The following is a 72089-nucleotide window of genomic DNA, read 5'->3' as shown; positions in this document are numbered from 1 at the left end:
AATTTGTTCAATATAAAATTGTGATCAACAGAGGATTATAACAGAGTCAGATCAGCTGAATATTATGAGGATGAATGATACAGTTATGCTTAGTGATCCAACAAATTTACTCAACACAAGGTTCAAAGGAGAATGATTCTTTCTCAGATTTTAATGAATAGACTGTTTGTTCACAGATCACTTAAACCATCATATGCAACTGTCTTGTTTGTGATTAGAAAGCTTTAACAAATCAGGAAGAACAGTTCTTACTTAAACCCAGAATTAACAAATTCAATTTCAAAAGAACAGATTTAGTTCTTGACAGAATTAAGCAAAACCAGAAATGAGTGCAGGGATGAGAAGAAAAAGGCACACAAGTTTTTATACTGGTTCACTCATACAGAGCTACGTCCAGTCTCACCTTACCCCAAGGTGGAATCCACTAAAACAGTACCAATTACTTACAAACACACCAGTTCTTGAACACTACAAGAACAACACAATCAATGCTGAAAAACTCTATTTCAGCACACCTTGCACTCCAAGAAACCCTATCAAGGAGTGACTAACACTTACACCTTTACAAACCAGAATAAAGGAAAGATTACACCTGAAAAGAAGATGCAAGAACTCAAAACCAGTAGTTCAATTTGCTGCAGAACTGCACCAGCACCTTCACCAAGATCAAAGGTTTCCTAGAACAAGCACACTTGAAAATCTCTTTGGAAAACCTTTCAAAAATCTTTTGATCCTCCTTCTCACATGGAAAATGTTTGATCTCTGTCAAAAACGTAATTGCTCAGCACATTTTCATGTGAGAGAGACTTTTCTTTATATAGAAAACAGTTTCTAACTTCTTTTCAAAAAACAGTTGAAAAGCAGTTATGAAAACAACAGATTCATTTTTGAACTTAACAGATTTATTTTGTGAAAACCGTCAACTCAGCTAACTGAAATAACTGTCTGAGTTGTACCTTTGGTGCCCTAACTAACTTGTGAAAAACCTTTCAGCTGACCAAAGAATAAACCTGTTCTTTCCCAGTGAAACAGATTAAAATATAGCAAACAGGCCAGCTCAGCTTTAACTGAAATAACTAACTAAGCTTTACCTGTGGTGCCCTAACAGAATTTTAGAAAAGCCTTTTAACAGAGAAGAAATAAACCGATTCTTTCTCCATAAAACAGATTTATTTTTGTACTGATTTAAATCTTTTAAGAGCACTTTTAAAAGCTTTTCAAAAACCATTTAACCACATCATGTGCTTGATGTAGACTTGGTTAGGCATCTAGGAAGGGTCATACAGCAAAAGGCAACCTTACACAATTACAAGCCTACATACAAGATCATCTAAACCTATTACAAACTTCAAAGCAAACTAGCTATTTTTCTACATCAAACACACACAACACTAGGTAGAGAAGAGACTTCATCTATCTTCAACACTTTTATCTCCATTTTCCTTTAGAATCCTGGAATTAACACAAATTTAGGAATAAATCATTCACATCATCTTATAATCCAAAAATATGTAAAAAGGTTCAAATTCTTAAATTAGGGGTTGGATTATAACTATTTTATCAATAAAAGTCCACAAGTGTCTATCTTTTTGTATGAAATATTATTGAATTATGACACTTATCAATGGATTGTATTTCCTATCTAGGGGTCATTCGATCGAAATCGTATTGTCACTCCTTAGCCTCCACACTTTGTATTTGACCTTCACAAGAACTTGATAACGCCTTTTTTCAACCTTTTTCTTACTCATCACCTCCTCAACCTCAATGTAGCATAAATCCTTGACCCAAATTTCAGTCATAGTTTCAACTCAGTTACAAACCAAGGACTCACCAAAAGGATTTGCATGAAGTCCTTTAACAAAGGCTTCCAAAAATATCTATTCATTGGGTGGTTGAATGCGAAATAGGGTGTCACAAAAATATTAAGGTAGTCTTTAAGGGGATCATTTTAATTCTGTCAGATATCAAATAGGTCAATTGTTTCTGGAGGTTTTATTGTGTTTGATGCAAATTGTTCGATGAAAATTTGTGAGGACTTTAGAAACGAAGGATGGTTTCATCTAGAATACTATTGAACCACTGTAAGGCGATTCCCGAAAGGGTCCTTGCAAACAATTTACATCGATGGTATTTGAGTCTCCTGAAATCAGTATTTGGGTTCAAAATGCTCAAAGATGATTCTTTCGATCAATGGATTTCATAAAAGATGTGATTTTTGCCTCAAATTCTAACCAATCCTTAGTTCGTCATCTGACTTCATCATTCTCTCGCAGTAACTCCTGTATGATTTGAAGAATTTTTTGAAGGGTTGAAGCATTGCCATGTGCTTTTGGTTGGGCTGTCTGGCTTGGGTTCCTCATGTTGAGGAATAAGTTTTACCTTGCCAAACGATGGACGCCAATGTTTTGGTTGAGAGAGTGACTAAAGATAGAAGTTCTTCTCTACCTAGTGTGTTCAAGTGTCTTTTCAAACTAGGGAGGCATCTTATATTTATAGAAGAGTTAAGATTGGTTAGAGAATTTTTTGGAAAGATCCCTAGGTAATGGAAATCAACTTCTAAGCTAAGCAGGAAACTTGGGCTAAAAGATGAGAAACTCTACGACCCAAATTTCTTAACAAATCTGTCAAAACGCTACTTAGTACTCACTCAAATCAACTTATAGGAGATCATATCATAATAAGACCTAATTATTCTCAGTATTCTACCAATCACATAGGACCCTCTAATCTGACCATGATTACTTCAGTTCCTAGAAATAATCCTATCATGAAATTGAAAGAACGACCCAAATATATTTAGATTTTCTTACAAATGAAACAACTTAAATAAATATTTAAAACAACTAAATATTAATAATTGATAAGTGTCTAATTTCAGTAATATTTCATATTAAAATATAGGCACTTATGAGGATTTATTGCTAATTTACATATAAAATAATCCTTAATTTATGAATGTATACCTTTTTATATTTTTTATGATCTTTATTTGAATAAGAGTATTTTATTCCCAAATTTGGTGTTAATTGCATATTTCTAAGGAAGATTGGAGATTTGGATTAAAGATGAATGATTTGAGCAAAAAAGATAAAGATGGAATGTCTCAGACTGGAAAAAGATGCAAAGAAAGATTGGGCCTTTTTTATGTTTTATCATTTAGTCCATTAGCGCGACACAAGAAACAACCTAACCCTAGAAAACTAGGATAAATAGAGGGCTAGAGGCTCAACCTTAGTGTGCCAGATTGAGAGGAAAACACCATAGAGTGAATTGTAACCCAATTGGGAGAATGGAAGGTGCTAGAAGTATGCGTGGCTAATTCTACCCTTTGGGATTGGGAATAATCTGCTCAAACTCTTGTGTATTGAGGTGATATCTTATATATTAATATTCAGTTCTTGATTGATGATTGGTATTGTTGTTTTACTTTTAATTTTCCGTGACAAATTGAGAATCTTAAATCTGACCGGGAGGTATTTTTAGGATTCGGACCTAAACAACAATACTTAACTTATTTGAGTGCTAGGAATAGACTTGAAATGTTAATTGCTATTAAACGTCTGAGCTTCGTTCTAAGTTGTTCTTATAATTATGCGAGGGATCGATGGTTAGGGAACATTCTTAAGGATTTTATATGCGAGGAATCAATATAAATGATTTTTATACGGGCATCAATTTCAATCAAAGAAAGAACTTAATATTGACATGCTAATCAAAATACTTGAGAGTGAGAGAGATGAAACTAATCTTTATTTTTCCAATTGAAACAACTAATTCTTTGTCTGTTTTCTTATTGATCAGTGTCAACACAATTAATTCAAAACTCTTTTAATTGTTCTGTTTTTATATTTAGCGATTATTGTACTCGATAATTCACTGTTTCTTGTGGGATCGATATCCGTCCTTAGGGACAATTATTACTTCTGACAAACGTGGTGCACTTGTCGTAAAAAGTCATCAATAATCAAATAAACAATTATAAGGAGATGTAAAATATATTTAGATTTTCTTACAAATGAAACAACTAAATATTGATGATCAAATACACATTATAAGCATTATAAGGAGATGTAAAAAATATGGAGATTTAAATAGTTGACAAAAAAACATGGGCAAATAGAAATATATATATATATATATATATATAAGTCTTTCATAAGTTTTTTTCCAGTTGGCAGTAAATCAATCAATGTCTATTGTTTCCAACCTAAAATGATAATAAAATACTCTATTCATAAATTTATTTGTACCTGTATAGGCAAAGAGTGCCTAGATAGTACCTGAAACTGGGCGTATAATTGCTGAGATAATCTTCTTGTTCCTTCCTTCAAGTCTTCTTCACAAATGTTGATGCTTGGTCGGGAGTACCTGAAAAAGGCACTCCGACGATCAAGTAAGAACTCTGTGTAAAAAGTATATGTTGGTGATTGACAAAAGCGTATTTTACTCTTCCGCATAGGGTATATTTATAGTGTAGGTTATGGGCCCTTACGGTGATATGCCGAATCAACCATCAATTGTTAATAACTGATTCGTAATGATTCCTAATTTACAGGAATGTATAGATATATTTAGAGAATATCCTTAATCTCTTTTTAGTTGTTGATTTGTCGGAGATGTTTTCCATATATTTCGAAATATGAATGTGACTTATTAAGTGTAGAACTGTTATTATTGTCATTCATTGCATATATTGTAATGTTCTTTAACTCAGACAGTCGGTGACTTAGGTAGAGACGGACTCGGTCGATACCAACCGACACATTATCGAATGGTTATTTTTATACCATCTATATTTTTTTATTATTAACTTAATTATCCTTTATCTAATACAAATCCACAAAACGTGAATGTAATTCATCACGTTATTTACAACTCATGCTGTGATAATGCCACTGATATTCAGATCTTTTAAGGAATAGCTTCTTTAATTATAATATTTCTTAATTAAACTTTTCTTTTTTATTGAAAAAATAAAATACTTATTAAAAACCTATAGTTTCAATTGCTTTTTAAATCCAAAGTGTTTAATTTAAAGTAGGGTAACTAAAGTTCTTTAAGGAAATGCATTACTCCGCGGCGTCCAAAGGCAAGGTAGGGCTCATAGAATTATCCTAATTAAAAAAGCTACAATATTAAATAAATAGATGGTATTTAAAAAAGTGTGTTGTTAGTTTTTTTTTCATGTGGGTTTTTCTTTTTGGATTTTTCTGTTTGTCTCTTTTTAATTTGGGAATTTTAATTTTGGAAGAGGTCCAAACAATACGAAGTTCACTTTTCTTTGCTGAAACGGTCGCCAATGACAACTTCAATGGCTGTTGAGAAGACTTGCCCCTTTAATTAATAACATAACCTACCAAAGTCTTTAACAACATTATTATTTGAACATCGAGTCACAAAGTTTCTGCTTACCTTTTTGGTCTTTTTTATTGCAGAGACGGCTTCACCTTTGCTGGCGACAAATTTCTTCTACATCGCAACAATCATGGTTTTTGCTGGCAAGAAAATAATATATAAATATTAAAAAATATTTAATATTATCACTTTGGATATGATATGAAAATTTGTTACTATTCTTTTTCTTGTAAACCTTAACATTAAATAGACAAAACATAAATTGTACTAAATATTTATTAAAAAATAAATTTATCTATATAATCTGTTTTATTCAATAATTTTACGAGGTTAATGAGAATTTAAATACATATTTCAATAAATTTAAAGTTATAAAAAGATTTAATATGGATTTGAGGTTGATAAAAATTTAATGTGTACTTGAGGGTTTGATAAAGATTTAACGTTAGATTATTCAATTTTCCTTACCATTATGTTTTCATTAGTTAACGTTAGATTTTGATCAAGCCAATTAGCACAATAGGGAAGAGTGTTATAGCAGTTTCCTACAAGCAAAGTGCTAGGAAGAAGGATTGTTATAAAAGGTATAAAATCTTAATAATTCTGAATTGAACCAAAATCTAGATTCTAACTAGCTTATTAAAGTATAATCAATAAGTCATATCTTTTGTACACCTTAGAAATCCATCAATGTTAAAGATTTTATGTACCACATCAGTGACAAGGGAAACACCAGTGAACATTTTGCAGAACCAAAATGAAATAAACTCAAATCCAGCTTCAGAAATCATCTTCTGATTGGCTAGAAGATGAAGTTTCTGACACATTTGACAGAAAATACAAATCAAAGTTAGGGAATCTGAGTGGCGTCCTCTTTGATGGCGACAAAGGTGGTGTTGTTGACACAGCCTCTCCTCCGACATTCTTCTTTTCTACCTTCCTTTTTAGTTCTATGCAAGCCTGACCAACCATGTCAACAAAATTCTTTATAATAACAAACAGTTGAAAGGGGTTTACCATGTTGTCTTTGGATGCTCCTGATAGATAGTAATCATTTGTTTTTTTCACAAGCTCCATGATCCTTGTCTGCTCCTCTTTCACCACCTCAAGTTCTCCCTCACATTCCTCTAGAAACCCTTTCATTTCGTTGATAAATCCACCACTCCCCGTGTTGCCACAACATGTTACAATCTGTCTAATTTCACTAACATGAGCATTAAGAGTGGAACACATTGTGATCAAATTGTGATACTCAATACTAGCTGCTTTCTTTGCTTCAGATAACTCATCACTTAGCCCACCTAACACTTGCAAACCAAGCATAGTGTATTCTTTATCAGCCTCTTGTTGCATCAGGCTATATGAATAAGCTCTATTCACATTGCTTGCTTCAACATTGCTTATGTGAAGTGTGTGCTTTCGATAGAGAGCTTGTCTTTTTCCCTCTGACTGAACCACTTGTTCTACTATAAAATGAAGCAAACTAGTCTTCCCATCTGTGCTTTTCACATCAGAAAGTTTTCTAAGAGCACTCAGGTTGAAGCCTTGTGCATTGCCTCTTGAAGTTCCAGCATTCATACGATTCCCAGCCTTGAGAATGGCCTCAAGGAGTTTCAAAAACAGACCACTGGTTCTCAGTTCCTTGCAACCTCTTTCAAGTGTTTGTAGCTGTTCCTTGTGCTGAAGAACTTCACAATCATAACTCGACCTGAAAAGCATTGCTTTCAAACGGTTGAATGCTGTCGGAACTGCTTTAAGAATGTAGTACAGGAAAGACTCGGCATCAGCAAGCTGATCCGGGTTGCCACTGAATTGGATGATTTTTGCTTCCTCTTCTTTGGTGGGAGCTATTTTAGTGAGTCTTTCAAGTGTCTCAACACTTAGACCTTGACCATCAAGGACAGCATCCAAGATTCCCTTGCGAGAAATGGCAAGTGATCTTAACACAATGGCAGTATTTTGAGATTTCCTTGGGTCAAGAATGAACATTTGAGTTGGCGCATTGGAATTGGACTTGGCCAAAGTGGAAAGAGTTCTGTTTCTATCTTGTGTTTTATAGCTACTTGAATATCCAAAGAGTGATTCCATTAGTTCATCATCAAACCTGTAAAAGGGGGAAAGAAGTTCTTGTGAAGTTGAAAGTATAGTGACATAAACAGTCAAGGTTTTAAAAACGGTTAATTAGCAACAGTAATTTCAACTTAAAGAATTTTTGACTAATTATGACTGTAATGGCGACTACATCAGTTACACTGTAATGTAAAAAATTATAACAAAATTAACAATTAGGAGAATCTACCGGAAAGAGCCATCATTGATCTGATCCCACACTGTTGAATGATCAACATTTGCTACAACCTTATCCCAGTGTAGAGGCTTCAGTCTTGTTTGACCAACACCCTTCTCTCTTGAACTCTCCCCTGCCATACCCTCTTTAGTGCTTCTTATGTTTGTTTTCCCTTTGGGTGCAGGAGGGGGTTTCAGGGATGAAATGAAGCCACTGGCCTTTGGAAGTGGAGGTGGACCTGGTGGTGGTGGTGGAGGACGAGTTGGAGGAGGAGGAGGTGGTGGTGGTTGAGTTTTCTTGTTCTCAGGAATCATTGGTGAAGATTGTTGTGGTGGTTGAAGTGAAGGTGCTAGCTGAGGAGATTGTGGCAAATTTTGTCTTGGTGTTAGTGATGTTGAAACTGATGGTGATTGTGACTCTGGCTTAACTTGATTCTCATGGCCAACTAAGCTTGGAGATTCACTTGCATGTGGAAGTTCAGGCTTGAATACTTTGGACCTGTGGACCATTATATCTATTCTCTTTTCTTCTTCATCGTGTTCATAACTTGGATTGAGTATACTATTTTGGAATCCAGTTATCAATGGTCTTCTTTCTGTGTCCATCACATAAAGAACATCAACCCCATTTTCTTCAACAATTAATCCCTTCACATTGCCACCAACTTTGTTTATATACTCAAGGTTCACTCCTGATTCTCGAAGCAAACTTGCTCCAATTTTGTTTCTCTGGCGGTATCTAGAAATCACAAATTTGTGAAAGAAGTAAAAAAGAACAGCAGCAATAAGTAACATAGCCCCAGCTGTGGCAACCACAGCCTTTGCAATTGCATGACTAGAGGCTGACATTGATATATTTTCAAATGGGACTTTGAAGAGTGAAGTTTTCTATGATCTTTAGCTGATCATGGGCAGGAAAATGCAAAGGAGAACAGGAATTGAAGAATAGTAGTAAGATGAGAAGAGAAGTAAAATTGCACACAAGAATTAACACTGGTGTAGTATGTTTTCAATGTTCTTGGTTACGGTTGTTGATATTTTCAATGAGGTAGTTGTCATTGGTCCATGTCAGAAGGAGCTTAAATTGGATACAAAGGGCAATTCCACATTCATGACCAATAAAATTACACATAAGACGGCCAAATTTTGGATTGTTAGCATGGATGAAAAGGAACGGACAGAATTTCCAACTAAAACTAACAAAAATCATTTATACTGAATTGGATAAACAAGGGAGAAAAAAAAAGGAAGAAAAATATGTAGATGAGAAAAGAAGAATAGACAAGAAATATTATTTTGTACTTTCTACTCTAAATCAATTTTTCTTTTTCAATTCCAACTTCTTATAAAATAGTTTTAAATTAAACGCAGGTTGAATTTAAGTTGCAATTTTCAAAGGAAACTCAAGTTCAAGTGAAATATGAGAAGACTTGTCGACTAACTTATATAATGTTGTATTCTTGAATGTTATTATTGCAAGTTTTTTTGGTCATTTATAATTTTGTTTAAATCTTTTATATTTTTTTTATTCTAATATTTTTTATTTCATCAAAATCTTTTTCTATATTTTTACATGTATGACCAGTGTTAGGTAATTTTTAGTTTTGTTTCAAGTGACTTCACGGATCGCAACAGAAATTATGTTATCCAAAATTTAATTTTAAACCCAAGGGTAAAATGGTAATGTTATAAGATAATCATTTAAATTTTATTATTTATCACATTCCATAAATCACTTACAATTTTTTTCTTAATTTCCTTTATTTTTTACTATATTTTCCTTAATCCAAACAATCTTCTTTTTCACTCAATTCTTTTCTATTTTTATCCATTTTCACATCCTCAAATCCCCTATTGAAACCCCTCTGGAAACAAAGAAACAATCTTATGGTGTTGCCTCAATCACTCTAAGTATTTTTTTTAAATAAATTATTTATTATAACAAATAATGATTATGTTAAAAGACCTTTGTTTAGCAAGAAAGTATGGAGATTTTCTATTTCTTCTAATGTTCACTTATTTCTCCTTCTTTATTGTGACTTGTATGAGACCTTGTTTTCAGCCTCTATTCATTATATTTATTATTAATTACGTCTCTTTAATCTCATGATTTTTATGAAAATAGTTTAAATATATTAACAGTATTATCAAGATTCACTTATTAAACAGATTTAATTGGCATATCTCTCTTGTGGTTCAACGACCTACTAGTAATATTAATGAGATCGGGGGCTTAAGAAGATCAAGTCTAGGTAATAACACAACATAGTCCCCCAACATTGAACTTTGAGCCTAGAGACTAAAAGAAAGGGTAAACGAATCTCACATTCCTTTAGCTCAGCTATCTACCTAGAATATTTTGAGATATACCCTAAGAAGATCAGGCTTGGACGATAACACTACGGAGTCACCCGACCTTAGGTTATGATGACCAATACCAAGCATATAAGCTTTGGTAATGACATCAAGCAAAGATTATCAAGCATATAAGTTTTGGCAAAGAAGTCAAGCAAAGATTGCAAACGATAAATAAGTTTTGACAATGACCTTGTTGAAGATTGTTAAGCATATAGTTTTGGTGACAAAATCAAGCAAATGTTGCTAAGCATAAAAAATAGTGTTATCAATGCAAGAAAAATAAGTTCAAAACAACAAATATTGTAAAGTACATCAAGTTGAGTGTCACAAAGATTCTATTAACTAAAAGACTACCAAATCCTCTGACATAGAAAAACTCAACACATTACTCGTAACAATCTTATTCAAAACATTTATAAATAAAAAGTTTGTCATATTTAATGATCTTACGTAGAATATTAATGTATTGTGCATGTGTCCTTGCCAAAATTTATTTATGTGTTGGATCATAGAAATGTCTTACAAGATAAAATAAATACGGTTATTTCTTCATAAAAAAAATTACTTTCTTCAATATTTTATCTTACAAGAAGATTTTATTTATATATACTCTCCTTATAGAGTTATTTTTTAAACCTTATAAACAATTATTTTATTGTAACTAGAAATAACTTTATATAAAAAAATGCTTGTATTGATTATTGTAGGGTGAAATAAAGGGTAATATTCAATAATAACTTTATGTATTAGAGATAATGATAATATTTAATAATAATAATAATAATAATTAGAATTGATAATATTTATAATATTTCCACTTTTGTGATCTAATATTAAAATTAAAGTGTTTTAGTCTTGTGACCTGATATTAAAATTAAAGTGTTTCTTTATCTTTATCTATTGCACTTATCATATTGTCTTTACAAAAATTGTAAACTATTTCTAAGTTCTATTAAACTATCTTTATAACTAGATTATATTTTTTTAATAAGAAATAAATAAAAAATAATAATAATGAGGTATTGTGTATTGGAACATTTTCTTTTCTCTTTACATGTAATTTTTATTAAGAAGCATATGTATAAATGTGACAAACGTCAAATTTTATACACAACTATATTGGATATATATTTGCAAACATTAATTCACACTCATAATTATTTCAAATACCCAACTTTACTTATTTATTATCATTTTAATCATCAATCTTTTATTTTGTTAAAATTTAGTACAAATAAATTTCTTAACTTTTATAATTTTTATTTCGTTATTCAAATAATTTTAATTTAACAAAATTAATTATTGCGGACATATAAAATCGTCGGATTGTTTGTAGAGCTAAAAATATCCAGAGTTAGAGGGAAAAAACACCTTACATATTAAAAAAGTAATAGTAAATTATATATCACAATTAAATATATAAAATAAATAAATGTTATTATCTAAAAGTTGGAGTAAGTTTGATCTTTCCAATTTCAAACTAATCTTGTCCGGCCTTAGGAAGAAAAGAAAAACTATTTTTTTTTGCAGTCCTTTTGCCCCCAGCATCATATCCCAATGCTATTAGAATAACAATATGAAAAGAAAATACACGTCATATAATGTTTTATCGTAAGAATACAAAATCAAAATATGATGAATTAAATCGGTTAGCAGAAGTTTTAATGATATTTGAACAACACAGATTAAAATATTTTTTTTAAACTAGATAAAAAAAATTACAAAGTCAATTATTAATTTTTTTTTATAAAAAAACATATTTAGTAAAGAAAAATAGAATAGGGCAGGGTGGTGGAGTTGAGAGAGTGTAGACAAGTTTGAGATCCTTGAGACAGAGAATCCAGGGTATGGACCTAGTGGTTTCTCTCAATCACAACATTTGCATTATTGTTGTTTATCTTGCAAGACCTATAATAATACAACACACACCAGTGGTTTAAACTTTGAGGCAATGAGTAATGGTGAAAGGATGGTTGATTGAGGCTTTGATTATGGTGGATGTAACGGTTGAAGTAGTTAATAAGACACATAATTGAGGTTGATCTTAGGTATAGTAATAAATGTTTGAGTGTAATGTTGTGTCTATGAAAATGGTTTAATCTTGCTCCAGCTGTTGCACAGAGGAAAGGTTGTGGGAATCTTATCTTAGGTTGAAGCGGTAGAATGCTGCTTATTTATTGTTCTACCACTTCTGCTTCTTCTTTCTTTGGTAGATGCAACCTACTGTTATCATCATCCAAGAATCACGCTGGATCTTAAATTCTCAATCAAAAACCTCACGCCTTCGGATTATTAAACACCCTCTTTTTTATTGTCTTCTCACAACTGTCTATTCCTTAATTCTCGGAATGCAGATTAGTTTTTTTTTTAATTTAAAGAATTATTAGTGTTACAGTGAAGTGGAAGGATGTCTCCCAATTATTTAATTACAATCTCTTATATTTACTCAATATTCAGTCAATTTTTAAAATCTGATCGACACGCTGACGTGGTTTGATCTCCCTAACCGAGTTGATCTCGACATTCACGGACGGTCTGGTCGACCGACACAAATAATCATTAACACTTAAACCAAAGTTGGTGAAACTAAATTACCATTAAGAATTAAGTAATACAACCATAAGTGTGATTCATTCAACTAATCAGATCCAATGAGGTAAACTCATTAAAATAATATAAATAGCACACATTCCAAGGAACAAGGTACGTATTTATTACTGCACACCTATCCGAGTGTCGAATACCCTCTTTACTGACTTGACTTGAGCGTCGGAGTGTTTTTTGCAAGTACATCTCTCATTTGGTATTCATCCGAGACTGAGAGCCGAAGAAGTAGCACAAAGGCGAAAATGATCCTAGTGAAGCCCTAGCAACCTGCCCCTCAAGAAAGGAAGAAGACGAAGAATTCAATAGTTTTCTAGGTCTCATCTCCTTGTAAAAGTTTCTAATACAAAAACAAAGAAAAAAAAGTATCATGATTTATGTGAAAATAAAAGGTCACGTTAGCCTTTCAAAGACTTTTCTTTTGGGAACAACATTTAATAAGATTTTTTTTTTTCTGAACTAATAAAGTACCATGATTTATGTGAAAAGCAAGAATTAGCAATATTTTATGGCTTTAAGCCTAGGGGAAGTGGAAACTTTGTTGTGAATGCAAAACTTCTGGTGATTGATAATAGCTACACTCAAATTCATTGGTATTACCCCATGATTGGGAACAACAGGAACTTCCTCGATTATTATAATATAACAAACAACCTTTATTGCTCCTCCAATTCTACAGCCAATTCTGAAGAAAAGAAAAATAGTTTGACCATGTTCACTGGACATTACTGGCATCCTTGGAAAGTTTCAAACACAAACAGTATTTGTGATGAACAACTGTACATGATTCAGTTGAGATTTTTCATGTGTTACCAATTTATTTGAAATAATGATGCTTAATTGAAGAGCTAAATCCGATTTCTTAATGTATGGAAAGTGAAAACAATGTATTTTGGATTCCTCTTATCCTATTCAGACATTTTTGGTGCACACACAACACATCTGTTAGTGATTATCAATTATTAACAAGCAATTTGGAGCTTCCATCACGACACACATTGTATGCTGTTAGTTACACATCCATGACGTGCAATGTCCCGAGCATGTTGAACCTTAGTTTTCGTGTGACTCGAGACTTGTCGGATGATGCAGTAGTGTTCTTAAGGAGAATTCAGAAAGCCCATGTGATTGAAACTAGAATTGAGAGACAAATGATGTACTTCAAACCAGTAGATGGTGTTTCTTGTTCTTCACACAAAGTTGGGAACAGAATTGTATTGAACATTACAATGCTAGGCAAGGCAGAGGCATAGACTTGTTGTGTGTTTCATCATGCATAGTAAATGATTGGACGCGTTTAAGTCTCAAACAGAAGTAATTCTGCATCTACTTTAGGGTGTTCAGATGCATCTTCTTCATATAACTTTTCATCTTTTAAGCATTACTTAACAATCTTCCAAATGTGCACTTAAACAGTTACCATGTGTGATAAATCCAGAACCAAAGAAACACTTGAATCGATCTCTATTAGTCTCACCTTTAACCTCAAGTTTAAGGCAACATATACTCCTTTAACATTAGAATGATAGTTAGAAGACACAGAATTTGATTTCCTAAGGTATCTGATAGTTTTAAGTTAGTTATTTGATGTTAATAAACTAAAAAAATTTAAACTAAATTTGATAGTTCATGTTTGTTATTCGTTTTGGATAAATTAGTGCCTGTTTTTAAATACTATTTAAACTTTTGTTTGATTTTGAGGATCAAAATGAAATTGGGTGTTTAGTAAAAATTGAAAAAAGAAAATAAAAATAGTATTAAAATATGGTAGGATTTATTGTACTATTTTTTATATATTTATATTCATGTTTTTATTTCTTTTATCTCTTCTCTATTTCTCTTTGATTAAATGTCTTTAATTTTTTACTTTATTTTATCTATTTCCACTCTATTAATTTAACTTTATCCAACTCATTTCTTTTTTTTTTTCTCTCTATCAAAATATAATACATTAATAAGTTAAATTGCTTTTTAATAACAAGCCTAGATAAAAAGCTTTAAAAGCTTTATTTCAACTATGTTTGAAAAAATATAATAAAAAATAAAAATTTGTAATTATATATAAAAAATTATTAAACAATATAATCGATGGTTGTTAGGTGCGTGTAAGAAAAAAGTGGATTGTGAATTTATCTTCATTACAAATTGTGGTTTGTCGCTGTATAGGGAAAAATTTCAAGATTATGCACAATTTTAATTATTTCACAAATGTTATTTATAACATAATCAATAATATTTAAAATATACTTATTATATATAAACTTTTACGTAAATCTCTTTTTTACTGTGAAGAAAGTTTAACTCATAAAATACTCGTTATTTTTTATACTTTTAAATATTTTATTTTCTTAATTTTCAAATTTCATACTTTTTGTGACATTTTTTCTGTCCTTAACTTTTTGCTGTTTGATCCAGACAAAATCGACACATGTCCTTTTTTTCCTTTTTTTATCATTTTTTTTTTCTCATTTTAATCTCTCAACATATTTTTATTCATTTTTAAGTAATGAATTGTTTTAAGTCATCAGGTCAATAACTAAGGTATATTATTTTTAAATAATTTTATTTAAAGAAAAAAAAGGTTAATAAACTAGCAACATTATTGTTTTTATTTAGTCTGAATTTGTATTCCTTATTTCGTAGGGTCTTTCTTACTGAATGGTAAAATTCAAAGGTGACCAAGATTTATAAGAATAAGATCTTTTTTATCTCAAATCCTTCCTCTCCGATAAATTATTTATCCATCAAATAGAAAATGTTGAAAAAAGAAAAACAAACCTTAGAAGGAAACAATGTTATACGTATGATATTAATTAATTTTTTCTTTCTTTGAATAAAATAATTTAAAATAAGAAAGTTGTCTCTGTTCTGAGAACCAATATAGAATTATTATGAGAAACCACGATTAAATAATAATTATTGAAGACAAAAACAAAATAAATAATAAACGTGTTAATCATGCATGTGTAGTGGATATAAATAAACAGTAAGAATCAAAACAAAAAGATACGTTTTTCTATGTGAAACAACTGATTATGGTAAACAATTAAGATAATGGTACATTCAGAACCCATAATTTTATACAATCATAATATTATTATTTTAATATTTTTTCATATTATTTAATTACAATTTTATTTCTAAATTCACCACATCAAATCATTTTACAAATTATTAATGCTTTTAGAAACCTTTTCTAGTTTTTTTAGTTTAATATAAAAGATGAATTTAACCTTGAAAGTATATTCACCATTATATCAAAATTAAGAAAAGCCTTTATAGAATCTTGACATTTTTTAGGTTTTATTAACTTAACAAGTAAACGATTTTTTACCGCTTCACAGTTTTAAAAAATAGAATATCAATGAAATATAACTTCAAGAATAAATAAATACTTTATTCCTTAATGTCTTGATAACAGTGAAAAATATTACAGAAGTTCATACTCGTTTGGAGAAATCCCCAAGAAGTGAAGGATCCACAAACATCACAATTAAGAATGATTGAATATAGTGAATATGAAGAGAAACAGAGGGTTTCGTTAATTTTTAATGAACTTTTTTTCTGTACAGCAAAATTTTGTAAGGGCCAAATGAAAAAGCAGAGTGATTCTGTCATCCTCATTCCTAATCCTAGTACTCAGTATCAGCAATGTGTAGTCTAAATGCAATAACATCAAAGGCTTTTGGGTATGAACAATGGTTTGGCAAAATTGGAGGAGACATAAACACCACTGCTCAATCTATATGCTCAATCTGGATTTCTTTGAGTGAAAGGTAGAAGGCGATGCAGGCAATGATACTTCACATGGATGAGAAACTGATGAGAATGAAGTTGAAATAGATGGAGGGGTGCAATCATCTGATCTACTTCTTTTATGGCTTTTTTTTACTCTTTTCTTCCCTTCACCTTTCATGATGAAATCTGTCACGCGTTTTACATCTGACAACTTCACAGGTTTCAACAGAAACTCTTCTGCTCCTTCCTCCAAGCAACTGCCAATCACAAAAGTAAACAATCAATAAATCAGTCTATAACTCAAATAATCATCAATTTTGGCAAATAAAGATTACAGTATAGAACTTTTGTTCAAATGTTTAAGTAAAACTAAGTGTTTGCCTATAATTCCATGTATGAATGCAAGCAATGAGGAGATTATAGTTGTGGCTATTATGAAGACAATAATTGCTGTTGTGCCAACAGGGTCATTGTGCAACCAATTGACAATTAGGCAAGAGGGAATCTGGATTTCATCTTGCTTCAATCATTGAAGCCACAAATGCAAGTTAGAAACATGTTCTCAAAACGCTCCTCCATGTGACTAATGTTCAGATTATTGATGGATCAGAAAATGAATTTCACTGGAACCATCCTAGAGAATGGGAAAGTGTGGGATCTAATCCAGTAATAACTTTTTCCCACGAGCGAGATTCGCTATATCCAATACACTACGCTGCTAGTCTAAGTCAAAAAACAGATTCTCACAAGTCTTATCCACCATGAAATCCCTTTTGTCCAATATCCAGTGTAATCTTCTTTATTCCTTTTTCACATGGCCAACAAATCTTTCGATCTATGCATGTGCCCAAATCATAGGGGATCTAATCATATAAAACAAATTTTCATGTCTTTTTCACACATGTAATTCAAGTTTAGATGGGAATTATGCCCTAAAAAACAAGAGTTCCAGATGCAGCAATGTGATACTCCCAAATAATCGGATACTTTAGCTAATCTAAGCATTAGCATATGTAAATCAACAAACAACATCCAAAATATTAAAACCTTTACCCCCATAAATCAATAAACTATTGAAGAGTTAATGAAGAACGCACCTATCAATTCGTGTCAAGATATTCTCAGACGACATAACCACCACCGGAACCTCTCTAAACACAGATGATTCCTGCGGATATTAACAGAGATAATTAACAACAAAGGAGAAAATAGGAAAAACCCACAACCAACAAGAAATTAAAATTAAACTAAAAAAACAACAAAGATCATTCTCATTTCATTTCCCACCTTTATCTTCTTGAGCAATTCATATCCTGTCATCCCCGGCATGGAGTAGTCTGTCATTATCAAATTAACCTTGACACTCTGTCAAAACATTCATCAAACAACAACATAAGCATCACTTCCAAGAAAACACTAACAAAAAGAAGTGTCTTTAACAATTAAAAAGCCATATATGCTTACATCAAAACCAATGGAGCTCTTCTCTCCATCCAACCCCAGATACTGCAGGGCCCTGCTTCCACTTTCCACCACCGTCACTGCCAGAACCCAGTTCAAATAACCATCAGAACACAAACCAAGTGCAAGAAAAATCAACAAAAAAGCGTCCCAACACCGAAAAAGTCTAGTTTACACACACCCATTTCGAAATCCTACTTATTATCAACAGATCAGACCAAAAAGCACACAGAAGCACGAAAATTCTTCATCTTTAGCCCTGTACCTTTGCAAGACGAGATTTTGAGCAACCGTTCGATAACCTTGCGGTCGACGTGGCTGTCGTCAACGGCAAGCACGTGTAGCTCCCCCGCAGCCACTTCCGGAATGAAAACATCACCGACGGCAGACATCCTTGGATTGACACTTAAACAACAAGTAAAACGCTAAAGGGGTGATTGAAGAAAAAAATTGGGAGGAAGAAAGGTATGGTGGAAGATAGAGCGAAGTTAAGAAGGAAGAGAGAGAGGGTTGTGGTTTATAATGAATGGTGATGATAGAAGAAAAGGATTATGAAAAAAATAATAATGCGAAAATGAAAAGGAGGGAGATTCGGAGGATCCAAATCTGAGAGATCTTGTTTGTTGTTTTTGGAAATGAAGCAGAGAGGATTATCCCACCTGCAGTTGTCGCTTATGTTGTCACAGTCATACTTTTATTATTAATAGTAACGTTGTTGATGGTCAGACACGACCAAACGTATCTTGTTGGGGTCCACCTTCAGTCTCTGCTTCCCAAACCCATCTTCCTTGACTTTCACACAGTTCACATTTTCAACCAAATCAAATCTTCCCTTGCATTGCATCACGCCTACCTAGTTGGATCCGATCAACCCTTTTACTTCTCAATAATATTCATTTTCAATTATTACATATCATTGCCACAGATCCTTTTATTCATTTAGATTATATGCTTTTTATTAACAAAATCCTCACACTTTATTTACCTTAAATTAATGGATTTCGATTCTCCTTTTAAATCCACTGCACCGCAGCACTTTCAAATCTATAATCATTAAACTTAATCAATTTTTATCCTAAAACTAATATCTTATATAATCAAATCAAACGTACGCCTCACATTAGGGATCACCAATTTTCTTTTAATTAAAGTACACTTCACTTTTTCAAATTTCAACTTCAAATAATTTTATTCATTTTTTTAAACGATTTCAATCTTCAAGATCGATTCAGTTCCTAGCAGTATGGTTTAGGTCAACAAAATTTCAATTTCAGCTTTATGCACTTTTTCAAAACACATGTGTGAAAGATCAATAAAATTGATTTAATTGTAGAAATAAATTAAATGCAGGATCTTATTCCAAATACTAATTTAAATATCTAATTAAAAACTATCAAATAATTCAAGAATATTCTTATTAATTTATTTATTTTCTAACGTTTGCCTTCCGACACATCAAGTTATCAGATTTTGCGAATTTGCATTGTATTGTAATTTTAGTGACTTGATTATGTTTTAATTTTTGAATTATAATTTGAGTGACACTATTTTATTTTTTATTTCTTAAATTGCGAGTAAGTTTATTTTTTGTCTACTAATGGATACACAAACCATGTAATGCTATAAAATAACAATATGTATACATACACGCTTTTAATTTACACGCTTTTAACGTACACGTTTTTAATATCCAACGAAGACTTTACAAGGCTAAATATCTCAAACACGCGTAACATTAATATTATAATATATATATATATATATAATTAAAGTTACAAAATCATCTATATGATGTAACAAGTAAAATCAAAGCATAATTAAAAAAAAACTCAAAGAAAGTTATTATGAATTAATAATCAATATACAAATATACATTTAGATATCAATAATTTTTTAATCTCTATAATAATATCTAATTTAGTCAATATATCAATTAATTATTTATTTTGTCTTTAAAATTTATTTCTATCTAATGATTTTCTTACAAAGATACGTAAAGTACGGTGTAAAATTTAAAGAAAAATAACCAATGTCAATTCAAATCAATATAATTTATGTCAAAGCCTTCTTATTTAAAAAAAAATAATCTTCAATGAGTACAAAATAATATACAAACCATTTTCACGAGAATTATATATCAAGTGTGTCTTATTAGAAACTATCATCTAACTCATTTTAAAACAATTTTTAATCTACAGTTGGATATTTGTTCCATAAGCCGAAGTCGGGGTAAGTTTATTACCTAAATAGTTGTACAGCCAAACATATGTAACCATGATACAACAATTTTTCTCAAATTTTTACCACCTCATGTCTTGATCTATGTGATTCATACCATCTTTCAATAATAGATTCATGTACTTAATACTACGAATCACAAATTGACTCAACAGACAATGTTAGGTATTTTAACCTCAAATCGACCTAAATCAACATAACATGCTCATTTTAATGCATTTTCATATAATTTTCAAATGCAAGTTGAAGTATCTCAAATATTACATAACCAAATAATTAAATACTCATTTGTTGGTTAATTGAATACAAATATGCATAAGATTGACTTCACGTCATTTGAGACCATTTAAATAAGGGAGAGATTTCTTAACCTCGTTTGTTCTAGTTATAACATTAATTGTTACTTGTGTTGAACCAAGTGGGTTTAAGCTTTGAAGAATCCAAACCCCTTGAAAGATGATGAAAGGCTTCATGTGCTTGTTGTTGTTGTGTTGTCTTTTAGATAGGATATGGAGTAGATTTAATATGTAATTCACTCTTGATTGAATCCAAAGCATAGGCATTTTCAATCTTTTTAAAAGAAAAGTGTTTTTCAAACTAAGTGAAAAACAACTTGTTGTTTTGTCGCAACAACCGATTGTTTTATACTTAGGTGTTTTTAGAAAAGGTTGAAAACTGTTTTTATGATTGACTTGCTGTCAAAACCAAAACAACTAATTGATTCGTGGAAACAACCGATTGTTTGTTTTGGTACCATAACAGAAAACTGTTTTGTGCTTTGACCGAGCATTAAATGATTTTCTAACTGTTTACGCTCCAATTTTTAATGATTTGACCAATCTTTAAATGCAATATATAATTTGTTGAGATTATGCAACAAACAACTTTGTTTTAAATACAATAAAACAGATTTGGGTTTTACACAAGTTTTTAAGTTTTTGAAAAGTTGAGATTGCTTAGAGATTGAGTTTGATCAAAGAGAGTGAGATAGGATTTTTCATCTTGTATTGATTTCAGATTCGTTCTATAACAAGTGTAATCCTTTGTATCTTTTGAAAAGAACCTTGTGTGGTTGCTGAGAAGTGTTGTGTGTTCTTGAGGGGATCAAGATCAACATTCTTAGTGTTGTGGTGTTGACCAAGAGAAGTGTGTGTCTTGAGGGGATCAAGGTCACTTCTTTGGTTGTGTTGTAAGTGATCTAGGGTTGATTGCTTAGTGGATTTCTTTAGTGGTTTCTGAGAAGACTGGATGTAGCTCTGGGTTTAGAGTGAACCAGTATAAACCTCTGTGTGCATTCTCTCTATCCTTAATCTTTTTAAATTTGGTTTTGATATTTGCAAACTGGTATAAACAACCGATTGTTTTTCTAGTGTTGTGCTTATTTGCTTTGTGTTTTTGCAAACTAATTTTCTTATCAATTGTTTCTCAAAGTAATTTCATTCTTGACTTAAAAGTTTGCGAAAACCCGCTTTAAACCATTCATCTCCCCTCTAGTTTAAAGTCATACATTCTTACAACTTGCATAATAAGTTATATGGCTTAAGCACCATAAAGAAAGTTGTTTGAGCGACAACACACATTGCTTGAATAACCTCAATATAACACTCTATTACTTAAATTTTCTAACCTCACCTAGCTGACTAGTACTCTATTACTTAAGTAACCAATATTCACTAGAGTAATAAGATTTCTAAAGGAGATAGAATCATTGTAGTCTCTCACTCCAACTCTCAACCCCAATTTGAGTGAGTAGGGCTATTATTTGAGTTTTTACTTACTCCCTCAAATGATAGGGGGTTGAATAGAGCTTATAAAACATTTTAAAAAAAATTTCTTAATAACTCTATTAGATTATGTAGGGGTCATTTAGTAAACAACTAAGTTTACGAAATTTTCAAAAATATCTTTACCATAACCAAGAGCAATTAGCTCTCGTAATAAAAAATTGCAAGAATATATTAGTTTATATTAATTCACCCTAACTTAGTTATATCTATTTATATTCATTAACCTTATTTATTTATTTATTTATATTCATTAATACTATTTATTTATTTATTTATTTATTTATATATATTTGTGTCATTTAATTTCTTTAGTTTCGACATTGGTATTCAATGTATGATTATATCGTTTAATTTTATCTCATTATCCTATTTATTAGTTTGTATTTTTGTAATTTTATTTTTCTATAATACCCGAATCCATATCTAATCATTTAAAGTTCTTGTTTTGATTCTTATTTTATTTTATATTATTTAAAATATAATCTTTTAATATTAAAAAATATATAAAGTATAAAAATAAACTAAAAGTAAGTATTACTATTTTTATTTAATGATAATGGATAAAAGAATGTTACCTATATGTTTTATTATTTTTTATATATTTTTTTGTATATATTTGAATGGTGTGTATAAGTTACTGGTTAAGACAAATATGATATATCTTAATATTCATCATATTATGTGATTTATAAAAGTGTCAAAGAGTATGTCAGTTGAGTAATAGTAGCATATTTTTAATATTAGATATATTGATTAATTAGTTGAGATACGATAAATATTAACCTAAATAAGTATGTCTTTAGAGAAATTTAATTTTAGGTTAAATATGTTTTTTGTCTTTGTATTATAACACAAAATTAGTTTTCGTCTCTAATCTAAACTTTAGATCATTCAAGTACTTGTAGTATGAAAAATTATTGGAATTGATCATCCTGTGCATGAAATGATTGTTAATTTTTTCCCAAAGATTGATAGTTTTTTCGAAATTCGTTGTTGTTTTGATATTTGATGCTCATTGTAACTACTTCTAACTGGTTGATGAAGTGAAACCTCAAATTGAACCAATTACACATAGAAAATGACTTATTTTAATTATTTTCATACTACAAGTATTTATGTCGTCTAAAGTTTACACTAAAAACAAAAACAAATTTCGTGTTATAAGTAAAAAAACATATTTAAGCTTTTAATTTTTTATAAAAACATAGAAACTTAGTCCCCAAGTTATTCTCTAGTTAGCAAAGTTAAAGACTTTGAACCGATACTAATTATGGTGGATTAGTTAGACTCAACCCATTCAACAAACTAGAGCTAACATTAATACAAGAAAATCACTAAATAGAAACTAATCTTAGAAACCAAAATAAATAATTACTATTTAACTAAATTAGAGACTATTTTATAAACTAACAAAATTATTGGTATCGAAAGTAGTTTCTATTATTAATAAAAAATTAAAAAATAGTTTATAAATTTATATCTATTCTTTAGCTACCAAGATTTTAGTTACTTATTACTTTATATTTTAAATTAGTCCCTATTAGTCTTTTAGAAACTAATTTATAATCTAAAATATTAATAGATAAAACCTAGGTAGCTAATTTAGATACCAATTTAGAAACTATTTTATAAATTTTTATTAATAATAGAAACCACTTTAAATATAAATATTTTTGTAGTCTCTAAATTAGTATTTAATTTAATCAATATAGTGACGAATTATTTTTTGTCTCTAAATTTGGTTGTTATTTAATAATTTCCTTGTAGTGTTAAACTATGAGGTTCAGATACTCCTCTTAAATGGTGTGTTAGTGTCAGACACATGTATCGGACATCGACACTCGTAGGACATGTATCGGTGAAGTGTCCAATTAAAAAAATATTTGTTGATTTTCTGACAATTATAGCACGATTTAAAAAAGATAAATACATTAATTTTCTAAAAACTCAAACTTATTTTATAAATTTTTAGTATGATTATAAAAATAAGGAACAAATCCTTTTGAACCAGTCATGAAAAATATATTTTTGCTAAAAAAATTGAAACATATATGTGCACATAAATTTTTATTGTCAATTTATATAATTCATGTCTCCGTGTTATACATTTTAGAAATTATGCATATCTCCGTATATGTGTCCGTGTCATATCTTTTTCCGTGCTACATAAATTACATAAATGTAGGATGAGAATCAATCAAATTCAACTATTTTTCCATTTTTAATAACTAAGAGAGTAAAATGAGTGATTCCGTCTTACTTGCATTTCTCATCCTCCAAAATTGAGTTAGACCGAGTTTCTCATCATAATTATGTATCAAAAACACCTTTTAATCATACCAATATTCTTTAAATCTTAATTGATTAATTAATGTGTCTAATAAAAAAAATGGCTACTTTTACCTTCAATGATTAAAATTTATTTTATAAAATTCATAATTTAAATTATAATATCGATCCATGTTTATTAAGATGTATGCAGTTCGATTTTATATATAAAAAAATTATCAAAGAATCATTTGAATCAACCTTAAAAATTTATTCAGTTTGGTTTGGTTCAAATTTAATATAAAATTTGCATCAAATCAAAATATTTTGCAATTCGATTTAAATAAGTTTATGCGATTTTTTCATTACATTGCTTAACCTCTTTTTACAAAAGAATTATAAAATATTTTGTAATGAAAATTACAGTAGAGGATTCATGTCGTGAATTGTTTTTATATAATTTATTCATAACTTTAATATTTTTCCTATTTATAAATAAATTACATAATCTTATAATTAAAATTTGTAACATAAACTTATTATGTTGTTTTAATAAGTATAAATATATTATAAGTAAAATATAATCAAATTATAAAAACAAAGAGACAATTTTAATTGAAAATATAAATATATATTTTTCATTTATCAATGCATTTTACGTATCTTTTCTACTTTATTTTGATTTGGAAAATTACAAATTCATTCATGTTTTAGTAATTTCAGTTTATAATTTCAAAAATTTCTGGAATTTACATATTTTGTATTCTGATCAATTAAATATAATTTTAGTAATTTATTGAAAGAATAAAAATTATAACTTGACCATTTTATTTTGCATTCTTTTATAGGTATTATTATGATGATCTGTTTCTGTTGCCGTCACTACTTTGTACACAAGTACCAAGGCGAAGTTGTAAAATGAAATTTGGAATTGCAGTTTTGTGATCTCACATTGGAATTGGAAGAGTATTAAAGATATGCAGATTGAATCCTGATCAAATCAGTCACCTGAAACTGCTTATTCTGCAGAAAAACCTGCACCACAACACAACCACAGTAGTACACTGCTGTCTTCAAAGATTCATATCAATTCATTTTCTTCTGTTCTTGTAAGATATTATAAAAAAAATGACATAAATATAAGTGGGTTCCTTTTTACAGTAGCATATCTTTGAATGTTAGAAATGATTCTGATACAGAGACTAGAGAGTGAGGTGGTGGGTCCATATCTATATCTATATCTATATATCTTCTCTTATATTCCTTCCATAACCATCACTCCTTCACTGCTGTGCTGTCACTATGAATCCATTTACTTTACTCACCTCCATCAATCTCTTATACCTTTCTTTACCCATTATTATAACTATGACTTCTTTGCCTTTTTAAGTCCCCTTCAACATCACTTTCATCTTTCAAATTTTTAAAAATCTTCATTGTCTTCCTACTCCTCCTTTTAAAAAGTTCCATTTAGTTCTAACTTTTTTTTAAAAATTATCAATAATATAAGATCAATTTTAAAAAGAAAATCGATATTTTGGTCACAATTTCTTAAAAATTATTTAATATACAATAACACTTGTGATTGAATGTACAGTGACCGCTTAAGTAATTTTGTTCTAATTAAAATAATCGCACTGAAAAAATTATATTGAATGATCATATTAAACTCTTTAAAAATCTTATAACTGAATTCACTTTTGACCTTTAGTATAAAAATTAGAAAGATAAATAAGTTTATAATTAATTTTTTCTATATTTTTTTCTTAACAAAACAAATAAAATGTAACCAAACACACAAAGGGATAGCTTAGGGAAATCTGTTTTAACACTATAAGAAAATTATGAAATAGAAATAATTTTTAGAAAAAAAAAAGTAATTAGTTCCTATAGTGACTAAATTAGAGACAAATTTAGAGATTAAAAAAATTGATTTCTAAATTAATTTTTATTATTTTTAAATAGTTTCTAAATTGGTGTCTAATTAACAACCAAGGCTTTTGCTACCAAATTTATAATTTAAATAATTGGTAGCAAAAACTTTGGTTGCTAATTATACATCAATTTAAAAATCATTTAACAATAATAGAAACTAATTTATAAAGTGTGAAGAAAGTAATCTAATAAAAAAAATCACACTGAATTGTTTTAAAAGAGCTTTAGATTATTCAATTTTAAAAAAGTTTTGGAATTCAATTTAGTTTTTACCCTTAATATAGGAAAAAAATTAAATCTATAACTATTTTTTTTCTTAACTAAATAAATAAAACGGAATCAAATACACAAAAAGAAATTAAAAAATTAACTCTACACTAAATTATTTACTTTAATAATATACATAAATTTAATTAACCTTGAGATATTTTGTAAATTTGTAGAGTTTCCATATAGTTCATATTAAAAAAAGTTTTGGTGATATTTTTTTGTTTTGTTTGGGTTTCGTTATGAAATTACATATCCTTTTAAGTGATATATATTTCTTAATTAAGATAAAAAAGTTTTTTTAAAAGTGTTAAATAAAAAGTTAATTAATGTGGAAATAATGTTGCGGTTTTTTCTTTTTCTCTACTTTATGGTAAAACTCAAAGATATGTAAGTAGTTTATCTTGCCTTCTTTCAAATTAGCTTAAATAAGGCAGCATGAAAAGAAAGAAAAATTATAAATCCTAATATCATAAAAAAAATCATTAAATAAATTATTTAAAAAAAAAATTATTATAGTAACTAAATTATACATATTAATGACAAATTTTAAATAACAATAAGAGTTGGATATCATAATGAGAAATCTCTCAATAAAGTATTCATTTGACATTTTATTGCTATTTTCATATCTTGTTTGATTTAGTGTTGTTGAGTTTTATCTTCATTTTAATATCAATTGATCCAAATACAAAGTTGGAAAATAAAGAGGATGGTTTGACCATTAATAAAGAAATGTATCAAAGACAGGAAAACTTATTTATTTATCTCACATTAGTCCTCGTATTATTTTTGTTGTGAGTTTAGTAAGTCCCTTAATGCATCAACCAAATGAAGCACATTTACAATATGCTCTTAGGATTGTTCAATATTTAAAACGAACATCACAAAGAGAAATTTTGTTCAAAAGAAACAGGAATGTCAGTCTTGAAGCATATACTATGTTGATTATGCAGGTTTAGTTATTGATAGAAGATAAACTACTCGTTATTGCACTTTTCATGGTGGAAACTTGGTAACTTGGAAAAGTAAAAAAAAAAAAATGTGGTAGCCAGGTTTAGTGTTAAAGCAGAATTTTGAGCAATGGCTCAAGGGATATGTGAGCTATCATGGCTAAAAATTATACGGGAAGACTTGAAGATAAAATGGGATGGACCTGTGAAGCTATATTGTGAAAAGAAATCTACAATTAACATGACTCATAATCTAGTATAACAGAAAGAGTCAAACATGTTGAAATGGACAAACATTTTATTAAAGAGAAGTTTGTTTTTCTTTATTTTTCTTTATTGATATCTTGTTGCTTATTTTTAGGTCTCTGTGGCACTAGGGATTTTTTTTTTTTTAAATTCTTAGTAGACCTTCTTTTGGTCTTTAGAATTCTTTTTGCATTGCACGCACACTTGTGTTGTCCAACTTTGTTTTGAAGGCTCTTTGAGATTACTCTAGTGAGCACTATCTGAGGTAAGTTCTAGGTAGGAAAACCCTTATACTTAAGCAGTCTTAATGACTCACTCACGTTCTTGGAGTGAACTTGGAGAACTCTCCTATTGTGGTTTTGAAGGACTTCACCCAAAAAGAAAATAATTTTTTTAATTTTTTATCACTTTTGTTGATTTCAAATTTTTGTGAAAACCATTTTTTTCAACAAAGAGAGATTATAAACATAACATGCATAATTCTTTTAGAAATAAGAGGAGAGAAGAGCTTAAGAAGGAATTGCAAGCAATAAGGGATGAAATTTCTGTGTTTAAAATATGCTTGTTCAATTTCTAAAAAACCAAGACAAAACTAGGAGTAGACATGGGGAAGGGTCTAGTACACATAAAGAACATTATAAGGACCCCTACTGTCATAGTGAAAAGTAACTAGCAAAAAAAATATGCCAAGAAAGTTGTACTCTTAAAGAATCTAAAATTGAGTATTCTTCAAACTACATTGATCATGAAAAAGGACACAACTTTTCTAAGTGTCCTCAAAACAAAAATTTGCTTTTAAATGAACATGATAATGAAAGTTTGAAAGATACTATATCTTCATCTTGTGAAGATGAAGTTTTGGAATCTAAAGAAGACGAAAAAGAACTAAAAGAAATTTTTTTGTTTGAAGCTGAATCAAACAATGAAATTAATTGTTCTTCTTTAGAACACTTTTGTGAGGAGTTAATTAAAAAGAACCTTATGATTGGACCTAAACCATAAATTGTTAAAATCTTATCTAAAACCAACCCTTGTGAAGACTTGCTTGAAACAAAACAAGTTCAAAAGATTAAGTAATTTCACAAGGAAGAAAAATAGGAAAATAAAAATAAAATTACTCCTTGGATCCAATATGATTATCTATCTGGTAAGGAGTACATTGACCTTGAAATAAAGTTCCTTTCCTATATTTTATTCTTATTTCTTTTGAACATATTTCTTTCATTTTACTATTTGATTGTTTCTACATGTTAATCTTTGATCTTGGTGGAAAAATAAAGTAAAGACATAAGGTGGCATCCCTACCCATATTATAGATCTGAGGACAAATATTTTTAAAGAGGAATGGTATGATGGAGATCTATCCAGATAAAGTTAACGACCACATCTCATACTCAGAGCAAAGACACAAAAGAATATATTTGTTTATTCTAAAGTCTTGTATGAAATTATAAATAATAGATTAGGGCATTCCTTTGCTTGACCTTGTATTCTGGGTTATAAATATAATATGAAGAAACCTTAAACCTAGGCAACTAGAGACGTAAGGGAAAACTTCTAGAAACCCTAACTTACTCAAGTTAAGGTTTGAAGAAACTTAGAAGACAATGTTCGAACATTAATCCTAACTTGTCATGCAAGTTAAGGTTTGTGTAGCTTCATGAGCACATTACCTTCCACACCGTTTAATTTTTTTTACTGAGTTGTTTCATCAATTCTTACATGTTTTTCTTTTCATTTCTATCGATTAGATTTAGGTTTTACTCATTTCAATCGGTTCAAACTTGTTTCTTCTTGAACCAGCCAAAATGTGAAGTTTAGGTTCATCCATGTATGTGCAGTAGCGTTTTTGCTTGTTCGAGTCATTCTTCAACTTTTAATTTATGCATATTGCTTATTTTTCATTTTATAATCTTGTAATGTCATGTAATGTGTTATGTGATTTCAATTGTGTTCATAATTCATGTTTTGCGCTTACCAAGTGTAATGCTCCACTGAATTCTGCAAAGTATTTGCTGAAATGTATAGGTAAAAAAACTCTTTGATTTGCATAAAGTGTGTAATGTGCCTTTTATATTTTTTTCCTTGAGTTTTATGACTTGTTTTAGGTCATAACTAGTTCTCAATTGCATCAATTCCTTAATTTTTTTTAAGTTTTGTTCTACTTTCATTGATTTATGTAGGCTTCTTTTCTTGGAACCTGGTTTCAGAAGTGTATTGGTGGACTGTTTCTTCCTGCACCTCCATACCTTCTTCTCTCACCTCCATAAATTTTCGAATTTCAAAAAAGGTCCCTCTATAATATTCTGGATTACGTAATTCGAAAATCATTTTTCAAATTTGTAATTAGCTTCCAAATTACATAATCCGAAAATCTTTTTTCAGATGCATGATTACTTTCCATATTACATAATCTAGAAGTCTTATTTAACTTTCGGATTATGTAATCTTGAAGTCTTTTTTCAAATGAGTTTCCAGATTAAATAATTTGAAAACTATTCTATGGGGGTGATACAATAAGGATAAAAATGTATTTTCATGTTGTGTATGGAGGTGGTAAAAGAATATATGGAGGTGCAAGAAGAATCAATCGTATTGGTTTGTTTTGAAGCTATTTTAGAACTTTAGAATTCCAAATATAACTTTTTATTTCGAATTTTAGACTTCAGAAGGTCTATAAATTATATAGTTCAAAAATGAAAAAAAAAATCCTACACCTTTTATTCAAGTATAATTTTGAAATTAAAAAATTTATGGAAGTGAAAGAAAGTATGGAGAAAGAAATTGGCTGCCTTCTTTCTGTCACCTAAAATTTCTCGTGTTCTATTTTCTGGACAAACAGAATCAAACATCAATTTCAATTTTCACTCGTGATTTTTATAAGTAATGTACCGGTATGGGGAGAGGTCAGGACCCACCCGGCTGCCCGATGCCGTGTCAGCCTGACCGAGACCAAGGGAACCTGACCAAGACCTTAGAAGACTTGGCCGAGCGGCCGGGGGGCCGAAACCTTTGAAGACTTGTGCCGAGAGGCCGAAGCCTTTGAAGACTTATGCCGAGAGGCCGAGACCTTAGAAGGCTTGGCCGAAACCGCCAAAGACCACAGGGATTTGGCCGATGGCAGACCCGCACCATGGGAATTTGGCCGATGGCCGAACCCCATTACAATTAACGCTCAGACCGAGATCAGTGAAGCTAATCCATCATCAAGAATTAGGTAATGCAACCCTAAGCGGTATCCACCTCGATAAACGGGCCCAACAAGGTAGGCCCACTAGAATAATATAAATAGCACGCATTTCAAGGAGTAAGGTATGTCATTATTACTGTTCACCTACCTGAGAGCTAACCACCCGCTTTACTGACTTGAGCGTCGGAGTGCCTTCGCAGGTACCCCCACCACCCGGTGTCCACCCGACGACCGAGTCCCGAGTGCCGAAGGATAAGCAGGAGGACGAGAAGGATCCCAGTTCATCACCCTGCCACCTGCCCGACCGAAGGAAGGAGAAGAAGACTTCAATAGTTCTCTAGGTCCCATCTCCCTAGCAGGAACAATTGGCGCCCACCGTGGAGCCGAGGGAAACTAGCTGAAGGAAAAAAGTAGATGGTTTCGACAAGAAGCATGGAAAGAATGACTGAAGCCGACCAAACAATGTTGCTGCTGTCTCTCCAGAGGGAGATGGCCGAAATGCGAAGAAAGGCCGAGGAGGCCGCTCAGAAAAATGAGCAAGAGCTGCAAGTTCTCCGCAGGGAGAACGAAGATATGAGAAAGAAGCTGGGGGAGGGAGGACCCTTTGTCATACCGACGAACGTGGTCGGCAAGTCCTACACCTCTCCCCCTAACCCGGATGTGGCCAAGGGGACGAGAGGTCGACCCCCTCCCCGCGAGACTGAAATGGGCGACGAGTCGTGCCTAATCAGATCCACCCGAACGACCCTGACGGCCGACCCGAACCGCCGTCACCCCTTTACGAACAACATCATCGAAGTCCCACTTCCTGAGAAGTGGAAGGGTTTCAACCGAGACCGATACGACGGGTCGACCGACCCGGACGAGCATATGGACGCCTACACCACCCATATGAGTCTCTACACCTCGGACGACGCCGTTTTGTGTCGAGTGTTCCCCACATCCTTGAAGGGTGCAGCCCTTAGCTGGTTCACCAAGCTCTTACCCAACTCCATCGACAACTTTGCCACGCTCGTCGCAAAGTTCGAAACACAGTTCGCGACCAGCCGGCCGCATCATCTGACCTCAATCGCCCTGGTAGGCATCCGCCAGGAGAAGGGAGAGTCGCTGAGAGCCTTCGTGGATAGGTTCAGTAAAGTGGCAATGAGCATCTGAAATCTGAGTCCGGATGTCGCCATGCACCACATGCTGACAGCCCTGCGCCCGGGGCCCTCTGCCGACAACCTATGCATGCAACCGGCCGACAGCCTGGACGAGCTGAGAAAGAGAGCCGCTAAGTACATGCAGCTGGAGGAACTAAGAGAGTTCCGCAACCAGGCCCGTGCCGAGGCCGGCAGAGAGAGGAAGGAAGAAAAGGACCGCCAGGCGCGGCCGATACAGAGAACTGACCGGCGATGGGAGAATCGAGACCGACCAATTCGATTCTCGAGATACACGTCGTTGACGGCTGAGAGAGGGAGGATCTTGGACGAGGCCCTCAACGCCGAGTTGATCCCTCCCCCAAGGAAGGTGGCCAGTCCAAATAATGCCGACCGGAGGAAGTAGTGTCGGTACCACCAAAACACCGGACACTCGACCGACGAGTGTTAGGCCCTTAAGGATAAGATCGAGGAACTTATCCAGGCTGGGCATCTCCGTCGTTTCGTCAGGAATGGCCGAGACCCACCCGGCCAGGCGGATCAACCAAGGCGGACGAGGTCACCCCAGCGCGGCCGAGAAAACCAAAATAACAGAGGCGACCGGCAACCCGCAAGGGCCGACCCCCCTCGAAGGGACGATCCCCCCCAGGGAGGGCGATAGGAGAGGTAACCGAGAGGTTATCAACACTATAGCCGGCGGTTTCGCCGGGGGAGGAAGCACAAACAACGCCCGGAAGAAGCACCTCCGAGCGGTACACGAGGTAAACGCCGTGGCGTTCCGACCAAGGATGCCACCCATCACGTTCACGGACGAAGACTTTAAAGGCGTGGACTACCGCCAGCAGGACGATCCGATGGTGATAGCGGTCGACATAGATCGATTCACCATAAGGAAGACCCTCGTGGACCAAGGAAGTTCGGTAGATATCCTCTACTGGAAAACTTTCAAGGCCATGAGAATGACCGAGGCCGAGATGATGCCATACGACGACCACGTGGTAGGGTTCTCGGGCGAAAGAGTGGGTACCAAGGGGTATATCGACTTGTACACCACCTTCGGAGAGGGGAAGAACACCAGGACCATCAAAATCCGGTACCTGGTCATCAACGCCAACACCTCCTACAACATCCTCCTCGGCCGACCATCCATCAACCGGCTGATGGCCATAGTATCAACCCCCCACCTCGCAATGAAATTCCCTTCAAAGACAGGAGACATTCTCACAGTCCACGTGGACCAGAAAGAAGCACGAGAGTGCTACGCCGAGAGCCTCCGGGTGGAGCCTCTAAGGGCGAGAAAGTCCTCCCGAAAGGACCGCTCCCCCAGGAAGGACCGGCCGAGGGAGGCCCAGCCAACCGTGGCACTAGTAGACCTTGATCCCCGGGCAACCGAGGACAGGCTAGAGGCAAGAGAGGAGCTGAGGAGAGTCCCCCTCCTCGACGAAGTGCACAGCACGGCTGTAGGGACAGCCTTGGCGGCGGCCGAGGCCGAGGTCATGCACACCGCGCTAAAAAAGAATGTCGACATGTTCGCATGGACGCCGGCCGACATGCCGGGAGTCAGCCCGGATGTCATCACCCATCAGCTGTCCATATTCAAGGAAGCCCGCCCGATCTCCCAAAAGAAGAGGGACTTGGGCGACGAAAAACGACTCGCGGCGAAGGAGGAGGCCGGAAAGCTCCTGTCGGCCGGATTCATAAGGGAGGCCCGATACACGACATGGCTGGCCAACGTCGTCATGGTTACCAAGCCTAACGGTAACTGGAGGATGTGCGTCGACTACAGAAACATCAACAGCGCATGCCCTAAGGACACCTACCCCCTCCCGAACATTGACCGCCTGGTGGATGGGGCGGCCGGCCATAAAATTATGAGCTTCCTGGACGCTTACTCTGGCTATAACCAGATAAGCATGCACCCGCGGGACAAGGAGAAGACGGCCTTCATGACGGCCGATGCCAACTACTACTACGAGGTCATGCCGTTCGGCCTCAAGAACGCCGGGGCGACCTACCAGCGTCTCATGGACAAAATTTTCAAGGGTCTGATAGGCCGGGCTGTAGAAGTCTATGTGGACGACATAGTCGTGAAGTTCGACTCGTTCGAGCAACATCTGAAGGATCTGGACGAGGTCTTCAAGGCTCTAAAGGGGGTCAACATGAAACTCAACCCCGAAAAATGTACTTTCGGGGTAGAGGGAGGAAAGTTCCTAGGTTTCATGCTCACCCACCGAGGGATAGAGGCCAACCCCGACAAATGTCAGGCCATACTCAGCATGAGAAGCCCGAACACCGTGAAGGAGGTACAACAACTCCTTGGGCGGCTGACCGCCCTCTCCCGATTTGTCCCCCGTCTGGTCGAGAAGACGAGGTCGATCGTTCAGTTGCTCCGAAAAGGCAAAAAATTCGTCTGGGACGACCAATGCGAGGAAATCTTCAAAAAATTCAAGGAGTTCCTCCCATCCCCGGCCGTCATCCAGAAGCCGAGACCCGACATCCCAATCCTGGTATATCTAGCAATCTCGGAAGAAGCAGTCAGCGCTGCCCTAGTGCAGGAAGCCGAGGGCGAGGAGCGACCCATATACTTTGTCAGCCGAACCCTCCACTCAGCCGAGACCCGATATCAGATGATTGAGAAGGTGGCTCTCGCACTCGTCCTCACGGCAAGACGGATGCGCCCCTACTTCCAAAATCACTCCATAACTGTAAGAACCGACTACCCTATTTTTAAAATTTTATCTAAACCGGACCTTGCAGGGAGGATGATAGGATGGTCGGTCGAACTCTCCGAGTTCGACATACGTTATGAGCCGAGGGGCGCCATTAAGTCTCAATGCTTGGCCGACTTCTCGGCCGAGCTGACACCACTGCCCACCCTCTCGGCCGGTTGGACTCTCTACGTGGACGGCTCCTCAAATAAAACAGCATGTGGAGCGGGAGTCGTCCTGGAGGGGCCGGGCGACCTCCTCTTGGAACAAGCCCTCCAGTTCGGATTTCGGGCGACCAACAACCAGGCCGAGTACGAGGCCTTGCTGGCCGGGCTGAACCTAGCCTACGACATGGGAGCGCGCGAGGTTACATGCAAAAGCGACTCCCAGGTGATGGTCGGCCAAGTCAATGGAGATTTCGAGGTTAAAGAACCTTTGCTGCAGCGATACTACCACGCGGCCAAAAACAGTATCGCCCGCTTCAGCAAAGCACCCTTGCAACACATACCGAGGGAGGACAACAAGAGGGCCGACATCCTGTCCAAGCTCTCGGTCACCAAAAAGAAGAGCCATCAGAGGTCGGTCATACAAATATGGCTGAGACACCCAAGTGTGACGGAGGCCGAGGCCGAATGTCTAGCTGTAGAAGAAGAAGAGGCTGAGGCCGACAGTTGGATGACACCCATCATCCAATACCTGACGGACGGCACGTGCACGGCCGACCAAGAGAAGGCGATGAAACAACAATGCGCCCGGTACACCATGATCAACGAAGAGCTGTATCGGAGAGGCTACTCAACCCCCCTGCTAAAATGCATAACCAGCAAAAGGGCCGAGTACATCCTGGCCGAGATCCATGAAGGAGTCTGCGGAAATCACGCCGGGGCGAGGACTATGGCCGCCAAGGTCTTGAGAGCCGGCTACTACTGGCCGACCGTGCAGGGCGACTGTGCTGAATATGTAAAGAAATGTGCCAAGTGCCAAGAATTCAGTCCCCTCCTCCACACCAGGCCGGAAGAACTGCACAGCATCATCTCCCCGTGGCCGTTCGCCATGTGGGGGATGGACATTATCGGTCCATTCTCCCCAGGGAAGGGGCAGACCAAATTCCTCCTGGTGGGAGTCGACTACTTCACAAAATGGATTGAGGCCGAGCCTCTCGCCTCCATCTCAGCGAAGAATGTACAAAACTTCGTATGGAGGAGCATTGTCTGCCGATTCGGCGTCCCACACACAATAGTGACTGACAATGGCCGACAGTTCATCGACCGAGGCCTACAGTCCTTCTATGACGACCTGGGCATCAAGTCCATCACGGCCTCGGTAGAACACCCACAAACCAATGGGCAGGCCGAGGCCGCCAACAAGGTCATACTCAACGAGCTGAAGAAGCGGCTGGGCAAGGCAAAAGGACGATGGACCGAGGAACTAATCGAGGTACTTTGGGCGTACAGGTGCACTCTCCAAACTACCACACAGGAAACGCCCTACAGCCTGACATACGGAACAGAGGCCATGATCCCGGTAGAGGTGGCCGAGCCCACCATACGACGGCAAATGTTCGATCTCACCCTAAACGAGGAAAGCCTAGCGGTCAACCTCGACCTGGTAAGTGAGCTTCGTGACAAAAGCAAGATTCGGGAGGCTGCCTGCAAAGCCCGGGCGTCCAGACGGTACAACACCAAAGTCCGGCCGAGAGGTTTCCAGAAGGACGATCTTGTCTGGAGAATGCGCAGCGACGCAAGAAAAAAACGAAGGGAAGTTCTCATCCAACTGGGAGGGGCCTTTCCGAGTCCGAGAAGTCGCACAAGGAGGAGCCTATCACCTAGAATGGCTTTCAAGAAAAATTGTACCGAGGACGTGGAATGCCACGCACCTCAAATTCTATTACAGCTAAAATCAATAAAATCACGCACTCTTTCCTCACCCAACCAGGGAGGTTTTAACGAGGCGTTTTCATCAAAAGTGTTGGAAATATTCTACCGAAAGTATTGGCCGGATGCCCGCTTGCTCGATTAACATCGCAAGTGCCGGCCCGCCGACCGTCCGCTTGCTCGATTAACATCGTAAGTGCCGGCCTGCCGAATGCCCACTTGCTCAACTAACATCACAAGTGCCGGCCTACCGACTGCCCACTTGCTCGATTAACATCGCAAGTGCCGGTCTACCGACTGCCCACTTGCTCGATTAACATCGCAAGTGCCGGCCTGCCGAATCCAACATTCGCAAGTAGTGGTCGAAAGCCCATATGTTACTCGAAGTTCGACGTTCGCAGATAGTGGCCGATCGCCCTCATATCACTCGCTCGCAATTAATGGCCGATCGCCCGTATATCATTCGCTCGCAATTAATGACCGATCGCCCACATTCGCAATTAAATGGCCGATCGACGACATTTTTATTTGCTCGAATTTTACACTCGCAATTAAATGGCCGATCGGCGATATTTTTATTTGCTCGAATTTTACATTCGCAATTAAATGGCCGATCGCCCACATTTTTATCTGCTCGAATTTTACATTCGCAATTAAATGGCCGATCGCCCACATTTTTACTTGCTCGAATTTTACAATTAAATGGCCGGTCGGCGATATTTTTATTTGCTCGAATTTTACATTCACAATTAAATGGCCGATCGCCCACATTTTTACTTGCTCGAATTTTACATTCGCAATTAAATGGCCGATCGGCGATATTTTTATTTGCTCGAGTTATACGTTCGCAATTAAATGGCCGGCCGCCCATATTACTTGCTCGAGTTACACGTTCGCAATTAAATGGCCGGTCGCCCATACTTTTAGAAGACCGATTGAGTAACTTGTCAATTTTCACACCAAAATGATGAAAGGAAAACGGGACGACACATTAATAAACAAACATATTAGGCGGTACATCAAAAAAGCAAAGCAAAAGAGGCCACACCCCGGCCTCGGAGGAAATAAAAAAAGCAAGAAAAGGCCACACCCCGGCTAAGGGAAAACCTAATCCTGAACCTCTATGCACTCCCCCTCCTCGGCCTCAACCTCCTCGACCTGACCCTCGGTCTCCCCTTCATTGGTCCCGGCCGCCGAAGCCTCCTGCGCCGACAAAGCCCCCACCTCAACACTCGGAACCAGCCGGCCCTGGTAAACCTCATAGTCCATGTTGAATGAACCAGTGGCCGGCGGCCCTCCATAAAAAGCACATGGGCCTGGCGCACCGCCCGGTCGAAGCATTGCTGGAGCAACTCCTCCGACTCCTCGTAATTTTGGTCGAGCTCAGCCTCGACCTGCTCCTTCGCGGTTTGGAGGGCGGCCAACTCAGAGGCCGAAGACGAGAGCTTCTCCTCAGCCATCTTCTTCACCTCGACGACTTCAGCCGCCGCCCTTCGGGCCTCCTCCTTGGCCGAAGCCAAAAGCTGCCTCGCCTCAGCAGCATCCTTCGCGACGAGCTCTCTCTCAGCAGCATTGGCCAAAAGTTCAGCATTAGCAGCCAAAGACCGCTTCAATTCCTCACGAGCCTCGGCCAGCTCCTGCTCCAACCGAGTAACCTCCTCGGCATGCCGGTCGTGGCCTTCAACCCCGTGCTCAACGAGGACGATTGACCGGCACATAAGTTCTAGGCCGCTCCTCACCAAGTCAATGGGGGGGACCGACCGGAGTGACTCCCGAGTCCCCTCGGGGAGAGCCACGCGAACTCTTCGCATGAACCTGTGATTCCCCCCAAGAAGATCCAGGGCCGAGGACGAAGACCGGTGGCCTCCAGCTTGATGCCCAGACGCCTGCTCCACGCGCCGGGGGACAAAGGAACCGCCTCGGCAGCCTCACGACGAGGAGGCGGTGTCGGCAGAGAGCCAGGGGATCGATGGGTGGTAGCAATGTTGCCTCCATCCCTCGGCCTCTTCTTGGACTTATGGGAGGGACCGGCCTCGCCCCTTCCAGCACCATGGGCGGTCGAGGGAATAACGTCAATACTCTGACGTCCCTTTCGGGCAGCCGCCCTCTCCCGATACTTGTCGAGGACGCTGACGCCGGCCAGTTCCTCTTGAGCCATCGTAGCTGCAAACCAAAAAACAGTTAGAACAGAAATAAAAAAACACCGACCGACACAACAAAGGACGAGCCTCATACCCCTAATGGCCGCCCAACGCCCTGTCTCGGTATATGCACCGATCAGCGACCGGCAAGGAAGCTTCCTTGGGAGTGCATCGAAGAAGGAGAGAATCTCCACCTCCTCCTCACCCTCCGTCGGCCTCGTCCAAGACTTAAACTCCGTCGGTTTGGAAGTCCAATACAGGGGAAACCGAGGCCGACCTGCCCGGTCAAAGAAAAAGGCCGTCGCCTCGGGCCGAATGACAACCTTGACGAACCTCTCTTTAAACCTCTTGTACGAGACCGCGAAAGGGTCGAACAAAACACTCCCTGGCCGACCGGCCAAAGATAGCCAAGAGGCAAGGCGACCGGGATGAGAGCCATAATAGCAAAGAAAAGAAGAAGGGGTTGGGCGAAGCCGCATAACGTCACACAACAAGCGAAATGCCTGAAGGGACGCCCATGTATTTGGGTGTACCTGGGTAGGGGCCACGTTGAGCGCCCGAAGGACGCCCATTGTGAACTTATCAAAGGGGAGAGACACGTGAAGGTCGGAGAAGAAGCAAATATACATATAAAAAAAAGGAGGACCGGCACCAGCCCGATCCAGACACACCCGCTCGGTCGGCCCACACGGCAAGATCCTGAAGTAGTCTGGATCCCTAGAATCGTCAGAACCCTCGCCCGCTTTCAACACCGGGTACTTAGCCAAAAACTTGGCCACAGACTTCTCGGTGTCATAAGTGGACGAGAACTCAACAACCCTAGGATCCACCCAACTAAAATCTGCGAGTGGGACAGCTGTCGGGGGTGAGCCCGACCGGTCACCAGCGCTAGCAGGGGGAGAGCCCGGCCAGGCAACTACGATAGTAAGAGGGGAATCCGATCGGTCAACGGCGTTAACCGGGTCGTCCCCCCTAACCACCTCTACCATGGGTGACACCTCGGCCACCCCAACCGATAAAGAATCGGTGGCAGATGAAGAGGTTGACGAAGAAGAGGTTGACGTGGGATTTGACAAAGAGGAAGAAAGCCCAAGGGCACGAGAGGGGCAACCGAGAGAGGGGAAGAATGGCCGGACGACCCTGACGTTGGCCGAGACACGGTCGACATCACTAACCTTTGAAAAACGAGGTGAAGCTTTGCAAAAAAGACCGAACGGTCACTCGGTTCTCAGAGCAGTGGGCGAGGGAAGGCTCGGCTATCAGACAAACTCACTCAGAAAATGCAAGGTCTCGACACTGTTGAAGACCCCTATTTATAGGGCCCATGGGCCTCGGAATTCGAAGCGTCGAATCAATCTCAACCGTTAGATCTCTTAGATCCAACGGTTCACAATACTTCCCGCCCAAAAAACCCCTCATTAATGCCAATCATATCACGTCACCAAGGGTCACGTCACGCCGCCCAGATCACGTCACACCTCGAGAAACGAAACAGCCGCACGCCCAAGGAAGACCGGCCGAGTCCCATTATTAAAGACTTATCAGACATAACTCACGCGTCTGCCCTTGAGCCTGGGGGGCAAGTGTACCGGTACGGGGAGAGGTCGGGACCCACCCGGCTGCCCGATGCCCTGTCAGCCTGACCGAGACCAAGGGAACCTGGCCAAGACCTTAGAAGACTTGGCCGAGCGGCCGGGGGGCCGAAACCTTTGAAGACTTGTGCCGAGAGGCCGAAGCCTTTGAAGACTTATGCCGAGAGGCCGAGACCTTAGAAGGCTTGGCCGAAACCGCCAAAGACCACAGGGATTTGGCCGATGGCAGACCCGCACCATGGGAATTTGGCCGATGGCCGAACCCCATTACAATTAACGCTCAGACCGAGATCAGTGAAGCTAATCCATCATCAAGAATTAGGTAATGCAACCCTAAGCGGTATCCACCTCGATAAATGGGCCCAACAAGGTAGGCCCACTAGAATAATATAAATAGCACGCATTTCAAGGAGTAAGGTATGTCATTATTACTGTTCACCTACCTGAGAGCTAACCACCCGCTTTACTGACTTGAGCGTCGGAGTGCCTTCGCAGGTACCCCCACCACCCGGTGTCCACCCGACGACCGAGTCCCGAGTGCCGAAGGATAAGCAGGAGGACGAGAAGGATCCCAGTTCATCACCCTGCCACCTGCCCGACCGAAGGAAGGAGAAGAAGACTTCAATAGTTCTCTAGGTCCCATCTCCCTAGCAAGAACAAGTAATTATATTGCAAATAGATTCTAGTCAGCCATCAGTCATAGGTAATTTTTAACTAATTAAAAATAAGAATTTTTATCAATATTATTTAACAAATTGCTTTCAAATGCTAATGCTCTTGTGTTAGTCCCAAGTGAGAAACTAGCATTTTCCAAATTAGTTGCCCGCGTGCGAGTCTTGTAACTTGTGCTTGTAAACTAACATTTATACAAGGGTGTCACAAGACATAAAGATAATAAAAACATAGGAAGAGAAATATAAAAGAAAACTAGCATTTCAATTACAATCTTGGATTATATAACAATTTTTTTACTAAGAAATATTTAATTTATAAAATTTAGACTAAAATACTCATGTACTATTTACAAATTTCCAAGAATTATCTTTGTTATCTTTTTTTATTCATAAAAGGCATAAAAAAGTTTATATTAAGTTATGCGTTCTATTCAACCAACCGAAGTAGATTGACTTAATCCTTGGATGAGAGCTTTCATTTTCAATGAAAAAATCCATTAATTCTTGTAAATATCAATATTATTAATTCTCTAACTCGACAAAGATATAATCTTAATCAATTCATCAGTTGCAAGGTTATAGTTGAAAAAAATGTAAAATTACATATTGAAAATTCTAAAGCAAACGAAGTATTGAGACAAATAAAGTGCTAAAAACCAAATATTAGAAATGGAGAATAACATTTAATATTCTCCGTTTGCCACTACAAGTAAAATCACTTAATTGTCATAAAAAAGAATCACATGAGGACATCAATTATTAATATTGAACCTAGATTATTTAGCAAAATCAACATGAAAATTTATCTAACAAAGAATATGATACAAAAAAAAATATCAAATCTGTATTGTTGACATTCATCGAATCTAAATCTAACAGCAAATATAATTGTATCCTAGATTGTCCAACGATTAGAAAACTAAACTAAACACAAAACAATCAAACATACATATTATAGTATAAAAATGTATACCGGCTTTTGTCCTTTTCAAAACATGTAACAAGAACAAAACATATATATATTCCAACACTTAATTGTTGTATAATATTAGTTAGCATAAATACTAATTGATAGGAGAAGCTACTTGCAAGACACGCTAAAAATTCATCCATTAACATGATAAATCACGAAGTTATCATGTTGCCTCACCTCTTATGTTTGAAAAAACAACTAAAAACTACAAATTACAGTTTGGACAAGTTTGCCCCCCAATGAGCTCTTATTGGAAAAGTAATGTCAACACAACCCATCCACTATCTGATTATACAAATATAAATTTTAAGTAAACATCCTTCATTGCGATTATCAAGAACAACCTGAGAGAAATCGTGACAAATTCCCTGGTCATTGCATGGTGAACATAATCTGCCAAAATCTCTTCTATCCCCGCTTTTAAGTGCCAGAACACAAAGAAATTTGCCAAGAGCAATGAATAGGCGTTTGGGTATAATAAAAGAAGAGGGGCAACTGCAGTAGCTTTAAGGAGCTGCTCCCTCTTTGTCTTCGCTTCTTTCCCTAATCCACTGTTTCGTTCCTTCCTATACATGCCAACCAATAGATAGAGGGAAATGGGAATTAACCAAACCATCTATACAAAATACCAGCTTTGAATAAAAACGGGAAATTCACTGGACTCATAAGAGTTTTCAAGTTTCATTCATTATCAAACGATGATTCAAGCATTAATGCCAATGTATAGATGATTCAAGCATTCAAGCCTTTAAACCTTGGATAGACTAAACTAACAATAAGGAATAGGTCAGCACAACTATTAGAGCATTCCTATATTTATTATATACCTATCCCCGATGCTTCGAAACTATATTTAATATATTTATTAAGACAAAAATTGTCAAGAAATGGAGTAGAAAACAAACATATGATCCAAAATTGTAATTCCAATATTGCCTACTTACGTGGAGAATGCTGAAAATCAAAGTGACGATACCCTTCCTGAACTTTTGATCAAGAAAAGGTTCGGGAAGATTGTCTTGATTTTGATGGTAACTTAGTCCAAGTGAAGAAGTGATAAATGCGGGGAGGATCTTAAAGAGTCTTAAAATAAATGCATGCAAGTAGATCATAGTTGTAATTGACTGTAAAATTTTAGAAACTAAAATTTCATTTCATTTTCCTTTTATGTGTAAAATAGGTGCAAATAGTAATTTTGTAGTTGGGCCTATTAAATCCAACATGTTAGGGGGATGTAAGCATTAAAAGGTAAAAAAACAAGGAACAAGTTGAAGCCCAATCAAGCATCATAAATCTCGGCCAAAACATATTGGAAGTCAAAACGCATAAGTCAAGGAGACAAGGAGTGCATGTTTCAAAGGACCAAGAGAAGCAAGCATGGAAAGCATGTGCTAGGTTTTGGCCAATAGGAGAATTTCTTTGTTTTCTTTTATTTGATTTGAATTTTGAAATTTAAATTTCCCCTCCCACGAATTTTGTAAGCCAATAAGGCCATAGGTTTAGATGTTCATTTCATTTGCATAGAATTTAGGTTGCATTCAGAAGTCCATTTGCAGCACTTTTGGCTATAAATAGACCTTTGTTCTCTTCGTAAACAACTTTTGATATAATTGAATTTGAAAGAGAATTTCTAGAGCATTTCAAAAGTTCTTTGAAGGAAGAGTTCTCTTCTTGCTTGGGTCCTATCTTGAATTATAGAATCAAGTTACAACTTCATTCAACACTTAAATTGAAGCTCTTTCAAGTGGCCTAACAACTTCGATGAATCCATATGTTTCTTTCTTCCACTTTCTCTTTTCTTCCTCCTCATTTGTACCAAATTGCAAGTTTTATTTCTTTTTCATTTCATGTTTCATTCTCCTCCTATCTATATGTGTGTGTTCATCTTCTCTTCTTAGAAGGAAGCTTTCACTAGTCTTACGGATTAATCTCGTAGTCAGTGACCAACTTCTAAGGATTCTATATATATCTTCTCTTTACTGTTTACTTGTTCTTAGTCTTGTGTTGATGTTCTTGTTCCACTCTTAGATGCATGTTTTCACACTTATATAATCCTTATGGATTACATTCATGTTCAGTTGTGAGAAATGTTGTTAAGATCACAAGTATACTTGCAAACTCATGATTCAACGAGTTTGGAGGAGAAGGCGAGCTGACTCAGATGCCAGATTGTCACCGGCATGGATCGGAGCTAGTAGGCGTGCTGCTCACCACCGCTCACACTCTCCGTTGAAGTGTTCCCTACCACTTGCTCTCGCTATCACCGTCATTGTTTCGGCCTTATTATTTTCTTTGTTCTGCTCCTCGCTTTTACTTTCTCTTGTCTGTTCTGCTCCTCCTTTATTTTCTCTCATTTGTTCTGCTCCTCCTTTATTTTCTCTTGTCTGTTCTGCTCCCTCTTTATTTTCTCTTATCTGTTCTGCTCCCTCTTTATTTTCTCTTATCTGTTCTGCTCCCTCTTTATTTTCTCTTATCTGTTCTGCTCCCTCTTTATTTTCTCTTATCTGTTCTGCTCCCTCTTTATTTTCTCTTATCTATTCTGCTCCCTCTTTATTTTCTCTTATCTATTCTGCTCCTGCTGCCTTGTTTTATAAAGGCCTGTTTTGTTCCTTTTTATTTTCTCTTTGTTCTGCTCCCGCTAGCCTTGTTTTATAAAGGCATGAACACTGTTTACTAATACAAAGGATTTTATTTGTATTAAATATTTATGAATTTATGAATTATTTTATGCATCAATCTTATGAATTATAATATATGTTTAGTTGTTTTATATATTGAATATTATTTTTCATATGCCACTAACTCTTATGGGTCAAGTTACAATCCTCGAGTTACGATATTTTATCTCCTTCCGGTTTAGGATTTAGGGTTTCCTCGAGTTTAACAACATTGGTGGTGAGCATCTTTCAGTTTGTTGTCTGTTGTTCTAAAATTCATGAAAACATAAACAAATTTAAGTCTCTCATCTAAAACCAAGTTAATTCAAGTTAGACTCTCATCAAGAAGCCTTTTCAACAAAACCTATTGAGGTTAGCAATATTTTAAGTTAAGGCAGTCCATATCCCATAGACATCAGTTAATCTTCTAGGAGGTAATTCTATAATGCTGGCTCCAAAAAGGGAATTCTTCCTAGACTATATGTGGAACAAAGGAAACCTTTTGGCCAAAGTGAAGGGCATCAAATCAGATGGTAAGCAATTGCTAACATGCATTGCAAGTGGATTGCTTATCTACCATCACTTTCTGATCAAAAAAGGGAAAACTTAATTAATCTGCTGGATAAAAGAGTTATCTTTGTTTATAGCAGAGGGGACATTGTTTTGAGTGTTAGTATTAATTTATCCATTTTCTTGTGCATGTTTTGTGGAGGGAGTTTCCTAGTAGAGTTATGGCCTTCCGGGACATTTGTCTTTTCTACTTTGGGTTGTTTTTGTATAAAAATTTCTTAAGAATTTTAGTCTTTTGTTTTCCAAGACCTTTTTTGTTTATTTGGAGGATATCTAGTGCTCCTTTTGCATTTTCCCCTTCCAATTTAACAATATTTCTTGGTAATATAATAAATGTAAGGAATGATGTGACATACAATTCAAAATTCTAGCCATCAAAATATCAAGAGAATCAATACAACGATTATGCTTAACAACATTGTAAGCATGATCAATTTTAACAGCAAACAAGATTGGCAAAAGAAAATTGAGAGCATAAACTGCACTGGAAACGGAAGGCTTAATTACTGCCTCAAGCTTTGATGTTATCTTCTTTGTTCAAAGAAAAGGGAGTAATGAGCTTTTTTAGAATTAGTCTATCCCTTTTGTTGCGGGTGTTCTGTAAATGGAGTTTCCTAGGAGAATTCTGCAGCATTTACACTGGTTTAATTTTGTGTTTCTCCCTTGTGCCCTGTTTGTAGTGTGGTTTCCTAGGAACTGTTATTTCTTGTTTTCCTAGAGCTTTTAGGTTTCTTTGGAACACCTTATCCTCTTTTGTATTTTCCCCTTCCCATCAAATAATACTTCCTTTTCTATTTAAAATAAATGACAAAATCTATTAGACGTAAAATCAAACTTCAAAATTTCTAGCGATACATGGCACCTAAACATCATGGATGGAAAGGCTTAATATAATATTCAAGCTCATTAATGCAATAGTGGATGATGCTTACGAGATTGAAAGTATGATCAATTGTACCATCAAATGCACCAACTAACCTTTTGATGTCATCCTCTGTAGTAGCCACTGTGGCATAACCAGCTACAGAGTGAGGCTGAACCTGGGAGTCATTGGTCAAACAAATGAATCAGACTTTAGCATTTAGCATTACCAGCACCAAACAGAATTCATTCCATTCAGCTTCCAATACTTAGTGCAGGTCATTAAAACGAAATTTTACTTGATCAAATCATACAGTGTGACCCTTTGAAGAACTGAACACAGGAAGTGTCACGAAAGGCCAATAGAGGCCTCGCCATCACAAGAAAACCTCTAAAAGTTCCTTCTGTTGACAATATTCTAAATTCCATTTCCCTTATTTAATGTAATTGAATATATATATGTGAAAACAACATCACAGTACAAAATTGAATAAAATGTATCAAGAAGCTATATAAGAATGCTAGAGAAAGAATATTAGAAAAAACCTCAAGAATGGCTTTGCTTGTTCCTTCAGAGGGGCGATAGAGTTTAAGAACCTAAGATTATTCACATAACCAAACGCTATTTTAGACAACAAGCATCAATGAACACCACTTCAATACCAATTCCCAAAGCATTTCTTAGTTACCTCGTGAGCGCGTCCTGGGCCACGTCCACCGCAGTGGAAATGCAAAAGGCGAATAAGTTAGAAACTAAAAATTACACATCAAAATCGAATCACCAAATCAAAACGCGGAAAATTTATAACCTCGGTTTCCGATGAGATTCCCAACTCTAACCTGCAACACAAGTAGGAAAGTTACAATGAGCCCTAAAACCATCACCGAAGGATCCAATCACAACGAAACGACAACGGATAATAATATATGAGAAAGAATCGTAGCGTAATGTATAATAAGCAATGGTGTGAGAAAACGGAGGAACTCACATCAGATCCAGAGAAAGAGATTCCGCGGGACTGAGTTGCGGACCACGGAGCGGTGAGGAGATTGGGTATTTTGGAAGGGGAGGGGATCGGAGGCGACGGTGGCGGCGGAGAAGGGGAAGTGGCGGTGGCGGAGGATGAGTGAGCAACGAGGTTGGGAGAGATTCTGAAGAGAGGCTTGGAATCGTAGAGCCTCTTGGTGAGCTTGATCGATAGAGATTGCATGTTTGGGTTTGAATTTTGTGTGAGGAGTGAGGAATCTGCACTTCCTACCTTACACAAGGAAGATCGCTTGAGAATGGAGAATCTTTTCGATGCCAGAGGTTTGATGACCTACGTCTTAGGACACCTGCTTTATTTTTATTTTGTTATTACCGTTAAATATTAATTAATTTACTTAATAATATTAAACACTTTTTTTTAATTTTAATTTTTCTATTTTATTTCAATGTTTTAATAATATAATATTACTTTTCTAAAAAATTTATAAAATTGTGTTATTCAATTTTCGTTATTATTTTAAGAATTCTATAATGAATATTAATTCTTTTAAGGAGACAATGGGTTAAAAATTTTAACTATGAAATCACCTTGTCTTGAATTTTATTTATTATTTTATTATATATTACTGTTTTATAATATATATTTTTTTAGTTTAATTAGGTTTATCAAATTATGTTGCATAAATAATATAATATATTTTTTAATGTAAGCCGGGTTAATAAACGCTAATCATTGATCTATTGACCTAATGTAATTAGTTTATAAACATATGAACAAATTCAAAAGTTATCATATACCAAATATAGAAAAATAAATAGATATTTTTTCGAATAATCATATTAAATATGGCTGATCAAATATTAATATTTAACATATTAAGCACTTTAATTTCGATATGGGTTATGGTGAATTTATTACATAAAATTGTACACCAATGTTGTGTTCTAATGTATTACATAAGATCCTTTATTCATGTACTAAATACAATCACCACAAAAAAAAAATACATAACAATACAAGAAAAATGGTAAGTTATTAATAGAAGTAATCATAATCTAGAGTGCATTAACAATTCAACAAACTCTATTTAACCCAATTTTTAAAACTTTGGATCAATAAGCAAACCTAAACTTTAAATGGATAGCAAACAAAGAAACAATAAACTAGAAGAATTGTATTAAATACTACTTACAAGAGACTAACATCTATAACACATTTTAAGAACTTCAAGTTCACAAACCTCAACTCCATACGTCATGGTGAATTCATGACATAAAATTGTACATTGATGTTATATTTTAGTGGTGCAAGAACTTTCCTGAGCTTTTCCAATATGATGTCTTAATCTATATGATTTACATTATCATTTGAACATGGATATCTCCTTCCAGTAATAAGTTTTATTCTTAATATTTCAAATAATTTACTATATTATTATATTTATCTATGATCCCAAACGATTCAAATCAACATATCATGTATCATTTCAATCAAAATTATCATATGGAATATTAATATTCACAAATAAAACATATCCATAAGCAATTCAAATAATTTAAGAACATACAATTTAATTAAGCATGTAAATGTAAAATAAAATAATTTCACAAAGTGAAAATCTTGCTAAGAGGATTAAATTAGAAAAATATATTAATTGTTATTAAATTTGAATTTCCTAGGTGAATTTTAATTTGTTGAGTTGTAAGAGAATATGTTGAGTGAATCAAGTATAGGAGTGTGACTAGCTCTCTCGATGTAATGTGGTAGACAAATTATGCAAAACTTAAAGTTCTGTATAATTTTCCTATAACCAATTTCAATTTCAAACCAAGTAGTTTGTTCATTTTATCAAGTCTAAGATGTACCAAAGATCACATGTAGGGTAGAGACTACATGTATGGTTATTATCACTCAAATTGAACACACCATATTGATAAGTGCCAATGTGTAGTTTTTATGATTGAGAAAATTGAACACTTTAGAACTTAATTGTTGCTTAATGTAAGAAAATTACCCTAATCTGAGAATTATTGAATCTGATTATATATTTTGAACCAAGAAACAAATGAAGAAATTTAATCTCATTTTTTGTGTAAATTGCTGATGAATATGAAGCATTGAAAGAATTATTCAAGCTGGCATTGAAAGAACGAAAGTAAAAACTTAATTGGATCACAAGAAGATTTAGCTCAAGCTAGAGGATTTAGCTCAAGCTAAAACTGGCCAGAGTTGATTAAAGGTGCAGTACAATTCTAGCCCAGGCTAGAATTGCTAGCTCAAGCTAAAACTGTTCAGAGTTGATTAAAAGGTGCAGTACTGATCTAGCTCAGGCTAGAATCGCTAGCTCAAGCTAAAAATGCACCAAAAGATCTAGCTTAATCTAAATTGGGCTAGCTTGAGCTAAAGTTGATTATATAAATTCTGAAACATAACTCAAAACCAGCGGTGGAAAACAGATTGGGTTTTTTAGAGAGAGACTAGTGAGAGAAAGAGAAGAAACCTCTGTTCTTAGGAGAAGAACTTGCTCAGATCAGCCCTTCTTATGCAATCCAGATCAAGAATGAAGATTGGAGGAGTTGTCATGAGTGGCTAAGTTCTTTCTAACTTGGGATTGAATGTAATTTATCTTGATCAAATGTATTCTTGGTGATATATATATATATATATAATTCTCTTTTCTACTTGTTCTTGGTATTTTCGTTTTATGCTTATTGCTTGATTTTGTCTGATCAATAGAGTCTTGATTTTGATCCTTAAATTTAACTGGAAAGTACCTTTAAGGATCTGAAATAAACGAAAATACTTGATAACTTGTAATGCTAGGAATAGATTTCAGGTTATTGATTGCATTATAATTCTGTTCCTAAAGCTGGATGATTTGTTAAATATCTGAGGAACCAGTGTTTGAGAAATTATCTTATGAATTTCATCTGTGAGGAATCAAGATGAATGACTTTAAATTAAGCATCAAGAATAAGTAGTTTTGAGTATTATATATTGTATTATTCAAAATACAGATGATTGAGATAAACGCAATTCAATCCCAAGTATCTTTCTCTATATTTGATAAGTTGGTTTTGTTACATCCAGAATCAAACCCTAAATCTTTGAGTTCTTGTGAAATCTTTAATTTGGTTATGAACAAAGTCTCAAAATTATTTTCTATACTTAATGAGTTTTAAAATAGAACATCTTAATTAGAATTGTTCCCTGTGAGTTCGACATTCGTACTTTAAAGAGTACTATATTACAGTTGATTCGGTACACTTGCCGAGAAAAATCAACAAGTTTTTGGCGCCGTTGCTGGGGAACAATTTCTTTTAAGAATTTCTGAAGTATAACTCATTGAGTATTGTGAATATTCCGTTTTCTTTGTGAATATACACTGGTTTATATTTTATTCTTTTATCCTATGTTAATCCTTGCTTGAGTTGTCTTAGACACATGCTATTAAGAGGACAGGTTCTTGAAGATCAATTGGAATTTGATCCAGAAATTGAGAAGACAGCTAGAAGAAATCAGAGCAAGAAGAGAAAAGAAAAGAAGAAGCAAGGACAAACAAAAGGAGAACCTTCCAACACTCTCAACTCACACAATCAAACAGAGTTCCAAATGGCTGAAAATAGACAAAATCCACCTAGAAGGACATTGGGAGACTATGCTATGCAACAAGGACCGAGGCATTTCTCTAGCATAGCCATACCTCCTGCCACCAAATCATTAGAAATGAAGCTAGCTTTTCTTAGCTTAATCAACACTCATCAATTCACTGGAATGGATCATGAAGACCCTTATACTCATCTATCCACATTCTATGAGTTGGTTGGGACAATGGGCTTTGAGGAAAATGATATTGAATCTGTTTATCTGCGTCTATTTCCTTTCTCACTTGCAGGAAAAGCAAAAGAATGGTTAAAGTCGCATCCAAACCAGAGTCTAAGTAGCTGGAATGATGTAGAAGAGAAATTCCTACACAAATTCTTCCCACTCTCTCGATATATCAAGGCTAAGTCTGATATCTCCACATTCAGGCAAGGGCCAGAAGAACCTTTTTGTGAAGCTTGGGAACACTTTAAAGTGATGTTAAGAAGATGTCCTAATCATGGCTTTGAGGATATTGCTCAGTTGAACATATTCCACAATGGTTTTAGGCCTGATACTAAAATGATCTTGGATGCTGCAGCAGGAGGTACAATGATGAGTGTTGATGCAGAACAAACTACAAGAATCATTGATGCCTTAGTCTCAACAGATTACCAAGCTCGACATGATAGATATACAGTGCAAAAGAAAGGGGTGCTGGATCTTAGTACTTCAGATGCAATTTTAGCACAAAACAAGATTTTGACTCAGCAAATTGAGGCATTAACCAAGCAAATGTCAAAACTGCCTCAACAATTACCTGCAATAAATTCTCCTTCAATGCAGAATCAAGCTTTGAAGTGTGATTTTTGTGGGGGAAATAATCTTAATGGCCAATGCTCTTACCAAAATCCATCAGAGGAAGAGGTTCAGTATATGAATAATCAAGGAAGGCAAGGTGGCTTTGCATATAATTATCCAAATAACATGGCTCAAGGATGGGGGAATAATCCAAATCAAGGATTTGGGTGGAAGCAAGAGGCTGGATCATCTAACAGACAAGTCCCTTATCAACAGCAACCACACTATCCTTCCATTCATGAGAGAACATCAAAATTGGAAGATACTTTTGAGAAGTTCATGCAAGCCTCTCTATCCAATCAAAAAAATATTGAAGCATCAATAAGGAATTTAGAAACACAGGTGGGGCAGTTGGCTAAACAGTTAGTTGATAATCAAGGAAGTCAATTTTCAGCCAATACACAAACCAATCCCAAGGAGCATTGCAATTCTATCACTACCAGAAGTGGGATAGTTATAGGAAAAGAAATTGCGAAAAACTTAGTTGTTGGGGAGGAGGTTTTAAAAGATAAAGAGAGTGAAAAAGAACAGATTGAGTGTGAGGGAGGAGAAAGAAGGAATAAGGAAGATGTTGTAGATATTGGTGAGAAAATAGAAAAAAATGAAAAACAAGAGAGGAGTGTTCCTATAAAAGATGTACCTTATCCACATGCTCCTACAAAGAAATGCAAAGAAAGGCAATTTGCAAGATTTATGGATATTCTCAAAAGATTGCAAATTAACATTCCTTTTACTGAAGCTTTAAAGCAAATGCCTACATATGCTAAATTCATGAAGGAATTATTAACAAAGAAAAGAAAATTCAATGATCAGGAGATAGTTGAATTGGAAGCTGGATGCAGTATTATAATTCAAAAGTCATTACCGCAAAAATCTAGAGATCCTGGGAGTTTCACTTTTCCAGTTACCATAGGAAATCTCACTGTTGGAAAGGCATTATTGGATCTTGGAGCTAGTATTAATTTGATGCCTTCATCAATGCTGAAGAAAATTGGAGATGTAGAAGTGAAACCAACAAGAATGACTTTGCAATTGGCTGATAGATCAATCAAATATCCACATGGAATAGTTGAAGATTTATTGGTAAAGGTAGATAAATTTCCATTCCCAGTAGATTTTGTTGTAATGGATATTGAAGAAGATGCTGAAGTACCTTTGATATTGGGAAGACCATTCATGAAAACTGCTCAAGTTATAATTGATGTAGACAAAGGAAAATTGAAGGTTTGTGTTCTAGATGAAGAAGTAAGCTTTAATGTTTTTGAAGCAAAGAAGTATTCAAATGGTCATAAAGAGTGTTTCAGAGTGGATATGAATGTTGTTGAACCTTCAATGATGTTAATCAGGCGTCAAGCTATATGACGTTAAACGAGCGCTTGCTGGGAGGCAACCTAGTGTTTTGTTTTGAAATGTGTCTTTAATTTTTGTTTTGAAATGTGTCTTTAATTTTTGTTTTGAAATGTGTCTTTAATTTTTGTTTTGATTTAGTAGTATGTTTTAATATTTGATGTCTTTAAAACCAGTTTGATATGTGAAATGGTCATGTAGGTTTGAAATGTTAGGTGAAATGAATAGATGGAAGAAAACTTAGAAAGGTTTAAAACTTTTGGCAAAGACAAAATGAAATTTTTCAAGAAAATTTCATTGCAGGGTAATTTTAGCTTAAGCTAGAACTTTTAGCCTAAGCTAGTTATGCAGAAAAAGAAGAAAAAATTTTGTTCTGCAACTTTCGCCTGAGATAAAATGAGCTAGCTTGAGCTAGAGTAAATCTGTTGCTCTCTGCCAAACTTTAGCTTAAGCTAAAATGAGCTAGCTTGAGCTAAAGCAAATTTGTTGCTCTCTGCCAAATTTTAGCCTGAGCTAAAATGAGCTAGCTTGAGCTAGAAAACTCTGTTGCTCTCTGCCAAATTTTAGCTTAAGCTAAAAAGAGCTAGCTTGAGCTAGAAAACTTTATTGCTCTCTGCCAAACTTTAGCTTAAGCTAAAACGAGCTAGCTTGAGCTAGAGCAAATCTGTTACTCTTTGCCCAATTTTAGCCTGAGCTAAGAAGATCTAGCCTAAGCTAGTGGGTTTTCTAAAAAAAAAAAAAATCTGCAGCATTTTAAAAAAAAACCTGCACCCTAATACAGTTTCAGAAGTGCCTCTGTTCTAAAAAGAAAATCCCAAATCTTCCATCTACATAACCATTCACAAACATTTCATCTACATTGTCATTGTCAAGGTAAGTAATTACTCTTCTCCTTAATCATTTTCATTCAATCTGGCTGCTGGGATTTCTGCTGGTTCCATTTCACAGTCCCGATATGCATGTTTCTGCTGGTTCCATTTCACAGTTTCGATGTTTTTAAAAGATTCAATTTTTTTGAAATTTCAATATCTTAATGTTGAATAGGATTGTGGAATAGGATAAGTACTGGTTTCCATGGATAAAATATCAAAACAAAAAGTACTCATTCAATTTCATTTTAAACATTGCATATCAAGTGTTTGTTGAAATGCCAATAACACTTTGATTTTTGAGAAATGTTATTTTTATATGTGCAGGAAGATGGGTCGTACCAAAACTTCACCAGTTATTAACCCAACACGATATAACAAAGGCAAAAGAGCTAAAGTTGAGTCACGTAGCCCACCAAGAAATATAGAGCAAACAAAAGACAAGAAACAAAGATATGAAGAGTTGAAAAGTTGGGCCTTCATTTCAGAAAGGAATGCATAATTTATAAAAAAATAAATAAATAAATAAATAAATAAAAATCTGCAGCATTTTATAAAAATCGCATTTTAAAAAAATACTTGCACCCTAATACAGTTTCAGAAGTGCCTTTGTTCTAAAAAGAAAATCCCAAATCTTCCATCTACATAACCATTCTCAAACATTTCATCTACATTGTCATTGTCAAGGTAAGTAATTACTCTTCTCCTTAATCATTTTCATTCAATCTGGCTGCTGGGATTTCTGCTGGTTCCATTTCACAGTCCCGATATGCATGTTTCTGCTGGTTCCATTTCACAGTTTCGATGTTTTTAAAAGATTCAAATTTTTTGAAATTTCAATATCTTAATGTTGAATAGGATTGTGGAATAGGATAAGTACTGGTTTCCATGGATAAAATATCAAAACAAAAAGTACTCGTTCAATTTCATTTTAAACATTGCATATCAAGTGTTTGTTGAAATGCCAATAACACTTTGATTTTTGAGAAATGTTATTTTTATATGTGCAGGAAGATGGGTCGTACCAAAACTTCACCAGCTATTAACCCAACACGGTCTAACAAAGGCAAAAGAGCTAGAGTTGAGTCACCTAGCCCACCAAGAAATATAGAGCAAACAAAAGACAAGAAACAAAGATACGAAGAGTTGAAAAGTTGGGCCTTCATTTCAGAAAAGAATGCACAATTTATAAAAATAAAAAAATAATAATAAAAAAAATCTGCACCATTTTATAAAAATCGCATTTTAAAAAAAAAAACCTGCACCCTAATACAGTTTCAGAAGTGCCTCTGTTCTAAAAAGAAAATCCCAAATCTTCCATCTACATAACCATTCTCTAACATTTCATCTACATTGTCATTGTCAAGGTAAGTAATTACTCTTCTCCTTAATCATTTTCATTCAATCTGGCTGCTGGGATTTCTGCTGGTTCCATTTCACAGTCCCGATATGCATGTTTCTGCTGGTTCCATTTCACAGTTTCGATGTTTTTAAAAGATTCAAATTTTTTGAAATTTCAATATCTTAATGTTGAATAGGATTGTGGAATAGGATAAGTACTGGTTTCCATGGATAAAATATCAAAACAAAAAGTACTCGTTCAATTTCATTTTAAACATTGCATATCAAGTGTTTGTTGAAATGCCAATAACACTTTGATTTTTGAGAAATGTTATTTTTATATGTGCAGGAAGATGGGTCGTACCAAAACTTCACCAGTTATTAACCCAACACGGTCTAAACAAAGGCAAAAGAGCTAGAGTTGAGTCACCTAGCCCACCAAGAAATATAGAGCAAACAAAAGACAAGAAACAAAGATACGAAGAGCTGAAAAGTTGGGCCTTCATTTCAGAATGCACAATTTATAAAAAAAAAAAAAAAAAAAAAATCTGCACCATTTTATAAAAATCGCATTTTTAAAAAAAAAAACCTGCACCCTAATACAGTTTCAGAAGTGCCTCTGTTCTAAAAAGAAAATCCCAAATCTTCCATATACATAACCATTCTCAAACATTTCATCTACATTGTCATTGTCAAGGTAAGTAATTACTCTTCTCCTTAATCATTTTCATTCAATCTGGCTACTGGGATTTCTGCTGGTTCCATTTCATAGTCCCGACATGCATGTTTCTGCTGGTTCCATTTCACAGTTTCGATGTTTTTAAAAGATTCAATTTTTTTGAAATTTCAATATCTTAATGTTGAATAGGATTGTGGAATAGGATAATTACTGGTTTCCATGGATAAAATATCAAAACAAAAAGTACTCATTCAATTTCATTTTAAACATTGCATATCAATCGTTTGTTGAAATGCCAATAACACTTTGATTTTTGAGAAATGTTATTTTTATATGTGCAGGAAGATGGGTCGTACCAAAATTTCACCAGCTATTAACCCAACACGGTCTAACAAAGGCGAAAGAGCTAGAGTTGAGTCACCTAGCCCACCAAGAAATATAGAGCAAACAAAAGACAAGAAACAAAGATATGAAGAGCTGAAAAGTTGGGCCTTCATTTTAGAAAGGAAGGCACAATTTTTCAGGGAAAGCAGGAGCGTCTGGAGGTGAATCTGAAATGAGAGTTGGACCATCTGGAGCAGCAGAAGATGAAGATCCAAACCAAGTTCAGAATGATGATGTTGGCACAGAGCAGAACAAAATCACAAGAGGAGATTGATACTTATCATGCACAATGAACAAAAAACTGGTTTTTATCTTTTTGTTTAACTTTAATTTCAGTTTAATTTAGTAAGTTGATTTTAGCAGTTTAGCTTAATATTTCTTACTTTAGCTTTTGTTGATGGCAAGCTTAAGTTAGTATAGTGGTTGATGTTTGCATATTTTGTGAAGTGAAATCTTGTATATAGATAGATGATGGTATAAATTTTTGGAAAAAGAAATCAAACCATATTTCTAAATTAGAACAACCAAATGGATTGATCAGGGACTTAATTTGAAAAAGAATTTGTGGCTGGAACCATCACTCAAATTGAGAAAGGATATTAATGTGTAAAAGTTGGAACAAGGTAAATAGTTGAAAGCAATGTTTGAGAACAAATGAGGAATTGAAATTAGCCAACCAAGTGAGAGTGTGAAACCTTTAAACAGTTTGAGAGACTTTCACTAGTGAAGAGTTAATTGAGGTTGCCTAATTTTTTAGTCAATTTACATCACAAAATCAAATATGGAGATGATTGAGGCATGTTTAATAAAGTTGGAGGTGAGAAAACTCAAAGCCAAACAGCTAACCTTTGCAATATATGATGAAATGTGCAAAAAAATAACCTTTTTTTAGCCAAAATTGTTTTATTGCACCCTAACTTCTGATATACATATATTGTCCTACCTTGTGGTATGCTAACAAAAGGAGAGCATATGTGCAATTCAAATTTCTATAATTAAAAGAATTGGGTTTGGTGTGGCTGTTGGGATTTTGAGAATGAAAAAAAAAAGAGAAAAAGAAAAAAAAAAGGAATGACAAAATTATTCAAATTATCATTCTTATTTCTAAAAAAAAAAAAGCAAAGGGGATTACAAGAATATAAAAAGAAGCAATGTTAATGAATCTTATGGAAGGGATAATGGATAACACAATTAGAAATTGAATTGCAAATATGCTAATCTTTTGTTAAGTGTGCATTTTGTTATCCTGGAAAAACCAAATTTTATTTGTAACCCAACCTCATTACAACCTGGAAAAGACCTCAAGATCTATGTTTGTGAAAGTGTTTGTAATCAACTGGAAATGAAGGGCAACCTTAAATTAGCTTGGAAATCAGTGAAAAGAGAGGGAAAACACTCACCAATGAGGAATGAAGAGAGAAATTCCTTAGTTTGATTCTCAGTGAAGGGTAACAATTGTTTACCTTGGAAATTGAATACATTCTTATCTTGTCTTGGTTTGAATTGATAGGAAACACCATAATTTTTGTTGAATTATCTTGTGCTCTTTCCAAGAAGTTGTTTTGATATTAAAATATAGATTTGATTTCTAAGGATTTTGGGGAAGAATGAACTCATATCTTTTGGGATTCAATTACTTTGCTTGAGGACAAGCAAGATTCTAGGTTGGGGGGAATTTGATAAGTGCCAATGTGTAGTTTTTATGATTGAGAAAATTGAACACTTTGAAACTTAATTGTTGCTTAATGTAAGAATATTACCCTAATCTGAGAATTATTGAATCTGATTATATATTTTGAACCAAGAAACAAATGAAGAAATTTAATCTCATTTTTTGTGTAAATTGCAGATGAATATGAAGCATTGAAAGAATTATTCAAGTTGGCATTGAAAGAAAGAAAGTAAAAACTTAATTGGATCACAAGAAGATTTAGCTCAAGCTAGAGGATTTAGCTCAAACTAAAACTGTCCAGAGTTGATTAAAGGTGCAGTACAATTCTAGCCCAGGCTAGAACTGCTAGCTCAAGCTAAAACTGTCCAGAGTTGATTAAAAGGTGCAGTACTGATCTAGCTCAGGTTAGAATCGCTAGCTCAAGCTAAAAATGCACCGAAAGATCTAGCTTAAGCTAAATTGGGCTAGCTTGAGCTAAAGTTGATTATATAAATTCTGAAACATAACTCAAAACCAGCGGTGGAAAACAGATTGGGTTTTTTAGAGAGAGACTAGTGAGAGAAAGAGAAGAAACCTCTGTTCTTAGGAGAAGAACTTGCTCAGATCAGCCCTTCTTATGCAATCTAGGTCAAGAATGAAGATTGGAGGAGCTGTCATGAGTGGCTAAGTTCTTTCTAACTTGGGATTGAATGTAATTTATCTTGATCAAATGTATTCTTGGTGATATATATATATATATATATATATATATATATATATATAATTCTCTTTTCTACTTGTTCTTGGTATTTTCGTTTTATGCTTATTGCTTGATTTTGTCTGATCAATAGAGTCTTGATTTTGATCCTTAAATTTAACTGGAAAGTACCTTTAAGGATCTGAAATAAACGAAAATACTTGATAACTTGTAATGCTAGGAATAGATTCCAGGTTATTGATTGCATTATAATTATGTTCCTAAAGCTGGATGATTTGTTAAATATCTGAGGAACCAGTGTTTGAGAAATTATCTTATGAATTTCTTCTGTGAGGAATCAAGATGAATGACTTTAAATTAAGCATCAAGAATAAGTAGTTTTGAGTATTATATATTGTATTATTCAAAATACAGATGATTGAGATAAACGTAATTCAATCCCAAGTATCTTTCTCTATATTTGATAAGTTGGTTTTGTTACATCCAGAATCAAACCTTAAATCTTTGAGTTCTTGTGAAATCTTTAATTTGGTTATGAACAAAGTCTCAAAATTATTTTCTATACTTAATGAGTTTTAAAACAGAACATCTTAATTAGAATTGTTCCCTGTGGGTTCGACATTCGTACTTTAAAGAGTACTATATTACAATTGATTCGGTACACTTGCCAAGAAAAATCAACACATATCCAAGTTCAAAAACATAATAGCGCGTATAAGCAATCAATTGTCTTTGAACATTTACCACAAATTTAATATATAGTTTTTAAATCATATTCTAAATTAATTACAAGTCAATATCCATCAATTAAGTACAAACATATTAAGATAAAATCCCACTTCCAAACTTACTCTTATGTTTCAAGCCAATAAAAACATACAAATGTGTCTTATTATAATGTGTATGTTAATTTTCTCTTTTTAGAACCAATCTTTCACACTTGATTGATCCTACAGATTAAACTCATGTTTATGTTTAGTGGCAAGCTTCTTAAAATTATTGTTCTATCTTTTCACTTTTGCTATTCTTATTCACTTTTTATGCTCATATTCTTGTTTCACTCTTAAATGCAGGCTTTCACATTTATATAATTCTTATGATTAAATTTGTGTCTAGTCATGAGCCCTTTTGATTTCATCTTGTTCAAGTTAAATAATCATCACCATCTGGTTGAGGGTGATATATAAAGTTAAGTTGAAGAGTAGTCCTCAAATAATGGGTCTAGCAAAATCTTCAGATGAATGTAGGATCTCTTACTAAGACTATATTACATATTACATCATTCAACCATACAATTTCTCTAATGTATGACTAAGCAAGCTTTGCAAAGGTATATTCAGATTCAAAGGCAAGAATGGGTTTTCATTTTCAATCTATCAACAATGACCTGTACTAAATCATCTCCATTCATGTTTCTAATCACATGGATAATAAAGTTCATGGTTGTTATCATATTTCCACTACAAAATCTCCAAAAAAAGGTATAACATTTCTCCAAGTTTATAATGTTTAGTCTTGGCTTTCTAAAAAGTCAAACAAAAAACTACAAATTGAGTCACATGTCTTTGGCCCTGAGACATCTTAGTCATGACTAAATGTCGACTAGATTTACTTGTATGTCTTTCCTCTAAATTAATATTAATGTTATAAGTACAATAAAGGACTGTGATTTTATTACAAGGAAAAAAATTGTTAATTCAAGATAAAAAAAATGTGAAAGACTATATTTGCAAATAACTGTATTATTTTATATCATAGTAGGATTTGGCATATAACGAGCTTAACTTAATAAGTGATATGTTGTGTTATAATTATAAAAATTTTAGCCATGAGATGAGTTTACACGAATGGGTCCAGGTAACATAAATGTTCAAGGGCAAGAACACAGGTCCGAGAAAACCGTGGGTTATTTTGGTTCAACATTTTTATTATTTGTCACCTTTTTTTATATATGCACCTCCTAGAAGTAACGGGGGTTTGAAAATCACCGGGAATAACGAGGTTGTCCTTTTCATTGTATTCCCACATCAATTTATAAGTACCTTTTAAGATACATGTATGCATTGTTTTTTTTTCTTGCTTACATTGATGAGTTGCATATTATACATATAAACATGTATCCACATTTTATCTTCATTCATACATTCATGGAATCATGTATACAATTTTCAAATGCATAACATTTTGAATTCTCGTGAGCATGCATCCATTCATAGTCATATGCATACATATAGTTAGTTTTCAAATGCATATCACTTTGTAATAATGTCATACTCGGATCATGCATCTTAACATGCATTGCATATCATACTTGATATTCTTTATACATATCACCATTCCATAATTAGAGAAGGAGATGATTGAAGAAGTCAATTCATGATCTTTCTCCCTATGCAATACATGCATTTGTTTCTTTCCATATTTATTCGCGTTAAAATAAAAACGTTGCAATACCTTGTTAGGACTTACGTAAATCAAAAGACCATGGAAGATTTGATAGGAACTCAAGAATCAATAAAAAATTATATCTCACAATTGAAAGACCAAATGGGCTAGATTTTGGAGGCTTTAAAAGCCTTGAAAAGTACTAGAGAAGTTCCTACTACTTATCCTCCACATTAGGAAACGAGTTTAGAGATTCATGAACAAGATTTTCCTCTATATGGCCTCCCTCTGGGTTACACTCCACCATTCAAAGATCACCTCAAAATGCAAGCACTCATGAATATGTGAATCACATGTTGGCAATTCATGTTGCAGAAGGGAATGAGCCTCAAGCAACCAATTTCATACATCCTCAAGTAACTATCTAGCCAAGAGCAAGAGGAACCTCAGACAAAAATCAGTGGAGCTGAAGCTTCACAGTCTGATAGCCTTGTTAGAGGTATTTGTTCTATCCTTGGAACACAGTTATCTGTATTGTTTGATTCTGGGGCAACCCATTCTTTTATATCTTTTGATTGTGCTAAGAAACTTAAGTTGCCAGTCCGAGAATTAGAATTTGAGTTGGTGGTATCTACACCAACAGAAGGTATTATAGTAACTTCTTCCATGTGTGCTGAGTGTCCAGTAATTATAAATGGGCAGAGATACAAGATCAACACGATTTGTATACCTCTAAAAGATTTAGAGGTTATTTTGGGAATGGATTGGTTGTCTGCTAATCAAATCCTTATAGATTGTGGTCGGAAGAAGTTAATTTTCCCTAAATTAGAAGGAATGCAGGTTATCTCAGCTCATCAGTTTGAGATAGAGATACAAGAAGGTGCATAATGTTTTATGCTCTTGGCTTGTTCTATAGTTACTGATAAAGTGCAAAAAGATATGTTTGTAGTTCAGGAGTTTATGGATGTATTTCCTGATGAGATTCCTGGACTTCCACCTAAAAGAGAGATAGAGTTTGCAATAGACTTGATTCCTGAAGTAGGTCCTGTGTCAATTTCTCCATACCGATGGCACCAGCAGAGTTAGCTGAATTGAAGAAACAATTAGAAGACTTATTAGAGAAACAATTCATTCGACCTAGTGTTTCTCCATGGGGAGCTCCAGTGCTATTAGTGAAGAAGAAAGATGGTTCGTCACGTCTATGCATAGATTACAGACAATTAAACAAGTTAACAATAAAAAAATAAATATCCTCTTCCTAGAATTGATGACTTGATGGATCAGTTGCATGGGGCAGTTGTCTTTGCTTTTAAAATATGGAGACATTTTCTTTACAGAGTTAGTTTTAATGTGTTCAGTGATCATAAAAGCTTGAGGTATTTGTTTGATAAGAAGGAACTTAATATGAGACAGAGGAGGTGGATTGAATTTTTAAAGGACTATGATTTCCAGCTAATATACCATCTTGGGAAGGCAAATGTTGTTGCACATGCGTTGAGTCGTAAAAAGATACAAATGTCGCCGCTTATGATTAGAGAGCTAGAATTGATTGAAGATTTCAGGAGTATGAATTTGGAGGTTTCCATGTCTTCAAATTGCATTAGTTGTAATACACTTGTTATAACTAATGAATTTCTAGAGAAGGTAAAGGAGAAGCAGTTGGAAGATTCAAAATTGAAGAACTTCATGGGCTTATTAAATACTGACAAAGCTAAAGACTTCTCTTTAGAAGTGGATGGTATTTTGAGATTCAAAAATAGAATGTGTATACCAGAAGATAATGAACTAAAGCAAACAGTGTTATCTGAAGGTCATAAAAGCAAACTCAGTTTACATCCAGGAATGACCAAGATGTATCCAGATCTCAAGAAGTCTGTGGCATGGCATGAAGAATGATGTAGCTAAGTTTGTAGCTGCTTGTCTGACTTGTCAGAAATCAAAGATTGAACATCAACGGCCTGGAGGCATGTTAACTCAATTAGACATTCCAGTGTGGAAATGGGACAGTATCTCAATGGATTTTGTTACCCACTTACCACGTACTTTGTGGAAGTTGGCCCGAATTTACATAGATGAAATAGTCAGATTGCATGGTGTACCCTCCAACATAGTTTCAAATAGAGATCCTAGATTCACCTCCAGATTCTAGCAAACACTTCAAGAAGCTTTGGGGACTAAACTCAGACTTAGTTCAGCATACCATCCTCAGACTGATGGACAATCAGAGAGAACTATCCAGTCCTTAGAGAATTTGCTTAGGACTTGTGTGTTAGATCATTTGGGTAGTTGGGATGAAATTCTACCATTGATAGAGTTCACTTACAATAACAGTTACCAAGCTAGCATATGAATGGCTCCTTTCGAGGCATTGTATGGAAGAAAGTGTAGGACACCTTTGTGCTGGTTTTACGATGGTGAAAGTGTGTTAGTTGGACCAGAATTAATACAACAAACCAATAAGAAAGTCAAAATGATTCAAGAAAGATTGAAAACATCTCTCAGCAAGCAAAAGTCTTATGCAGATCAAAGAAGAAGACCTTTAGAATTCTCTGTGGGCGAGCATGCCTTTTTGAGAGTTACACCGTTCACTGGTGTAGGAAGAGCACTCAAATCCAAAAAATGGACTCCTAGGTTCATAGGACCTTATCAAATTCTTAGGAGAATAGGCCCTGTGGCATATGAAATTGCTTTGCCTCCTCCTTTAGCTAACATTCACGATATTTTCCATGTATCCCAGCTAATACCTGATCCCAATCACATTCTAGAGTCTGATTTCATCCAGGTGAAAGAAAATTTGTCGTTTGAAGTGAAGCCAATCAGAACTTTAGATTCACAAGTGAAACAACTTCGTGGAAGAAGTATTCCCATGGTAAAAGTATTGTGGGATCTCACCTCTGGAGATTCCACTTGGGAAATTGAAGAAGTGATACGAGCATCATACCCTAATCTCTTTCTTGGTAAGTTCATTTTCGAGGACAAAATTTTTTGTAGTTGGAGATAATGTAACGACGCTTTTTTTTAAAAATAAGCAGCAGACCCCCACCCCCACCATTCTTTTCTTTCTTCTTCTTTCTTCCAAATCACTTTCTCTCTCTACCAACTTCTCTCCTCTCCCTTCTCTCTTAATTTCTCACTTCATACCTCATCTATTTTAGAATCTGGTCATACCACGCTGTAGCAGAGGAGTTAAGGAACATTTCTACCCGATCAGATTTTCAAACAGAGTAAGTTCATTTTTACTCTAAATATCCTTTGTCCTCTGTTTTTCCTTAAGATTTAGTCATCAATCTTTGTGGGGTCAGTTGAGAAGTTTAATCCTCTCAACTTATTCTATTATATACTGAATTTTTGTTCTGTTTGGATAACTTGCATTAGGCCCGTAAATCTTGAAGCTTATTCAGACTGTGGGGAATAAAATTCTAAAAGTTGCTTGGAAAGCAAGCAATTGAGGTAAGGGAAGCTAAATTTATTTTTTTAATAGCACCCTAGAATAGAAGATCTGAATGCGGAAGGGACGTTGTCCCAATATTGGATTTCTCTTGCAGGGGTGTTATTTGTGTTATATATTGTGTGTTTGTTTATATATTATTTAAACTTTATAAATATTATATTTTGATAGTTTGAGAGTTAAATATTGTTTTTGACGTTGGAAAATTTATGGAATGATATGAATTTTTAAATGTTATGTGATTGAATGATATGTATATATACGAATGATGTAAATTGTATGAAAGTGATGTCATACATTTGGGATAATGTATGAGTTGTTGTTTAATGGTACGTTAAGTATGAAAAGCCTATGTTTAACGGAGATCCTCTGGCTTCACTAATGATCTAAGTCATGTAGACTAAGATATTAGGTGGTGAGAAGCTGAGAGAGAGTTCATACACATTGGGTCCCACTGTAGACACTCGGTATTGGATGTTTGAACTTACCCTGATCCTTTCTATTGGATTCGCTGGTAATCTTTGGGTCAGATGTTAGTCTCTGGTAGGGGCATACTTAATGAGTCTTCCGGAAGACGAAGTGGGATTGAAATGAAATCCAATGATTGTGATTGAAAGTAGATCCATGTGTGGTCTATATGAATGATGGAATTGGTATTGGAATTTTACATGAAATTACTAAAGAAATGTTTATAAATTATTAGTCTAAATTGGTTCTATTTTCATGAATTATGTTATGGATTTTCTTTGCATTAGCTTACCCTTGCTTTTCTTGTTGTGTTTGAACTGCGATGACTGTACTACGTACACGAGCAGATGATCTTACAGGTATCGGAGGGTCTGAAGAGCTTTAGGGTGTTGATTTTGAAACCTGTATTGTAAATATTTATATTTCTATAAATTCTAATCATGTATTAGGAATGTTTTAAAAAACTCCAAGTTTGTATAGAAACTGGGAGAACTTTTATTGTAATAGTTATATGTAAATTATGGGGTGTTACAAATTAAATTATAACAATAATTAAATGGTATAAAATATATCATTTGTTTTTTTCTCAATTTTAAAAAATTACAAATTTTATTTATTATTATTTTTATTTACATATTCTTATTAAGATTAAAGAAGGTAAAATAACTATCTTTTAATAATTGCTAAGTATTATAATTTATTTGATTTTCATTGAAAAAATAAAAATCAAATTACAACATGAAATAAATAGAAAAGTAAAAAAAAATGAAAGTAGAAGAAAAAATAAAAAATTGTTTAGTGAGTCACATAAATAATTTATATATATTTGTTTATGTTTTTCTTAGTTGACTGAAGAACTTCTACTTCTTTCAAACTTTGTTTTAATAAAAAAAATTATAAAAAATAAAAATCATGATTCAATAAAATTTACAAATTATAAAATTTCATGGAGAATAGTATTTTCTACACCAATACTTACAAAATTAAATTTTCTATAATAATTATGTAGACTAAATTATTTTGAGTGATTTTTTTGAAATAAAAAAATTAAATGTATTTATATAAAGAAAAAAAATATATTATTATTTGTTCTAATTAAATTAAAAATATATTTCATTGCCTTTTATTTTAAATTTTACTTGTAAATGATATTCAAAGAAAAAAAAAAGATAATAACATCAAAATATATTAATTTGTGAAAATAATATTAATTATTTATTTTAACACATTAAATATATTATATTAAAATATTATTTTTATTCATGACGTGAAATAAATGTTTCAACAACTTATATTTTAAAGTAATATTAATTATTTATTTGAACGTGATAAAAATACTACCTTAACAATCAGCACTTTTTTCTATATCCAAACTAACAATAAAAAAAAAAACTTATCTATTAATATATTCTCTTTTTTTTTGTCAAATTCTATTTGTTTTAAAAAAATTAAAATCTGGTAACTTTTTTTTTTATCATAGTAAATATTCATATATATTATAAAAATATTAAATAAAAAGAAAGAAACATAAAAAAAAATCAATGATTCAATTCATATCACATTAAAAGTTAAAATATTTATACTTTTAGTGATCTCATTAGAACTCAGATAAAAAAAAATCAACAAAAAGATAATGATATGTTCGAAGAAGGACTAGTTCAGATTATTATAGTTATTGGAAAGGAGAAAAAATAAATAATAAATTAATATAAAAAAATAACAAATAAAAAAAAAAAAATTGTTATAATATTATATAATAAAAACTTTATCATGAGACACGTAATAGCTAAGAAAAAAACATGTAATTTAACTTTAATATTAATTAAACCAAATTTAATTTTAAATTTATTAATTTTATAAAATAAATAAATTACATTAATGAGATGTTTATGGAGTTTTATTTAAATTTTTATTATATTTTAAAAGAATTAAACTAATCCATTACATTACTTTATAAATAAAATTTCTATGTTAACTTTTTTTTTAATTTTAAATTTAAATAATTATAAAATAATAAAATTACTACAATAAAATTATATATAGGTATAGAAATATATTAAATTCCTACACAAAATAAACTGAATTTGAGCTGGCGTTTCATCACTGGCTGTTAGATTGCAGAGTATGTGTTGCGAGAAGAAGCACAACGCGGAATTCCTTTTCTACCCTTGCAAGTTGTAACTTACCACCAGTAGTAGGGTTGCGTCGCTGTTCTCTTCGAATTTCCCAATATTTTAAACACACCCTTTCTCATTATAAACTCTCTCTCACAAACTTTCCATTCTTCTCTTTCTGTCTCTCTCTTTCCTTTTTCAGTTTTCAACTCTGCAACTGTCCATGGCCAATCGCTGGCTCAGACCCGAGGTGCGTTCCGATCCATCATGGACCTGTTTATATTCCACCATTCTCGTTTTAGGGTTTCACCGTCTTTGCTGTTTGTTTTCAGGTGTATCCGCTGTTCGCCGCGGTTGGTGCTGCTGTTGGGATCTGTGGGTTTCAACTGGTTCGTAATATCTGCATCAATCCTGAAGTCAGGTCTATCTCTAATTTTTCTCTATTGAAAGTGATTTCTTTTCTTTTTGTTCTAGGTTGTGGTCTTTCAATTTAGGATAAATCATAATTTTTGTCCTGATATGCGATTTGGTTCTTCTATTTAGTTTCAGATTTTTTTTGTGGTTTTATTTTCAGATTTTTAATTTTGGTTCAATGCTCCGTTTTGCAAATGTTTCACTTGTTTTGTTTTAGTCTAATTAAATCCTGGACCTGACATAAAATTGTGGTGGTTAAGATACGGAGATTTAAATCAGAGAAAATAATAGGAAGACCAAAATCATGGACTATTTATTGAATTTAATTTTATGCAGTGGAGATTTTTTTCTTGTTTGGATGGGATCGTCTGTATTATTTGGGATTTGGGATTAATACACCTGTGCTTTTGTTACACTTCTCACCTGTTGCTCTTTGAACCTTTGTGAACTGTGATTATTTGATCTGTTTAATTTTTAAAAGTATTATAAATTGTATTGCTCGTTGCTGATAAAAAAAAATTATAAATTCTATTGCTTATATTTTAAAGGGTTATCAAAATATCATTTTCCTTAAAGATAAAAGGGTGAAGGAAAGGTGGAAAAGACGACAGGATGTTGGAAGGTGATGATGATTATAGATGAAATTTTTTCCTGACTAGTCTTGTCAAAAACAAGAGAATAAACAGGGTATCATTTTCAAAGATCAAACTGCATGTTAACTGTTTTTAAAATAAGTGGAATCAGTCCCAATCGAAGCTTCAGTGAACAGCCTCTATTAAAAAAATGGATTTTTTATCAGGCACTGAATCATTCATCATCATAAGAGTTTTTTCTGTTGTTAATTTAATTAATTGGTATTTGTGTTTTACTTATTAATGGAAAATAATGGATGGTTGTCTTGTTCTTGTCATGTATTTAGGGTGAACAAGGAGGGAAGGAAGGCTGGAGTGTTGGAGAACTTCTCTGAGGGAGAGAAGTATACCGAGCATTTCCTGAGGAAGTATGTGCGCAACAGATCTCCAGAGATTATGCCCTCCCTCAACAGCTTCTTTGCTGACCCAAGTCGCAACTAAGTTGCTTTGAATAAACAAAGTTTAATGTGAGATGTGAATTCTATTATGTTTAAGACAGTTTTTATCGTGCATTAGAAAACAAAACAAAATGTGGTTGCTTTCTCTGGCCGTACAGTGATTTTGCTGTGCTTGAGAATAATGATATTGGTTTTGATGCATTAATGATTGCTGTCCTTTTATTGCCATAATCCTCTCTAACTTTTGCTGCTGAAGTCTGGGGTGAAACTGGCTTTGAAAACAAAAGTGAATTACAAAGTGTGTTAAACGAATGTCTTTTCATCCTGATTTTTCACTTTCTAATGCAGTATTCCTCTTCCTATACACTTAACGTGAGAGTGACAAATTGTTGTTATAGGTTGGGTTTGCAAACACACTAAAGACTCGTGGGTTTCTATCTACTAACACGTTAACCAATCCTTGAAAATTAGTCCTTGTGTTTTTAGTAGTTGTTCTACTGGTTGAGTTGATTACTTTTGCATTGTATCTTTGGAATCCTGATTTTTTTTATTGAATCAGCATGTGAATATTTAAAATATTTATTCTGAATCTATTATATGATCAAAGTGAGCTTTGAGTCAAAGGTCAAATTGAATCTTTGGTGAAGTGTTTAGCGGAGTATCAGCTGATGAAGAATATCAGTTTCTAGCAATGCTTGATTGTTAGGTTTGAGCTTCTGCTTTTAAAATCAATACGGAAGTTGTGTCATTAGTCCTCAAATTGATTCCTAAAATCTATTTGTAAATATAAAGAATAGTCTGAATTTACAAATTTATAGGTATAGGTGAATTGAATCATTACAGGTTTTAGTAAGTATTTACTCAATTATGTTTCTCATTTTCAAATAAAGATACTATGGGAGCTATGTAGCACCAAACAATACGACTAGGATACATATTTATGTGCATAAGTATTTTTCAGTTTTTTTCAGTAAAAAGATATTTTTCATGGTTAGTTCAAAAGAATTTGTTATTTATTTTAATAATTATACTAAAAATTCATACAATAAGTTTGAATTTTTAGAAAATTAATGTGTTTCTCCATCTAAGTTAAGTGTCTCAACTTCGTAGGTTGGGAGTTTATTGCGATGTTGATGTGCAATTTCAATTCGCATTTCCTTAATTGACTATAAACCAAACACAAACACTTATCATGATTAAGGCTTTGTTTGGATTAGAGTTGGTGGGGGAGTGGAAAGTGGGTGTGGGGAAGTGGGAGTGGAAGTGTGAAGAAAGTGTGGAGAAAGTTGAGGGTGTTTGGATTGGGGGATGTTAGAATGAATGTGTGAAGAAGGTTTATTGAAAAATGTGAATGATATGATAGCTGTAAGAGTATTTTGATATATTTTAAATAATGTAAATTGTAAGATTACAAATTTACCCTAGTATATAAATAAATAAGAAAATAAAATATTAATTAATTTAAAAGACATTTAAGTTAATTAAAATAATTAGTATTATATTATTTAATTTCTATTACATTATGTTATATATAATAATAAAGTATATTTTTGTCTATGTGTGTAAAAAAAATATTATTAATTTTGTACATAATTTTGATAATTAAAATAATTGTAAGTTTTAATTATAACTTCAAAAATAATTTAAAATTGAAATAAATTAAAAAATAGAATATAGAAATGAAATATGATTTCTTCATTTTTAATTTTATTAATTAAAAATATTTGTATTAGTTAAATTTTTGTTTGTAGATAATTTTAATATTATTAATGATTATTTAATAAATGTTATGTTATATATATAAAAATATATAATTGTTATTAATTATGATTTTGATTACTATTAATAATAAAATTAATATAATTTAAGAAAATATGTCATGAACATTAATTAGTTGTAAAAATATAGAAAGTCGTTATATTTATGTAGAGAGATAAAGACATGTTAATTTGTGCAAAACTTAAAAACATAATAATGTTAATTAGAAAAAGAAAAGACATCCCCACTAATAACATTTTAATCCTTCTTGTAGAAACCTTCAAACGTGTTTTTTTTTAAAAGACATGTCTTATTTCGTTGTCTGATAATGATTGCTTCTTTGTCATCGACAACGTTTTCATTGCACCATTTGAAAAAAATTACAGCCTAGAACAATGCCACTTGTAATATGTTTTGAAGAAAAGAATAAAATTGAACAATGAAAAAATTTAAATAACCATAGTTAAGTTTGCATGAAACCGAATTGAATTAAATTTACCTTGTACTTGGGACAACCCCAAAATCGTTTTCCGACATTTTTTTCAGTTGTTGTTGTCCTCAAAACAACAAAATGTACAAATAAGAGCAACGAACGCACTTGTGCTTCCAGCAGCATGGGTAAAAGTACCACGTGATTTTGCATCACAACCAGTGCAACTAGAGGATGATGTCATGTCATGCGCAAACATTGAAAGTTATGTAATGAATGTTATTCATTTTTCAATTTAGATAATGGACACGAAATATTTACTTTAATCATAATAGAATTCAAATTTTAAAGATCTTGCATTTAAAATAATATGAAACTTAATATTAAATATGAATTTCTCAATGTTCAAGGTGAAAAATAACAAAAACAATAAAAATAACAATAATAATGTTCAACTTGAAAAATATAAATAAAAAAATGTCAATAACATAATGCAAATAGACAATCAATGGCCTTGACGACGATGAATCTGATTCAGGGTATCCTCCATTTTGTCCATCATTTGATCAACTTGGTCCATCCTTTCATCAACCCTGTCAAAACAGATGTTAACGTTCCTCATGCTTTCTTTTATGTCTTGCATTCCCGCCCAAATTTGGGTTAACATTTTAGTTTGACTGAGGATTACGGGTTGAGGTTGAGCACCTTGAAGATGTTGTTCTGGTAATTGATCCTCTTCATCATCTCCTTCGTCCTCCACTTGAGGCCTACCAAGTTGCCATACACCATTGACCTGGAATATATTTAATTTGGTCATACTCTTTTGCCGAAATAATGATTCCATCCAAGCATTACCGCTTGTTCATCTTCTAAGTCGAAGTCATACACCTGCAAGATGCGTGTTATCAAAATTGCATAGGGCAGTGACATGTTGTTATCCCGACATTTCATCATGTGTTGCATGATGTAACGTGGTCAATTAATCATTATGTTATTTTTTATGCACTAGAGCATGAAAATATATTCATTTAATAATTGTGCGAAGTTGTTTCCACGAGGGCACAAGATATGCACTCATGTGTAATGTAGTAGTCGGTCAATCATTTTTAGACTACCGGCCTTTCTGACATTCTGTCCCTGAACATCTTCACGATTTAAAACTATTTTTTATAAACAATTTAATTTTTTGAAACTAATAACTATCTACATTTATTATTAGAAATTCAAATTTCTTCTCTAAACTTTTTTTGCCTTTTTAAATTACTATAACATTTTTTATAATCTTTTTAATTATAACAAGAATAATTTATGTAAAATAAAAAATAATCTTACAAAATATAAAATATTTATTTTAAATAAATAAATTTATTCTCTTATAAACAATTAAATGTTAAAAAAAATAATAACTATATACATTTATTATTAAAAATTGAAATAATATTTATCTAAACTTTTTCTGATTTCTTTAATTATTACAGCATTTTTTAATTGTTTTAATTATAACATTAATAATTTATGTAAAATATAAAAAAAACCTAAACATTACAAATTTCTATTTCCATTTTGTAAATAAAATATTCATTTTAAACAAATAAATATTTTTCTTATAAACAATTAAATGTTAAAAAACTAATAACTATCTACAAAAATTAAAAAAAAAAATTACAAGGACTTCATAAACAAAATTAATTTACTGACTCATTAACATAATTAACTACTCTACACCCTGAATAAGTTAAATTA

The 72089-nt window shown here is 34.2% G+C and overlaps 5 protein-coding genes and 1 pseudogene across 5 annotated transcripts; 2 read left to right on the top strand and 4 right to left on the bottom strand.

Annotated features, from left to right (window-relative positions):
* Positions 1 to 6041: 6041 nt before the first annotated feature.
* On the bottom strand, positions 6042 to 8703 carry LOC137822709 (formin-like protein 4). The gene is made up of 2 exons (XM_068627655.2): positions 7658 to 8703; positions 6042 to 7462 (listed from the first exon to the last, which is right to left on the bottom strand). Exons 1-2 carry the CDS (start codon positions 8491 to 8493, stop codon positions 6139 to 6141), a joined length of 2160 nt encoding a protein of 719 aa, XP_068483756.1. The 5' UTR covers positions 8494 to 8703; the 3' UTR covers positions 6042 to 6138.
* A 7279-nt stretch (positions 8704 to 15982) lies between these two features.
* On the bottom strand, positions 15983 to 18479 carry LOC137821420 (two-component response regulator ARR6). Its single transcript, XM_068626007.1, has 5 exons — positions 18071 to 18479; positions 17809 to 17885; positions 17632 to 17709; positions 17442 to 17512; positions 15983 to 16601 (listed from the first exon to the last, which is right to left on the bottom strand). Exons 1-5 carry the CDS (start codon positions 18195 to 18197, stop codon positions 16349 to 16351), a joined length of 606 nt encoding a protein of 201 aa, XP_068482108.1. The 5' UTR covers positions 18198 to 18479; the 3' UTR covers positions 15983 to 16348.
* Positions 18480 to 41902: 23423 nt separating this feature from the next.
* Positions 41903 to 47220, bottom strand: SDH4 (succinate dehydrogenase subunit 4). Its single transcript, XM_068625505.2, has 6 exons — positions 46868 to 47220; positions 46688 to 46718; positions 46568 to 46581; positions 46425 to 46475; positions 45996 to 46057; positions 41903 to 42356 (listed from the first exon to the last, which is right to left on the bottom strand). Exons 1-6 carry the CDS (start codon positions 47087 to 47089, stop codon positions 42080 to 42082), a joined length of 657 nt encoding a protein of 218 aa, XP_068481606.1. The 5' UTR covers positions 47090 to 47220; the 3' UTR covers positions 41903 to 42079.
* A 3091-nt stretch (positions 47221 to 50311) lies between these two features.
* On the top strand, positions 50312 to 52672 carry LOC150025250 (uncharacterized). The gene has a single exon (XM_090295684.1). The coding sequence runs from the start codon at positions 50312 to 50314 to the stop codon at positions 52670 to 52672; it is 2361 nt and encodes a 786-aa protein (XP_090151810.1).
* Positions 50871 to 50976, bottom strand: LOC137823235 (small nucleolar RNA R71; annotated as a pseudogene).
* A 14194-nt stretch (positions 52673 to 66866) lies between the features above and the next one.
* On the top strand, positions 66867 to 68363 carry LOC137823192 (uncharacterized). The gene is made up of 3 exons (XM_068628356.2): positions 66867 to 66964; positions 67047 to 67135; positions 68048 to 68363. Exons 1-3 carry the CDS (start codon positions 66938 to 66940, stop codon positions 68199 to 68201), a joined length of 270 nt encoding a protein of 89 aa, XP_068484457.1. The 5' UTR covers positions 66867 to 66937; the 3' UTR covers positions 68202 to 68363.
* Positions 68364 to 72089: the final 3726 nt, after the last annotated feature.

Source organism: Phaseolus vulgaris, chromosome 9, assembly GCF_051622355.1.
Source record: "Phaseolus vulgaris cultivar YP4 chromosome 9, ASM5162235v1, whole genome shotgun sequence".
Taxonomy (NCBI): domain Eukaryota; kingdom Viridiplantae; phylum Streptophyta; class Magnoliopsida; order Fabales; family Fabaceae; genus Phaseolus; species Phaseolus vulgaris.
This window is presented reverse-complemented; position numbering and strand designations above follow the sequence as displayed.

Coding starts and splice junctions, on each gene's coding strand:
- LOC137822709 (XM_068627655.2), bottom strand. CDS start 8,493: ATGTCAGCCTCTAGTCATGCAATTGCAAAGGCTGTGGTTGCCACAGCT. Junction 7,463..7,657: donor ATCAATGATGGCTCTTTCCG/GTAGATTCTCCT, acceptor CCCCTTTTACAG/GTTTGATGATGAACTAATGG.
- LOC137821420 (XM_068626007.1), bottom strand. CDS start 18,197: ATGTCTGCCGTCGGTGATGTTTTCATTCCGGAAGTGGCTGCGGGGGAG. Junction 17,886..18,070: donor CAAAATCTCGTCTTGCAAAG/GTACAGGGCTAA, acceptor GGGTTCTGGCAG/TGACGGTGGTGGAAAGTGGA. Junction 17,513..17,631: donor AATTGCTCAAGAAGATAAAG/GTGGGAAATGAA, acceptor TAATATCCGCAG/GAATCATCTGTGTTTAGAGA.
- SDH4 (XM_068625505.2), bottom strand. CDS start 47,089: ATGCAATCTCTATCGATCAAGCTCACCAAGAGGCTCTACGATTCCAAG. Junction 46,719..46,867: donor TCTCTTTCTCTGGATCTGAT/GTGAGTTCCTCC, acceptor CTTGTGTTGCAG/GTTAGAGTTGGGAATCTCAT. Junction 46,058..46,424: donor CAAGCAAAGCCATTCTTGAG/GTTTTTTCTAAT, acceptor AATGACTCCCAG/GTTCAGCCTCACTCTGTAGC.
- LOC150025250 (XM_090295684.1), top strand. CDS start 50,312: ATGCTATTAAGAGGACAGGTTCTTGAAGATCAATTGGAATTTGATCCA.
- LOC137823192 (XM_068628356.2), top strand. CDS start 66,938: ATGGCCAATCGCTGGCTCAGACCCGAG. Junction 66,965..67,046: donor ATCGCTGGCTCAGACCCGAG/GTGCGTTCCGAT, acceptor GTTTGTTTTCAG/GTGTATCCGCTGTTCGCCGC. Junction 67,136..68,047: donor TGCATCAATCCTGAAGTCAG/GTCTATCTCTAA, acceptor TCATGTATTTAG/GGTGAACAAGGAGGGAAGGA.